Below are 68,417 nucleotides of genomic sequence, written 5' to 3' on the forward strand. Positions count from 1 at the left end.
GGTTTTCTCCGAGTACTCTGATTTCTTCGCACCTTTAAAAAAGGGATCAATATGTCATCATGGCCAATGCCTTTAATGCCACCCACACCGCACCAATGCTTTCTACCGTCTTCCAGATTCCACAGCTGCTGCAGTTGATACGCGGCCTCCAACATCTCTGCTCCGACAGAATCCCACAAGCCAGTCTTAGGTCTTCCCCTTGGTTGCCAGACTCGTGGGAGACCATTCCAATGTCTTGGCAATCAGCACCTCCTACATCCTCCACATCCTCCTGAGCACACCGTATTTGCCAAAACATGTCGACAACACCTGCCTGCCACGTTCTCTTCCAGTCTAATGCAAAGCTAAACCATGTCTTGCCACGACATTTATGGCATCTGTCTCAGACACCTGTGCTCAAATGCTAACTTCAACTTACAAAGGACTTACTACATATCACAATGCAGGACCCCCCTGAAAGAGTCTAGAGACCCAGGGTTTCCTGTGTTAATTTTTTTGCACGAATGGGGTGCCACAGTGGCGAGATGTTAACTACCTTGCCTGGTATACAGGAGGTTGTGGGTCCGATCCCAACTCTGACGCCTGCTGTATATGTGGAGTTTGCATGTTCACTCGCGTGGATTTTTATCCAGGGTTCTCCGGTTTTTCCGTCCAAATTTAGCATCAACATCACGCGTTTCAGAGTATTTGGCTGCTATAAATTTCCACATAAGTCACTTAATTGGGCTATCATTTGTGGCCAGGTGGTTTTTGAAAAAGAGCTATGTAGCTCAGTGGGCCTTACCTGGTAAAATAAAGTCATAAAAAATCGTTTTATAGAAATCTGTGAACGCTTTACTGCTCCCCCTGGGTAACAACGCCAGACTTCAGTTATCACTTGGGTTAATGCGATATAACGTAAAAATATATTTTAGTTTATTATGCGATACTCACCTCCTAATTACAACCTTAACGCCTACGATGAGGAGGCAGTCTATCCTGTGGTCTATTGCAAAAACAAAAAAGTCTCACGTGAATGACCCCTCCACACTTCTTAGGGTACTTTTCAACTTTTACTCCATTTGTTTCTTCGGTATCCCGTGTTGTTAGTTCATCCATGTGTAGTGACAGAGAAAGGTCACTACTGTGTCGGCCCGTACGAAGGCTGGGGGCCCCAAGGGGGTGCCTGGGGGGTCGCGTGGTGGAGGGATCCGGACCCTCCCAGAGGTGGGGGAAGTGAGGCGTGTCCTGGGAAGGGAGGCGTGGCCTGAAGAGAGCCAGCCACGCCGGGGCGGAGCCAGCCACGCCAAACCAAATATAAGCGTGGTGTGAACGCAGAGCGAGGCTGCTGTTGTACTGTACTCCAAGGTGAAGACATCTTCGGTCGTCAAGTCCCGAGTCGTCGTCCTGGGCCAGGCAGGCCGATGCCTGCCTGGTCCAGTCTGTGTCGTGTTCCAGAGTGTTAGTGAGTTGAGGAAGGTGGTCACCACCTCATGTAGAGTGTTATATTATTTACCGTTTAATAAATAGTGTTGCCTCCAAGTTGCGTGTGTGTGCACCTAATTTGAACCTACTACATTTGGCGTCAGAAGTTGTGGAAATATAAATATTGCTAGGTGTTATCCTAGGGAAGTAAATGGGCACACGAAAAACAAAGACAAAACTCATCTGGACGCCTTCGTACGACGGGGGTGGTGTGACGACCATCCTTCGGACAGCCCCGGGGATGGCAGCCCCGGTGACAGAGGGAGAGAGATGGCGCTGCACGCGGAGCGGCGGGACTGTCATCGCACCGCTGCTTCGCCGCCATCGGGAACGGAGCGATGGAGCCGCGGGGAGAGGACACCGTCGTCTCTGCGGGGGCTGGCGGGGGGAGGCCCAGGCATGCGGGCCACGCGGTGGGGCCGCCAACTCGGTGGCTGATCGTGGCGCGGTTCCCGCCAAAACGCCGCTCCCGCCAACTCGAGGGCTGGTCGGGGCGCGGTTCCCGCCAAAACGCCGCTCCCGCCAACTCGAGGGCTGGTCGGGGCGCGGTTCCCGCCAACTCGAGGGCTGGTCGGGGCGCGGTTCCCGCCAAAACGCCGCTCCTGCTGCCGAAATGCCGCTCCCGCCGACATCAACGCCTGCAGAGGGGGAGTTCCAGCCTTCTGCTCGAGCGCGAGAGGTGGATGGGTTCGCAAGAGCAGGCCGTGTTCACCATGAAAGATTCTTCGGGCCGTTCCAGTGCTCCACCTTGCCGCCCTCCGCTATTCACAGTTTGCCAGGCGAGTCGTGACATGACAAGCACCCGGCCCCAAGAAAAATAATAATAATCTTCACCCATCTTACGTGCGCCGGGTTGCGATCGCGTGTGTTTTTTTTTAACTCGCTGGTTTGCGGAGCGTGTTCGTCCGGTTGTGTGCGTGATAAAGTGACGCGGCGACCATGCGGGTTTCTGCTTGTAACAAGTGTTGTTGTTAAATACGGCGTCGAGATCGGTATCTTCTGGGTGTAGTTAATGATTAATTCGTGTTGGTGTCCCGAGCTCCGTTGATATCCTGTATGTTGCCGTGTTAATGACTCGTGTTGTTACATCGTTTTGTTGCGAAATCGCCGTTGTTATCGTGTATACTGTATGGAGTTTCGCTCGTGATTGCCACGTGTAACTGTAAGAAACTTTGATCGTCATTGTTGCCAAGGTACAGACCGTATGGAGCTTTGCTTGGAATTGTTAACAGTGTATGGAATGTTGGGTACTTGCTTGTGATTATTTACTATGTACGGATTGTCTGGAGTATTGATTGTGTGTGTTGCCATGTGGGGACTGGATGGAGCATTGCGCCAAATGATTCACTGTACGAATTTCATATACTGCATATACTGTATTAATCAATTTGGCGATTCTTGGGGTTTGTGTATAGTTTTTTTGCTCTCAAAATTCGAATGCCCTGAGTCCCATGGTTAATGTTGAAGGAGATTTTGAAATGACAGGTTCGATTCGTTTCAAACTCACTGGTTGGTTCCTGTCCGTTGTTGCACAGATGATGTCTTTTGTGCGAGAATGCTCCTTGTGTTCTACATGGATCGGGGGTCCGTTTCCGTTAATTGCCGTCAAATTGCGTTGCTCTCCACTCGGTTGGTACAGCTGCATGCTGCAATGCGAGTCTCGGAGATGATGTGTACGGATACGGGATGTGAGGTGTATTGTTGTGACCCATTGAATATTCGGGATCGTCACAAATTGTGCGTACCTGTTCGGCATTGGATCAGTTCTGTGGGGGATCATAATTCAAATTGTATGTGTTGTGATGGTGTTAAATTGTGATGGTGACATGCGGCCAGGGATTTGGAATTGTGCTGCTGGCTGTCACCTATCTTGGGGCGCAGGTCCTGACCAGGATGGCCCAGTGAGTGTTGCGTGTCTAACATGAACGTTGTGGTCCCGTCATGCAATGGCTGACGGCTTGACCTGACAGCCCGGAGATTGAAACACTCCGTGGCATGTCTAGCCTAGTGGGCTGTGCGCTCACATGGCTCGGAGAGTGTGGTCCCGTCATGCAATGGCTGACGGCTTCACCTGACAGCCCGGAGATTGAAACACTCCGTGGTATGTCTAGCCTAGTGGGCTGCGTGCGCTCACAGGGCTCGGAGAGTGTGGTCCCGTCATGCAATGGCTGACGGCTTGACCTGACAGCCCGGAGATTGAAACACTCCGTGGCATGTCTAGCCTAGTGGGCTGTGCGCTCACAGGGCTCGGAGAGTGTGGTCCCGTCATGCAATGGCTGACGGCTTGACCTGACAGCCCGGAGATCGAGACACTCCGTGGCTTGTCTAGCCTAGTGGGCTGTGCGCTCACATGGCTCAGAGAGTGTGGTCCCGTCATGCTGTCTGACAGCTTGACCTGACAGCCCGGAGATCGAGACACTCCGTGGCTTGTCTAGCCTAGTGGGCTGTGCGCTCACATGGCTCAGAGAGTGTGGTCCCGTCATGCTGTCTGACAGCTTGACCTGACAGCCCGGAGATCGAGACACTCCGTGGCTTGTCTAGCCAAGTGGGCTGTGCGCTCACATGGCTCAGAGAGTGTGGTCCCATCATGCTGTGTCTGATGGCTTGACCTGACGGCCCGGAGAGTGAGACACTCCGAGGTGCGTTGAAACAGTGGGCTGGAGATTCGTAAGGTTCAGGTGGAGTTGTCCTGTTACGTTGAGACTGTATCCCTCAGTTGTTAGGGTGCATGTTGTGCAGTGAGTGAACGATGGGTCGTCTCGGCTTGGTCGGTACAGCTATATGCTGCGATGCGAGTCTTGGAGAGAGACTGGGTTAAAATCCCACCGATATGGCCGACGCGTGCTGCTGGTTGTGACGCCGCGTCGGAAAGGCGGTGGGGTGGTAACATGGAAATTCCCCCCCCGATATGGCCGACGTGTGCTACTGGTTGTGACGCCGCGTCGGAAAGGCGGTGGGGTGGTAACATGGAAATTCCCCCCCCGATATGGCCGACGCGTGCTACTGGTTGTGACGCCGCGTCGGAAAGGCGGTGGGGTGGTAACATGGAAATTCCCCCCCCCGATATGGCCGACGTGTGCTACTGGTTGTGACGCCGCGTCGGAAAGGCGGTGGGGTGGTAACATGGAAATTCCCCCCCCGATATGGCCGACGTGTGCTACTGGTTGTGACGCCGCGTCGGAAAGGCGGTGGGGTGGTAACATGGAAATTCCCCCCCGATATGGCCGACGCGTGCTACTGGTTGTGACGCCACGTCGGAAAGGCGGGGGGTGCTAACGGGTGACTGTCATTGCATGCGTGATTCTAACGGGGGGGGGGGCTGTGCTGGAGCGTAAGTGGGTTAGCCAGTTTTCATGTATAATTGTTGTTAATTCCCCGTTTTCTATGCGGTTCCCTTTTACCCTCGTCGATTCTGTATATATTACGTGATTGTATTTCTTATCGGTCGCCGGTCATTTATTGATGTTGTTGGTTCGGAGGCACACCTTTTCGATGTTTCACAGTTGTGTTACAGCCGGGGACGGCTGTGTGTTTATACAGGGGGGGGTGATGTAGTGACAGAGAAAGGTCACTACTGTGTCGGCCCGTACGAAGGCTGGGGGCCCCAAGGGGGTGCCTGGGGGGTCGCGTGGTGGAGGGATCCGGACCCTCCCAGAGGTGGGGGAAGTGAGGCGTGTCCTGGGAAGGGAGGCGTGGCCTGAAGAGAGCCAGCCACGCCGGGGCGGAGCCAGCCACGCCAAACCAAATATAAGCGTGGTGTGAACGCAGAGCGAGGCTGCTGTTGTACTGTACTCCAAGGTGAAGACATCTTCGGTCGTCAAGTCCCGAGTCGTCGTCCTGGGCCAGGCAGGCCGATGCCTGCCTGGTCCAGTCTGTGTCGTGTTCCAGAGTGTTAGTGAGTTGAGGAAGGTGGTCACCACCTCATGTAGAGTGTTATATTATTTACCGTTTAATAAATAGTGTTGCCTCCAAGTTGCGTGTGTGTGCACCTAATTTGAACCTACTACACATGTCATATAGCACATCGGTAACATTAGCAAAATAGACAGCGCACGCAGTGTACAGCTGTCGTGGCTGTGACGGTTCCACCTGAAGACGGAGGCTTGTGTTGCTTCCGAAACGTCGTGATTTTTTTTTGTTTTATTTTACTTTTATTAATTTTAAAAAAATTTACCTACGTGACTTTACCGAAAAAACCTAAGAATATGAATCCTTGCAGTCACGAAATCTTCAAATCTACAATCCGTACTGCAGTGTTAACTTAAAAAAATCTGTTTTGATAGCACAAATAACTAAAAACCCGACACTTTCGTCAATAGCCAGTTGCCCCATCGCGCCCTTTCGGATGCGCTTTGCGGCCGTCTGGAACGCTCTTCCTTCCGATATTCGGAAGCCACTGGAGCTATGCACTTTTAATGAATTTCAATTGACACTCGTTTCTTTAGGACTGCTTTTTGTGCTGTTTGTCCCCCTCCCCCACCTAAGATTAGCGCGGCTGGCTAAGTACGGTGCGAAAGAAGTTCAACGTACATACAACAGCAGCAGCAGAACTGTCTTAAAAGGCTAAGGCATATCATGTGCGACGTTTCGGGCAACGACCCTTGCTTGACAACGACACGGGAGGCCCCGGTGGAAGTAGAACAACTCTTGGTCGAGAATAATGAAGAGAGCCTCAGCCAAGGGCAGGGAACACGGCCCAGGGGACGTGTACACAGGGAGATGGAGCCATGGAATCCCCTTTGGATCGTGACATCGCGGCTGGGATAGCGTCCTGGCGACGCTTGGGAAGAAGGCCTTGGTCCAGAAGTGGATTGATCATGACCCTTATCATTTCAGATGCGATACAAGTCGAAATTGTTGCTAGACTGTATTCGTTATATAAGAGATCGACGCTGCAAATACGCGCAATCGTGACAGTTCCACGTAGACGGCGAATTGTTGTTTTTAGTAGCGTACGCGTACGGGATAAAGGCCGCTCTAGCCACCCAGGTGAAAGCTAGGAAAACCGCAAAAAGCCCGCGGCCTACGTGGCGGCCCGTGTAAAAAATCGGCCGGTTGACCGGGGCGCTCTTTTGTACTCAAACGAGAGCACAGAGCCGATTAATGAACTCTAGCGAGGTGTCCGCGGGCTCGTAGCGACGCCGAGAACCTTACGATTTTTTTGTTTTCCGTCGCCCTGTTCGCCTGCCGGGCCATTCTTGTCACGGGGATTGTTCCGCCTGCCAGGGATGTCGCCGCTGCCCTTGCCAGAGCAGAGGTTTTTTCCCTCTAGGCGCGGCCTTTTCTCAATTGTGTCGTTAGAACAGAGGTTTTTTTCCCCTCTAGGCGCGGCCCTTTCTCAATTGTGTCGTTAGAACAGAGGTTTTTTCCCTCTAGGCGCGGCCCTTTCTCAACTGTGTTGTTAGAGGAGTTCAAGTTCATTTATTAGGTATAGCCCTGTGAGCCATTCGGCTCTTGAATCGGGTGCAACCGCAACAAACAAAAACATGAACAAAAAACATCTTAAAGTGAATATGTGACTAAGTGCAAACAGAAAATCCAAGAAAAGACAGCAAAATATTGCAGAAAAAGCACCGTACACCAACGCTGTGTGCAAAAATCCCAGTGGGATGCAAGTCAAACAACAACAACCACAAGACAACTTAGATTAAGGCCATCAGTCTAACTCTGTACTATAACAAACAAACATGGCTAAACCAATACACTTTTCGAAATCACCAAAATAAAGCCATGAAAGCAATGAAAAAGCAATCATAGGAACTGTGACGGAATTTTCACAATAAATGGAAGAGACCTGATGGCTCGTTGGGACATTCTGTCTACAAGAAAGCTACCCACACAGATTCCTATCTGAAACCTGATACCCACCACCATCCGGCACAGAAGAATTCCCTCATCAAGACACTACACCATAGGGCCCACTGCATTTCTGACCAACACCACCTAGCCAGTGAACTGGAACACGTTTCAAGTTTCGTGTATTAGGTATAGCCCTGTGAGCCATGTGGCTCTTAAGTAATACCAGACTACTCGTACAATTACAGATGACAAGGTGTATTCCATCCGGCCAAGGTGGCTCAGCGGTAGAGAGGAGAGGCTTCCAGTCGAAACGTTGCGAATTTCTGCCTGGGAGTTCACTCAGCCCATCATACCTCCCTCCGGGGTCGATAAAATACCACCACTTTGTGGGAAGCCAACAGTCGTTTTCCTACGGATAGACTCGTCCCTGCCATAAGAATTTGGAATGTCCACCAGTGGCTCAGAGCTGTAAAAAGGAAATGAGAACCAATGTCTCAATACGTGGGCATGTGAGCAGTAAATCTCTGACTTTTTAAACGAATCATAAGTCTGCCACAAGCCATCTATTAATTACAACTTAACAATCGACAAAGCGTACAAGGCACATGCTGTCGGAAATTCGTGGCTTCATTAGAACCAATTAATCCACGAACATTTTACAAAGCACTAACATCTATTTTTTCAGAACTTTAATTATGATTGTGAACTTTAACGAACGTTATTCGTAAATACTGTATTTTTGTAAAGGTGGGAGCATAGAAATTTCACAATTCTACTTTATACGGTTCTAATTATAAGGCACACAACGGTGCGCTGAGTCATCGAATGAAATAAGTTATTACGCTCGCGAGAGATCCGTTCAATGTTGAGTCTAAGAAATTTATACAATCAATGCAAATTATATGGAGACGATATTCTGATGTCACATTTAGATTAACGGTTGCGAACCGGACGATTACAACCGAAGCGAAAACTAATAGAAATATTAGAAAACAGAAATGTTAAAATTGAGACAAAATCATAATTTCCTGAATCAGATCACGGCCACACAAAGTGATAATTTATGGAATCGCTGATGAGGGTGAATCATTGCGTGCGTGCTTATGAGAACCTCTTTGGCGAAAGAGCCAAGCACAATTTAACATTATTGGTCATAGCATTATTGGTCATACAAAGAAATCCTTATCACGTTATTGGTTGTGCCAATTTCTGCCCGTGGCTAATTCTTCCTGTTCAAAATACACTCCGCTATTATCGATACACTCCACTACTCCTGACGCAATTATCTGGCTCAATCGCCTCAGTGTAAACTTATAGTTGCTGTTCTTCTACATCAACATCAGCCATAGGAAGAAGACTGTTTACAATATGCATTGCTTTCTGACATTGTAACTAATTAACCTAAATATTCACACTAATTCATACGTGACTCGTAATTATATTGGCAATTATTCATCACCAGGCAGCCTTGACCCGTGGCTGGGAGATAACACAGTTCAGAGTTAACCCATTTGTAGTGACATTGAATGAGTCACTGTAGCTCAAGTTTAAGTGCAACCGCAACAAACAAAAAACTAAAACATGAACAAAAAAACATCTTAAAGTGAATATGTGACTGAGTGCAAACAGAAAATCCAAGAAAAGACAGCAAAATATTGCAGAAAAAACACCGTACACCAACGCTGTGTGCAAAAATCCCAGTGGGATGCAAGTCAAACAACAACAACAACAACAACCACAAGACAACTTAGATTAAGTCCATCAGTCTAACTCTGTACTAAAACAAACAAACATGGCTAAACCAATACACTTTTCGAAATCACCAAAATAAAGCCATGAAAGCAATGAAACAGTGATCATGAGAACTGTGACGGAATTTTCACAATAAATGACATAAACAACATGTACTACCAAAACCCTGCAGCCATAGCTGGCTGCATGAGTCACTCCACAACATTGTCTACCAATCTCCCAGCGCGTGGCGTTGGGAGATTGGTAGACAATGGGATTATGGGTAGCAGCCCGCTCTCCCAGTTGGACCCGTGGGCCAAGCCCGGAGCCTTCTGGGAGATCCAGAAGGGGGCGTGGCCGAGGGCGGAGCCTGGCCACACTGGGGAGAATAAAAGGCGAGCTCCGACTCACAGTCCGGGCCTGCTACCATCGGGAATGGAACTCGGCATGCTGCTGGCGTTGTGGTCTTCATCTCTTCAAGCTTTGGGTCTGGAAGCATGTTGGCTGTCCTGACCTGGTATGGAGTTATCCCCTATTGCTGTGAGAGCCGGAAACACATTCCTGCAGAGGGAGCTGGTAGGAACGTTGGGTTGCTCGGTCAATGGCCAGGGTCAATGGCGGCGTGGTGTATTCCGCAAATATGGCCGACTGAGGGCGAGCACAAGCCGGCGTGAGTAGGTTAAACGTTGAGTTTTATAAGGGCACCACGGGGTGACCAGCCCCTCCCCACCCAGCCCCTACCCACCCTCCCCTCCCCACTCAGCCCCTCCTTGCACGACGGACACAATAATCCCCTGTGGGCTGGTGTAACCAGGAGGTTCCTACCCGTACAAGAGGGATAACGCCTCCTATGCGTGTCTCTGCATTAGTACACATTCACAAAGTGGGTGTTTGTTGTTGCGAACTTAGTCTCTGTATTAGAAATGTGGAATTTCCTAAACGGTAAATGGATATGCGCTACATCCAATCTTTTGAAAATATCATTTTCATTTCTTATCCACACAGTTCCTCTCCAAGCCAGTTTTGCCACCAAATGTAGCGTCCCTAAATTTGACTACATGAACAGTAAGAAAATACTCTGACAATTATGTATGTTTGACCCCCAAATGGATAACACAATTTAATAAAAAATATACTACTCCATAATTGGAACAATTAGTAACGTTAAATATCGATTTAAAGCTTTCGTGACTGCAGGGATTCATATTCTTGGATCTTTCGGTAAAGTCTTCTACGTAACTTTACCGAAAGATCCAAGAATATTAATTAGTAACGTGGTTACTTTCACTCTTATACTTCATATGTATTCAATAACTTCACATACAGCTCTCGCAACCCCGCCACTCCCTCTCCTCTCCAGACTTAACTTCAACTGCAATTTCACCCCTTTTTGTTTGTTCTTAAACTCCCTTAATTGCTTCAACTGGTAGCCTTGTGGCTGTCCGTTAACTGCCCGTGTCCGCCCATCGCACTCCACGTCACACCCACGAGCTGTAGGAGTGGTGCGCTGTCCACTCAGTGGTGCTGTCAACATTCCGCACCACGAGTTTGTAGTCTCGTCCCTGCAGTTCTTCATTGTGGTGCCACATCCCTTAATCATATAGCCTCTCGATCTCGTTGTACGTGAGGCAATGTCTTCAAAAGGATTGTGTTTCACTACACTTTCAGTAATAACGCAGCTTCCAGGTTTCTCATGTAAACCGCACCTAAGCATTTGGCCAGAAGAGCCCAGTATCTGAGCAGAAGGGTGCCCTCATTTGCAAGAGTGGTGCCCAATAAAAGATAAATACATTTTTGGAAAATAAATAATAATTATGAATCGCATTTCTTCACAAAAGAACATCAACAGGCCAATGTGCACATCTACTTCGTGAATTTAAAATTAATTCCCAGTGCAATTGTGACCATGCGACCAGAACTATGGATTGCATAGTAAACCACTGTAGTCTGTGCGCCTTCATCGGACGAATAGCAAAGCTAGAAGAACTCTCTCTCCTGAAGCCCTCTCGTCGTGGCTAGCAGACCTCGACTTTGGTATTTTGCTCCCAAATGCATTGCCGCCATACGCCAGATTAGAATAGCAGCTTAAAGCAATGCCCAATGTTACACAAAAGCTTTCGATCTGGCAGCCGTGAGCACGAAGCACAGCGGTGTGTTTCAACGTAAGCCCTCATTTAATCGCTACAATATGTTCGTTGTCTGTCCGTGCTCTTCCTCCTTGCCAACGCGTCCCCAAGTTTTGGCAATCGAATCGCCGTCCTCCGTAGCTTAGAAAAGTTCCAAGTCTGCTTGTCTGTCATTATGAGCGATGCCTTTTGTCTGAAGAGATTGTTCGTGATAATAATAGGGGTTTCCCCTTTTTTCTGGCAACAAAACTGACACCTTCTTACAAAAATTCATGTCTGCATTAACCACAATGCTCGCAGTCAAAATGCAAACAAAAAACACACTATGATCATTTACACCTTTGGAACCTCCTTTGCCAGTAGCAAAATATGATAATTGCTTTTTTACCCTTTTATCTGGCATAAAAACTGACACCTTTTTGTACAAGGAGTTATGTTTGCATTGACCACAATACCTGCGGTCGGAATGCAAACAAAAAAACACAACTCTGATAATGTATGCACTCTCCTTGAAATTGATTGGTCCACACCCGAGACAACTTTTGTTAGAGCCTAGTCTCACATGGTGTTGGACCAGATGACGCCAAAAGGCGTACAGCTCAAATACGAAAAGAGGAAAACCCTATTATTATATTTTGGTAATGGCGAAGGAGGTCTAATGATGAAGAATGGTCGTGCTTTAATCTATATTGTGCATATTCTTACTATTTTTCTCTCTTCAATATATTTCTGTACGAAGATTTATTTTCTCTTAAAACCACCGCACTGACGACGCACAGGCAACATGTATGGACATTACGAAACATCGAAGAAGAGCCACGAATATGAGTGTTTAATAGCCACTGGTCAAGATTACAAAAAGTGTTATTACACACACAGGGTATATTACTCAAGTGCGCGAATCTAGTCAGCAATTGACAAACGTTACCGCTCAAAACAGTGTTGGAAAGTTCAATACGTGTATTACAGGTAGGAACAACAGTTCCACACTGCCCACCAGGGATTATTTGTCTGTCGTGCATAGCCCCTCCCAAACATGTAGTACGCTTCCGGATTGGTTGAAGTGCGTCACGTGACCGCGAGCTTTCTGTCGTGCACGAATGCGCTGTCCAACCAAGTTCCTACCTGCCCACTCCGAAGGAACGTGTTTTTAAAGGCAGCACAAAATATCGCAAGGGTCTCTTTTGGGGTTAAAACTATACATCAGTGGTCGATGTAAAAGCAAATTCTCAGCAATTAAATCCATGAGTAAGGAAACAACACGCACCTAACACTGCATTAAAACCCGACGGGTGATAAGTGTGCTTGGAGGATTTGTGACCTCGACTTAAAACAACCACTCAACATTGAGGCGAGTCATTTGCCATACGTGGTGCTGCACCGCATTCTCCACATCACGAGACTCAACTTCCCCCCCACCCCCATCCCCCCCCCCTTGTATTTTAAAGCAAACGTTGGAGGTGTGAGTCCTGTAATCCCGTAGCCGTGTGTGCGTGTATGTATGTGACCATATTCGTGTAAATGTATTGACACTGGACATAGTTTTAGGAGCGCGTGTTACTTTCCGGAGCATCTTATAATCTGGAGAATGCGGTATATTTTGTGAAGCAAAGGGTGGCGGTCGATTCTGGAACCGGCTGCCCACACAACACGTGGTGGACGCAGATTGGCTGAGACCCTTTGAAAAACGCCTCAATGGGATTCTGGAATCGATCTGCTACAGTATTCCCTCGTTATTCGCGATTGTGGCTATCCGCGAATCGCATCTGTAACTCTACACGGACTGCATCGAGAGAGATAAAGTGATGAGAGATAAAGTTACGCGAGATAAAGTGATGAGAGATAAAGTGATGGGAGATAAAGTAACGCGAGATAAAGTGATTAGAGATAAAGTGATCAGATATAAAGTGATCCGAGATAAAGTGATGAAAGAGAATGCGATGTGAGAAAGTATTGAGATAAAGTGATCCGAGACAAAGTGATGAGAGGAAGGATATGAGAGAGAGAACTTACCGATATTTTAGAAGCATCTGCAGACGTTGCACGTACGATGTTTGTAGCCATTCTCATTATCCGCGAAATGTGCTATTCACGACCATCTCCAGAACGTGTCCCTCGCGAATAACGAGGGAATTCTGTACTGACAACCAAACGAGCTGGATGGACCGAATGGCCCCCTCTGGTTTGTCTCCCTTTTATGTTCTTATGTTATCGAAAACTGTCACCTTCAACAATGCAAATTAAACTCTGATGATGCTTGGAAAGTCACATAGAGTTCACAAGAAGTTAAAAACACAGATCTTCCGCGAAGATTCTGGGCCAAAACTCTTAATGACTCCCACTGCACAAACCATGGCAGCGGATGCTGATTTTTGACGATGATCATGCACATATGGACAATTAAAAACGCTCCGACAGTGTGAAACTGTGGTTACCCGGAACAGAACCATGGAACATATACCGACTCAACTCCCGATTTACAAATACGAATGAGGTATCATCACAGCGACACACCACTCTGCTATTCCTGATGCAATCATTTGGCTCCACCACCTCAATGTAAAATATATTTGATGTTCTCTATCAACATTAGCTGTACGGAAAAGAAGAACATTTTAAACTAGAATGTCCAAGTCACTGGACTAATAATGGACTGAAATGCAAAGCCAAGTTTACTTTCTGTGGACCCCTTGACCATAACAGTGTCTTAAACGGATCGATTGGTGGCTCTAACCAATGATGGGAATAGTTAGAATTGACATCGCTTACATTCAGCTATAAGGAAATGCTATATTTGATTTGATATTAAACTCAACATTGAGTCAGTGTCATACTTAATTTGGAGCTGTCGTGACTGCAGGGATTACTCTTTGGTTCTTTCGGTAAAGTCACGTATAAAGAGAAAATAAAAAGTATTTCATTCATTATTTTCTCTTTATACGTGACTTTACCGAAAGAACCAAAAAGTAATTGAGTCAGTGCTCATCTATTTCGATTTAAAGCTTTCGTGACTGCAGGGATTCATCTTCTTGGTTCTTTCGGTAAAGTCACGTAGAAGGGAAGTAATAAAATAATAAAAATAACGTCGTGAGAATTATGTTATTATGTTTTATTTTTATTATTTTATTATTTCCCTTCTACGTGACTTTACCGAAAGAACCAAGAAGATGCTCATCTATTGTTAACAGCCCTCAGTCAATGATCGTAATTCCCAGTTGCTATGACCGGCACGAGTATCCGGACAACGACTGTTGACTATTCCACAAAGTGGCACTGATTTTACTTAATCGAACTCCGGAGGGATGATGAGCTGAGTGAACACCCCACCCCCCACCCGCCACCCCCCACCCCCACCCTCAAACAAACAGGAGTTGAACTCGCCGCCTTCCGAGTGCGAGCCACTATCTCAACCGCTAAACCACCTGACCGGATAGAATATCACATCATGTAAAGTAACCATGATCTGTGCAAGAATTGGGGTACACGAAAGCACCAACACAATGCAATGAACACATGGGAAATGCAATTACAAATTCATGGGAAACCGGCAATATCACTAATTAATTAATGGGTGCTCGGAAATATATGTAGACCCACAATTCACGGAAAACATAAATAAAGCATTTAGAGGCTATTATAATGAACTGGACTACTCATTATAGTCACGCCAAATGAGGGACATTGAGATGCACTGGGGTTCATTTGTATTCTTGTGTATGGCAGAAATGTTCGGGAGCTAAATGCCAATGTCAAGGTCTGCCAGCTACGAGAGGGCTTCAGGAGAGAGTTTGCATAGCTTCGCTATTTATTCCTACGTTGTGTATACCAACTGGACCTAATGAGCATATGGAACAAATAAAACAGAACATGGTGCATACCTCTTAACTAAATGAAAGAGTGCATGAACTCTACTTTTTTTTGCCAGGCAAGGCCCCCACTGAACTACAGTAGCTCTCTTTCAGCAGCCACCTGACCACAAATGATAGCTCAATAAAGTGGCTTATCACGTGGAAATGCATAGCAGCCAAATACTCTAAACGCACGTTTCTAAATGTAGAGGGAAGAAGCAGAGGACCTGGAGAAAAATCCACACGACCACGGAGAGAACATGCAAACTCCAAATATACATCAGGCGTCAGGGTCGGGATCGAACCCACGTCCTCCAGCATACGAGGTGACGGAGTTAACATCTCGCCACCGCGAGATGTTAACTTATCCTGCAAAACCTCAACGAGTCTCGAGACTTTTCAAGGAGGGACCTGCATGGGAATGTTTGGACAATTCCTTTTAAACAGCCATTTGTGCACACGTGGAAGACAACCACATCATTTGGAGTAACCCCGTTGTGTACGGACCAAAAGTGATCATTTCCACTGCAAAGTACACTCACAAGGCAGCTTCACGAAACCACTTGCTGTGCTGCCACCTCCCGGGCCACCTCGTACCTCAGGGGATCTCACACATCTGTGCGATCCTCCGACCCTTGCCTCCAGAGAGCTGGTTTGGTTTGCGCTTGGGAGCCACCACGCCCGGATACATTAAATGACAACACACTGCGTCTCGTAAACTATAGGGGACGTTTCGATTTAAAGCTTTCGTGACTGCAGGGATTCATCTTTTTGGTTCTTTCGGTAAAGTCACGTAGAATGGAAATAATAAAATAATAAAAATAAAACATAATAAAATACAATTCTCACGACGTTTCGGCCACAACGCAAGCAGCCGTCCTCAGGTAGAGAACAGGTCTGTCGAGAAGACAGACACCGTCTGTTATGTTTCATTTTATTATTTTATTATTTCCATTCTACGTGACTTTACCGAAAAAACCAAGAAGATATAGGGGACGTGTTCCCAACTTTTATTTAATTCGAAAAAAAAAGAATCGGACCTAGAGAGGACATTTAGTTGTCGTTATTATTATTATTGTTGTTGTTACTGATGTTTTGGACTGATCCGAAAGAACGACTTCACAAAAAGAGACGTCGTGCTTGTTCGTCCAAAGACCGCTTGAATCAGATTTTTTTTATATATATACTGGAGGAATCCAATGAGCTTTCAAGCTATTTTCACGGATTTCCTGTAGATGTACACGATCAGAACGCCTTGGGGGAGGGGGGGCAATTATTCACAATTGTTCTTTAAAAAAAACTCATACCCAACATTGATAATTGCTCGACATTTTAGTTGTCAACGCATTTCATTTGCAATAACGTCACCCGCCCACGCCCCTGCAATTCTTTCACTTAATGGGAGTGGCTTTTTTCGTTATTTATTTCTGAGTCTGCCGTGTCCAACGGACACCGGTGGTACGCAACGGCCGCCGTGCAATGCACGGATGTAACCTCGAACTTCTTTCGCACCGTACGTAGCCAACCGCGCAAATCGGACGCGCGGAGAGAATCGGAAAAGCCAAGGCACCAAAGGGCGCTCGCGTGGACAAACTCCGCTTCATCTTCCGAACTGCATGCTGCTCTTTTGCAGCAAGAGGCCCCAGCGGACCTCGGTGGGTGGAGGTTGTCTCTGCTGATAACTCCTAATTCCGATTCTAGATTTGAAGCTTTCGTGACTGCAAGGATTCATATTCTTAGGTTTTTTCGGTAAATTCACGTAGGTAAAACATCAAAATTAAGAAAAATAAAATAAAGATCACGACGTGTTGCCTCCGAAACGTCGTGATCTTTATTTTATTTTTTATTAATTTTGATGTTTTACCTACGTGACTTTACCGAAAAAACCTAAGAATATCAATCCTAATTCCGAGTTGGCGTTGGCAAATCGTGCAAATCACGGGGGCCAGCAGCAGTGAGCTCGCAGTATGCATACCGCGCACGTAACCCAGTTCGCATCCAACGCACTTCACATATCAATCGGGGCCCCCGCCGATTTCCATGCGAATACAGAGAGAGAGGGTGCCGTTGCATGTGGAAATTGCCAGGTCACGGGCATCAGTGACCGGGGTGGGGGAGGGGGGGGATGGACGGCCGTTACGGCACGTATGTCATTAGCATGTTATTCATGTGCAAAAAATATGACATCGAATTTTGTTAGATTGATATGGTGATTAAGGGCCTTGCAGTATCATGTTTGCCAGCCCTGGAGATGTAAGCAGTCGTTTGCAGAGTTTGAAATCCTATTACCGCGTATCGATTTTCAAAGCTATAATCAGATCGATTTTTACTTTTGCAGATTTTTTTTGTTCGATGCAAAACACGAATTTAGCAAATTTTTGCTTTCAATATCGTCATCGCGGTTTAAAATTCGTCAGCCTGCCGCTTAAAACCATGGGGTTGGAAATTGTGCAGAAAAGTATTTGTACAAGCGATGTGCTGATTTGGGTCCCACGGTATTCTTAGAAAGGTCTCGTCTGTTACCCCAGGCAACCAAATTGGTTATCCGTAGTAAAGGTTGTTTTGGGGGAGTTCCCATGCTGTGTTGCTCTCACCTGATGACGGTTGCTTGTGTTGCGATCGAAACGTCGTGATCTATTATTTTCTACCTACGTGACTTTACCGAAAGAACCAAAGAGTTTGGATTCCTGCAGTCACGAAAGTTTCAAATCCAGATTTTTTTTTGTCAGTGGACTGCAGAGTTTTGATAACAGACTCAATTGCTGACCGAGAAATAAGATGACAACTCGAGTGTATGCGATACGACAATACTACGATGTCGTACAATACGAAATCCCATAATAATCTAATCGTCAGTTTATAAAACATATATCATTATATCATGAATATCGGCACTAATTAATTTTTGTATGTATATTAAAAACAATTTTGATAATGTTTACGACAAAACGAACTCTATTATTAAACGTTGTAAATATCTAATAATCACAAAATTAGTGCTTTGCAAAAGGTGTATCGGAATGACTGATGGCATGGCAATTGTATAACGCCATAATTTGATCCATAATAGAGTTTTTTTTTAGGTGAGATCGCGTAAATCTAAATGTGTCGTTAAACCCGCGACCACCCGACACAGCCAATTAGTAAGCTTTGTCACGTAAACAAAACGTGTCAATTCGTTACTAGTACAGCACACCCGTTGTGTGTTGGAGAGCAAATCCACTACAACATTTACAATGCGAGTACGGCAATTCCTTAGTGGGTCACACTACTGCTGAGCCTCATGAAAGGAAAACAAAAGTCGGTACAGAGTCTACCCGCTTAAACAAATGCTGCTCGAACTTTTTTTTTTCACAACTGCCTGATGATGCCGGTTGTAATTGTCAAGGGGGGGGGGGAATCCCGCACCCATTTGTTCAATGTGTAATGCGGGCGTAAACGGCCTCGCGGATATGACGTCACGGGGGGAGGGGTTAGGTCACGTGGGGGGAGAGGGGTAAGCTCTTAAGGGCGGTAACCGGAAGAGACAGGGAGAGTGTGGGAATAAAGACAGGGAGAGGCCACGCAGGGCAGAGGGTGGAGAGTGGCGAGATCGCCACGCGGTGAGACTCGGCACCGTCGGCCAGCGGTGACCGGGCACAGGTGGAACGGAGAGCAGCGGTGGAGCTGCAGCGAGAGCAGCTGAAGGACTGCACAAGGAAGCCTGCAGCGGAGCTGCATCGGAGTGGGGAAAGGCTACAGGAGCGACGGCAGCTGTCGAGCTGCCAAGCGGGGAGGCTCTGAGCGAGGGCCGTGCGGGACAAGTTGTAAGAACCCGAATAAAGGACAACGGAGACAGACATAGTGAAAGAGTCCTTTATTACAAATGTGTTATGGATCACTCTCCAACAACACATCTCTCCGTGGTGCTGTTGAAGCAGTGACAAACCCGCGGAGCCGCTCAAACTCCAGATGTCACGTCACGGGAAGATATAGAATTGATTTTGGCGTATCAGCAAAAACCGGAATGTTGAAAAGCAAGGTTGGGAATCTTGCTCTCGAAAACACGGACATTTGTGCCGCGTGGAGAATTTCACATGAGCCCCAAAGAGGCTGGGGCTCAACGCTGCCGACAATGGAGTTTACCGACCGATACAATTTATTTTTAAAGAAGATCGCAAAATGTGTTTTCCAAATGCGGTGTTCCCATTCGTACAACCTCCTAATGACCCCCAATTGTGGAGATGGGGATCTCACGCAGAACGCAACAACTCCAATCCCGAGTGACTTGTCGCTGGACATGAAAAAAGAGCTTCATAGCTCATCGGATTTCGCGAGGATAAATAACAGATGCCGATCAAAGATTCACATTCTGACTTCAAAGGGGAAGCACTTTGATGCAGTGTCTCGGTGCTAGGATTGTCCGTGTCATGAAATTCTCATCCACGCTGAGGTATCCGATATCAACCACAATACATTACATTGAGGACGTCTGTGTGTGCTGTATAAGTAAACGGTAAAGCTGCAGCCCTGCAATTACTCGTTCAGGTCCATTCTGACAAAAAGGCCCCCCACTAAAGGCAGGCTGAGACACAGTCCCTGCCAGACAGTGTTTGGCTCTTCTCTTCAGCACTGGCAAGATGTCTTCAATGCGGTGGATGTACCCACACTTTACCACACCACACGCAACCTGCCGGTCGACCGTGTCTAATATATGCATGCATACACGGGACGCTAAATATATATATATAAAATGTTAAATTTGGAGGACCATAAATAATTGAATGGAAAAAAAAATCAAACGCAGAGTTGGCCATTTACAAGTCTAATGTATTATCTGCTTCCACAGCTTCAATTAGGCGCGAGAGAAAGAGAATAATGTTCACCATTAGGCTAATACTCATTAGAGCTGTGTTGAATGCTTCATTATTCCGCAATCATCAAGGAAAAGTGGTCACGTTCGTTCGGCGCATTTGATGTTTCCTTTGTGTCGGATCAGCAGTTCTGTTCAAAGGTTACTCTTCACACTCTATGCCCCGTAAGCTTGCAGTTTCCATTAACCAAAAATAAACAATGCGCGAGATGTCAGTGGTTAGCGACGTACTAAACTAAACTATGTTTTATTTGACCAGGTAAGGCCGACTGAGCTGTAAAGCTCTTTTTAAGAAGCGACCTGGCGATCACAAATGATATCTCAACGAAGTGGCCTGATCATGGGGAAAATTATAGCAGCCAAATAATGTAAATGCACGTTTCTAAATGTGGAGGGAAAAACCGGAGGAGCCGGAGAAAAATCCACACGACCACGGGGAGAGAGACACGCAAACTCTAAATGTACAAAACGGGCGTCAGTTTCGGGATTGAACCCAGGCCCTTCCGTACACCAAGCCACAAATGATAGCCTCAACGAAGGGGCGTATCGTGTTGACATTTATAGCAGCCAAATTCTCGAAACGCACGTTGTTGATTCTAAGTGTGGAAGGAAAAACCGGAGGACCCGGAGAAAAATCCACGCCGACACCGGGAGACTTGAAAACTCGAAATATACAGCAGGCGTCAGGGTCGTGCGTTTGCAGAGCATTAATGTGCAAGGAAAATATATATTGGCCCCGTTAAAAAAAAAACTCAATAAAAATTGAGATGTAACTTGGGAGTGCAACAGCCTCCCACTCACGTCACGTGGTGCGAGGCTCTTCGACCTTGGTCGCACTCAGAGAGGACGCTCATGACGGACAGAGGCTGGACAAGAGGTCCCTGATGCCCCCCCCCACCACCACCATCATCCCTCCCTCCCGAAACCTCTCTTTGTCTCCCGGACCACGTTCCGTTGTCCTGTCATCCCGAAAAGGGTGGAACGTCTCCGACTGGGCGTCTGCACAAGGGGGAGCGCTTGTCAAGCCAGTTCCCGTCGGAGAACGGCCTGCGAGTGCGGCCAAGGTCAGAGAGAATCCCGCGCGGGGAAAGGTGAGCAGGGCCACGCAGTCGATACACCTGCACGAGATGATCTTTTATTTATTATTATTATTATGACAAATTGTACTTTATTCGCACCGTACGTAGCCAACCGTGCTAATCGGTGGTTGCGGGGAAATTCCAAATGCAGTAGACTTTCGATTATCCACGCTAATTACGGGCAGGACGGAAGCGGTTAATTCAAAATCGCGGATAATCCAAAAATATCCATTTTCCGCGGATTTCTACGCCAAAACCCACGAATACAGGTATACATTAAGAATGAATACTAACGATTGACCGATCGATACGCGTGCTCAGTGATAACACTTTCTTGCTCCCGTGCAGAAGACTCGGCCCACTAAGTGGATAGCAGAGCCACGCCAATCAAAATCAATCAAACTCCACCCACTGTTGTAAATATATGCAACTACTGTACTGTAGAGGCGATCACGTGGATTTCAGATGAACCGAAGCACAGATTTTTTTTGGTTTTAGCACGTGACTCGTAATACACATTTCCAAGTTAAACAATGTATGACTGTTTTTAGATGATTAATTTGAACAAGGGAAAATCCATGAGTTATTAATTTACGGCAAAATCTCAGGTGCGCGGTTAATCCGCAAATCCGATAAACCGCACTCGGATAACCGACAGTCGAACCGTACACGTGAAGGTTTATGCTTAGAAATGCGATTTGGGGAAATCACGCTCCCAAAAGCTCAGTATCATAATAATGTACCGATCCGAACTCAAGTGTTGAGATAGAGATCATGGACGGTTTTGTTGCACTCGGTGTGGGGGTTGTGCTTTCAGCAACACTTTTGTTAGTTTACAGCAATAACAAAAACATCTATAAAATATTACCTGTCCCTCTGGTAAGGCTGCATTAGGCACCGTCCATAAATGACGTCACGCGATTTTGAACGATTTGTGACCCCCCCGCCCTTCGTCACACGGCATCACATAAAGTCAGACCCCCCCCCCTTCAAATATGACGTCACAAAGCTCTGCCCCCCCCCCCAAAAAAAAACATGCTTCAAATCGCTTTAAACTATTGTCATTGCAGTGCGTATTTAATGTGGCGCTGCACTATGATGTTGTAGGAGAAAACATTTATTAAAAAGTCTATTTAATTAAGTAGAACGTGTTGTCTATATTTATTTAAAGTTGCGCATTTTGATGTGACGTCACATTTCTCAACCCCCCCCCCCCCCTTGTCACCCATCACAAATGTGTGACCGCCCCCCCCCCCCAGGTGCGTGACGTAATTTATGGACGGCCCTTTAGCAGTCATTAAACATTGAGTGCAACTCTGTCCTTTATATCTCCCGCAATTCCTCACTTCTACTACTCCAGATGACATGACCCCTTGACCCCAATAATCCCAATCCCTCCACTTGCTCCCAGTCCAATCTCAGATCAACTTCAAGATCACACTCGCCACCTTCACGATTCTCCATAGACCCGCCCTCGCTTAACACGCCCCTCTCATCTCAATCTACTCCCCTCCACGCGCTTTCCACTCTCATCTCACTCTACTCCCCTCCACGCATTCACCAACTCTCTGCTTACATTTCGCTCTCCCACCCTCCAAGCACTCTCTTACCTCTCTCCTCTTACCTAATTCTACCACCCTCCACGCACTCTCCGCTCCAGCAACGTCAACCTTCTGTCGAGGCCCTTGGTCAATCTCCAGCTCGGTTATAAACTGCGCTTTCGCCTCTGCTGTTCCTATTGTCTAGAACTCTCTTCCACCAACCGTCCGTGTTGTCAACTGCCAGCCCCTGTGCAAGTCCTGGGGTGTTGCGGTGGCGATGTGTTGACTCCCTCGCCTCGTATACAGGAGGTCGTGGGTCAGATCTTGACCCTGACGCCTGCTGCTGTATATTTGCAGTTTGCATTTTCTCCCCGTGGTCGTGTGGATTTTTCTCCTGGTCTTCCGGTTTTTCCCTCCGCATGTAGAAACATGCGTTTCGAGTATTTGGCTGATATAGATTTCCACATCAGGCCACTTCTTTGAGCTATAATTTGTGGCAAGGTCGCTTCTAAAAAGCGATGTATAACTCAGTGGGCCTTACCTGCTAAAAAAGAATTTGTTTCATAGCTTATAGAGAATTTTAAAAAAAAAAAAACCTCCTTTCCGCAACATCGTAAAATGCATTTGCATCCCGATGGCTATACACGGTACATAAAAGTCGCATTGCATTGTATGGCCTAATAGTGCATCCATTCTCTGCACGATCGCAACCCGGGCTGCCCGTGTCTGAAGAGTGGGCGCCAGCTATGCTGGAGGAAACATCGCCTCGGGGGTTAAATTCTAAACCACTGAGCATGGCTCAGAGAGCAAGAGAGAGCGCGTGGGCCAGTGAAAATGTCTCACCAGCGAACGGGCAGGGTGCCGTGTGGGCGGCATTGGCCAAAAGCCCTCCGTCCGCCGCCAAGTCGACTTTGGTGGCCTTGCGACGCTCGTAAAAGCGCGTCACACCCGCGCGCTGTTTATCGAGGCCCAAAGTGGTGCTTTGCGTCAAATGGTCCACAACCACTGAAATAATGTAATAATATAAAACTAATTATGTTAATTTGCTCGTATGAGATATAACACGGCGTCTGTCGCAATGGATAAATCGTACCTCCGCAGGTAGCACTTTATTCCGTATCGTATTGACACAAATTAGACAGAGAGAGAGAGACTAAAGATGGAGCACTTGGCGCAGAAGACGATAAGAGCAGAGGTTCCCACACTCATCCGGATTCATGAAAAATCTGTACAACTCCCAGGTGACTACTACCTCTCTGTGGCTGACCATTACCACCACCATCATTTTTCGATTTAAAGCTTTCGTGACTGCAGGGATTCATATTCTTGTATCTTTCGGTAAAGTCACGTAGAAGGGAAATAATAAAATTATAAAAATAAAACATTATACAATTCTCACGACGTTTCGGCCACAACACAAGCAGCCATCCGCTGTCTTTCCCACAGCTCTGTTCTTCACCTGAGGACGGCTGCTTGTGTTGTAGCCGAAACGTCGTGAGAATTTTATTATGTTTGATTTTTATTATTGTATTACTTCCCTTCTACGTGACTTTACCGAAAGATCCAAGAACACCACCATCATCATTATCATCATCTCAACTATGAACTCTGTTTATTTTTCGACTTAATGCTTTCGTGACTGCAGGGATTCATATTCTTGGTTCTTTCGGTAAAGTCACGTAGAAGGGAAATAGTTAAATAATTGTGAAGAATTGTTGTTTTTATTATTTTATTATTTCCCTTTTATTTATTTTACCAGGTAAGGCCCACTGAGCTATACAGCTCTGTTGTTCAGAAGCGACCTGGCTATCACAAATGATAGCTCAGCGAAGTGGCTTATCACGTGGAAATATATAGCAGCCAAATACTACAAAAACGGATGTCCTGGAGAAAAATCCACGCGACCATGGAGGGAGCATGGAAACTCCAAATATACATCAGGCGTCAGGGTCGGGATCGAACCCACGTCCTCCTGTTTACTGGGCGAGGTAGTTAACATCTCCTAGCCACCGCTGCATCTTTCCCCTCCGGTCAGCTCGTTCGCTGCGATGGGGCCGAACACGTTTCCACCACGGTTCTTTCACTTTAGCCGGAATAACTGCTTCGTTCAGACTCAATCCCTTTTCTTCTTCTAGATTCTTGACCGCTGCTGTGTCTCCACTCCGGATTTTCTGCTCTCCCTCTGCTCCCGCTTCCTCCCATGCGTGGGTCGCATCACCAAGTGCGGGATCTTATCCGGGCTCAATCTTGTGACGTGTCCGAAACCACCACGAGCCTTCGTTCCTCCACGTGGTCTCATCTTGCCGAAGGGTTGCCGATATTTATTTATACTTCAACTATTACTTCAAAGGCATGGAGTGTTATTGACGAATGTATTGTGTCAGCAACATCTTATTCTATTACTTTCAATATGCATGCGTTTGCTTAGTCTGAATACTTTTTTGATCATGAAAAGACTTGTCGGGTACTCAAAAGCTATTAGGTAACTATTTACGTGCCCAATTAAAAACTTGTCATGGGAAAATATTTCAAAAATATAATTCTCTCATCAGGCCCCAATTCTTCTCATCAACTTTGCCTCTCTGTTCATGTGCTATGCAGAAGGGCCATTCCCCTGGTACGTCGTCGATTATATTATATATCTTTTTTAGTTTCAAGTCAGTGTTACTTACAAGTGTGTTTTCGCTATTTGTGCTTCAATGCCAACACAGCGTCACAAAACAATAAGATTCATTTGAGTGTCATTAGGTTGTTTTTTACTCCGAACGTTTTTCCTTATGTTGATTCTCACCAAAGGAACGTCGAGTTTCCCATCGCTGCCTCACGGTCGCAGAGATGGGTGACAGCGTGAGTGGGGAAACCCCCTTTTGACTTTGTGACCAATTGGGAATTGGATTGTAATTTTAAAAATGCTTACATTTCCCATTGGATGAGCATTGCTTTGGCGTATGGGGATAGCTTGGCCATATTTCACCACACTGACCAGCGTGGGTTGCAGAGAGGTGGTGGGAATACCGCTCGCTGGTGATGGTAGCCATCGCCAGGAAATAACTCAGATTGCTGGGTTCCTAGAACGGTGCGCTAACCACTGTGCCACCGCTCCCCCCAATGTAATATTTCTGTATACAGCATTTGCTGGAACTCAGTACAGTATTATAATTTTCTGGAATGTAATACATTCGTTTGTGAATGTTTTCGATCCTTCTGTGCTAGATGCCCCATCTAATTAAAACACAAAAATCACACACGGGAGGTAGAGTTCATCACAAATTGGCCGTAACCACAATACAAATGTGGAAATAGGTACAGAAACAGCATTTTGTAGTTGCAACCGGTGTATCTTGCAGTACTCTTCTGATCAAGTGCCACACGCATCCGCATTCATAATCGTTGCCCTTAAAATGTCAAGAATTGTTCTCCGCGAAACAATTAACAATTTTTTAAGTAGCATTAACAACACACTTTAGATCAAGCCAAAATTGGCCTTGTTCTTTGAAAAAATCGACCCCTTGCCATTGGAATGTGGAATTTCCACCAATAGCCCAGAGGGCCACCGACAGAGCCGGGTGCTGAGATGCTTGCTTGAACTTGTGAGACCTTTTTGCCAGGATCAAAGTATGAAAAATAATAATATATTGTTAATGCTTTCTGGCAATAACCACCCGTACTAGTGGTGAACATGCAAACGAACTCTGATAATATAAAGAAGGCTGTCTGTGGTGTCGGCCAATCAGTTTCAAAGACAATGGATATATCATCAGAGTTTTTGCTTGTTCACCACAAGTACTCTGTGTGGTTAATGCAGACTTAAATTTCGATTTAAAGCTTTCGTGACTGCAGGGATTCATCTTCTTGGTTCTTTCGGTAAAGTCACGTAGAAGGAAAATAATAAAATACTAAAAATAAAACATAATAAAATACAATTCTCACGACGTTTCGGCCACAACGCAAGCAGCCGTCCTCAGGTGAAGAGCAGGTCTGTCGACAGCCCTGTTCTTCGTCCTCAGCCCTGTTCTTCCTCAGCCCTGTTCTTCACCTGAGGACGGCTGCTTGCGTTGTGGCCGAAACGTCGTGAGAATTGTATTTTATTATGTTTTATCTTTATTATCTTATTATTTCCCTTCTACGTGACTTTACCGAAAGAGCCAAGAAGATAATGCAGACTTGATGCCTTGAAAAAGGTTTCTATTTGGTGTTTGAACATCTTATAACACCTCCTGTTCTATTGCCATAAAGGGTAAAACCTATTCTTATTTTTATACTTGAACGTGTGACTTGGGAGCGAGTCCACGAGTGTTGGCAGTCTGACACCCAGTGGTGGAACGTTGTATCATCACTTTAGCTGGTGCGGTCACACATTGGTTTAGTACGATGCGAAAGATCTTCGACATACATACAGACGGAAAGTTACCCTGTCAGTTTAACACGTAGGCTTTCACAACCAATATTATCCATAATACGGTTTTTTTTTGTGTTAAATCGCTAAAATATAAATGTGTCGTTAAACCCACCATCACCCGACACGGCCAATTAGTCAGGTTTGTCACGTAAAGAAAACGTGGCCATTCGTTTCTAGTCCAGCACGCCGGTGTGTTGGAGAGTAAACCCACAACGTTTACAATTCGAGTACGACGTTTCGCCAGTGATTACAACGAGCATCATCAGGCGACAGCCAGAGTTGTGGAGAAATCCTCCTTGTGGAGAAACCCTGTGCATACCAATGCCAACCTCTCGTGCCGCCATGCTCCATACCCACCATCCTCGCAGTAGCAGCAGCGGCAGCTTTTGGCTGCTAGCCATCGAACAAAGATGGTCACCGCATCGCACGCTTGCAGATGCGCTTCTGCGGCCGTCTGGAACGCTCTCCCTTCCGATACTAGGAAGTCACTGGAGCTATGCACTCTTAAATCTGCTTCCTTGTTTTGAGTTTGTTGTCCTTCCCCGCGCTCCTCCGATTTACCACGATTGGCTATTTACCGTGGGAAAGAAGTTCAACATACATATGGAGAGTGACCCGAAACTAACACCACTTGTCACGCCACCATGGTCCACGATTCCCTGTTTACCAATCAGGGCGGAAGTGGTGGAACAGTTTGTCCCAGGCCCTATATCCAACGGACGAAATAAATAAGCAGACAATACACCTCCTTGTAATAGGTTTTTCCCCTTTCAACTGGTACAAAAACTGACACCTTTATACAAGGCATCATGTTTGCAATAACCACAACACAAGCAGTCAAGATGCAAACAAAAAGAAACAACTCTGATGATGATAAGTTGATTGGTCCACACCCGATACAGAAAAAGCTGTCTCAGGTGTGGACCAATCAACTTCAAGGACAGTGCATATCATTATCATCATCAGAGTTGTTTCTTTTTGTTTGCATCTTGACTGCTTGTGTTGTGGTTATTGCAAACATGATTCCTTGTATAAAGGTGTCAGTTTTTGTACCAGTTGAAAGGGTAAAAACCTATTACTATATTTTGCCACTGGTAAAGGAGGTCTCATAGTGAATACACCTCCTTCTCATGTCTGTCCCTCCACATGAAAAGGACAGGTTTTTTTTGTTTACATCCTATCAGCCACATGCGCACACAAACGGCCTTCTGGGAGTTAATTCTTTCAGCAGCATTGGTTTAACAGAAGCAAACTCTGGATCGGGTTTGAGATTCAGTCGCCTGTCAGCAGTTCACCAATCATTAAGTGCATATGATAATACAACAACAAAAAAGTCTCGGGCATCTCTTCCGAGTCCCATTATAAAATGAGTATGAAGCCAATTGGTATTTTATTGTAAAATGCAAAACGGCCTAATTTGCATTTTTATGCGAGGATAAGAACCAGACCCATGGTGGAACATTGAGGCAGGCGTTTTGTCAAATTCTACGCTGCGGATCCAGAGTGCACGCCGATTGAACGTCACAAATCCGATCGCAAAAACTAAACTATTTTAAACTAAACAATGTTTTTATTTTACCAGGTAAAGCCCACTGAACTATGTAGCTCTTTATTCAGAAACGACCTGGCTATCGCAAATGATAGCTCACCAAAGTGGCTCATCGTGTGGACATTTATAGCAGCCAAATCCTCTAAACACGTACTCTTTGGTTCTTTCGGTAAAGTCACGTATTTTTTTTATTTTTCTACCTACGTGACTTTACCGAAATAACCAAAGAGTATGGATTCCTGCAGTCACGAAAGCCTCACTCTAAACGGGTGTTGATTCTAAATGTGGAGGGAAACACTGGAGGACCCGGAGAAAAATCCACACGACCACGGAGAGAGGGACACACAAACTCCAAATATACAGCAGTCGTCAGGGTCCGGATCAAGCCCACGACCTCCCATATACCAGGCGAGGCAGTTAGCATCTCGCAACCATGGCATATTACAGGTAATAGCACTGTGGGGTTAGGGTGCATAGTAACAGACCACATCCTCGTGGAATTGAAAATATTCAATAGCTCAGGATTCACCTCGTTCTGAACAATGCATGACAGTTTCGATTTAAAGCTTTCGTGACTGCAGGGATTCATCTTCTTGGTTCTTTCGTTAAAGTCACGTAGAATGGAAATAATAAAGTAATACAAATAAAACATAATAGATTACTTTATTATGTTTAATTTTTATTATTTTATTATTTCCATAATAAAATAATAAAAATAAAACATTATTAATGGTTTTATTATGTTTTATTTTTATTATTTTATTATTTCCATTCTACGTGACTTTACTGAAAGAACCAAGAAAATGCATGACAGCTTTAAGGACAGGAGCTACACCCGGTAGGGTTAGTGGTAAGAATTCGTCGAGTTAACATGCAATCGGACTTCGTACGGCCAGGTGTGTTCACATTTGATTTTCACAAGCCCGAGGCCAATCATTGTTACTGTTGAAGTGCGGTGTGATAATTGGGTTGCCGCAATATGCTGATAACGACACGATACATCGAGCAAAATGAGGTCTATGATAATCGTATCGTCTATCTTGCAAAATATCATATTCTTGCCGCTTTTTTGTACAGCTCATGTTTCTGACAAAATATTTGTAAATTGACATTTATGACAGCATTCTAAAAAGCCATGTTACTCATTGAACATGCATGTATGTTCAACTTCTTTCGCACCGTACGTAGCCAACCGTGCTAATTGGATGTGCAGGATGCGTGCTTCTGTAACCGACAGCATTGGCATTATAAGCTTAAGGAATGTAAAGTTTCGATGATGAGAAGATGCACACCAGACTTCCCAGTAAATATGCCAATGCCAATGTAATATGAGAATATATCCGGCTCACTGACGTATCACACCTTGTCATGGTGACTGGCTCTGCCGGTCCTGGTTTACAGCCAATGGGGGGAAGCCTGGGGGCATGGCCCTGACGTGATGGAAGGGTGACAGCTATGGAGATTGGTTCTGCTGGCTTTGGCCTCAGCCAATGGGGAGATGAGTCAGGGGCGTGGTCCCGGGAGCTGACGAGGGAGCCTGGAAGATTCGACGCAGGCTAACGAGGATTGGCTGAAGCGTACCACGTGACCCGGGGATTAAATAGGGCTAGAGAGCAACGACACGTGGTCAGAACGGGAACCAACGGAGGAAGGAGCCACGCGAGAGCGGGGCTCCGAGTTGCCACGTGGCAGTGCGTCTCTCTCGGTCAATCTGCCCCTTCGCGTTGTCTACCAGCAGCGTGAAGTAGATGTAACCCAAAGTGAATAAAAGACGGATTCCAGAAGTCGTCTCAAAGAGTCTTATTACACCAATATGAGGCCAACATTGGCATGTGGTTGGAACCACTAGAGCAACGTTCCCACAACGTTGGTCCCACGTTCCATCTTGGCTGGGTTATGTACAATGAACTGCGGTTGAAGAATGTTTAAGTAATATTCATTGGTTCTGGAAGTACAGCAAAGCACACAACGTTTTGGGAAACTAATATCACGATAATCATCATCATGATCACCACATGACCATTTATATCGTACCGTGAAACATCATATCATGGCAACCCACGTGATAACCGAAGTCTGGCGTTGTTGCCCAAAGGGGGGAGCAGTAAAGCTTCCGCAGATTTCTATAAAACTACTTTTACTTGACCAGGTAAGACCCACTGAACTATGCAGCTCTTGTTCAGAAGCGACCAAGCTATGAAGGATAGCTCAACGAAGTGCCTTAGCACCACGTGGAAATGTATCCCAGCCAACTCTTCTCCACGCACGTTGATTCTAAATGTGGAGGGAAAAACCGGAGGAACCGGAGAAGAAACCACGGGGAGAGAGACACCGTGGCACCCTCTTCTTGGTTCTTACGGTAAAGTCACGTAGAAGGGAAATAATAAAATATTAAAAATAAAACATCATAAAATAAATCTCACGACGTTTCGGCCACAATGCAAGCAGCCGTCCTCAGGTGAAGAACAGGTCTGTCGGAAAAACAGCGTCTGAATGAACACCACCAAGCTTGGCTTGAGTATTTCTCATTCAGACGCTGTCTATCCGACAGACCTGTTCTTCACCTGAGGGCGGCTGCTTGCGTTGTGGCCGAAACGTCGTGAGAATTATTTTATTATGTTTTATTTTAATTATTTTATTACTTCCCTTCTACGTGACTTTACCGAAAGAACCAAGAAGATGAATCCCTGCAGTCACGAAATCTTTAAACCGTGGCACCCGTTAACATCTCGCCAGCGTGGCACAGACTTTCACCTTCCTTATGCGTGGCGTCATTTCTCGCTCTGCGCCACAAAGTAGCGGCCACGGTGCACTTGACCTCACGGCGTGAAGACACTGAATATGGGGAACTCGGCTTTATCCGGCTGCAGCAAATCGAGGAAGAAGCAAGCTGTTCCGGCCAGGCCTTCGAAGAGGCTGAACGGGGCGTCCAACGGCTGTGACCCCGCCTTGAACTCCTCGGAGAACATGAACTCCGCAAACCTGCAGCAAACACAAAGTCGCCCCGTATGGCCTTTAGCGGATTGTTGGGGCAAACGGTGCTAGCGGGGAAGCTATGAAAGCCGGCATGGAACACGAAACAATAACGTCGATATAGCAGAGGACGCGTACAGGGTCCATAATGTGCAGGTACAAATTTCAGCATTTGGCGATGTTTTGGCCAACACTGGTTACACCGTACGCACGAGTGCGTGTGTGTATTTTTGGCACGGTAGGGGGCACAGCTGGTGCATCTGCCAGTCATCTCAGTCAACCCAGGGCACCTGTCAGCGAACCTTCGACACGTCACGTGGCCTCAAAGTGCACTTGGCCTGGCACAGGCGCCGTGGTGACGTAACCGTCACTTAGTGGTGAACGGCGGTTGTATTGGTATTGGTGTTTTTACTTGTCGTTTTGCTGCGCTTCTTACAATCCGGAGAGCACGCATGCACGCGCGTGTGTGCCGACTTTACCTATGCGCGCGGTACAGGTACTTGGGGTCTCCCGTGAGCCGGTGGAGCAGCAGGAAGACGTAGGCGCTCCCGGCCACTCCGTGACAGATGCCCGGCCCCTTCTTCAGAAGGCCCCGTCGCCAGGCGGTCTCGGCGCAGTGCACGCACACCGCCAGGTAGCGTGCCTCGCCCGACAGCAGGTACGCCTTGGCAAACACGTACGCCACACCTGTGGGAGCACCGCAGCAAAGCGTGGAGTGACCTTTGCACGGTCAGTGACCTTCACAAGGCCAGTGATCTTCACGCAGTCAGTGATCTTCACACAGTCAGTGACCTTCACAAGGTCAGTGATCTTCACACAGTCAGTGATCTTCACACAGTCAGTGACCTTCACAAGGTCAGTGACCTTCACATAGTCAGTGATCTTCACACAGTCAGTGACCTTCAAAAGGTCAGTGACCTTCACAAGGCCAGTGACCTTCACACAGTGACCTTCACAAGGTCAGTGACCTTCACACAGTCAGTGATCTTCACAAGGCCAGTGACCTTCACACAGTGACCTTCACAAGTTCAGTGACCTTCACAAGTTCAGTAACGTCCACAGTCAGTGACCTTCACAAGGTCAGTAACGTTCACAGTCAGTGACCTTCACAAGGCCAGTGACCTTCACAAGGCCAGTGACCTTCACACAGTCAGTGACCTTTACAAGGTCAGTAACTTTCACAGTCAGTGACCTTCACAAGTTCGGTGACCTTCACAAGGTCAGTAACGTCCACACAGTCAGTGACCTTCACAAGATCAGTAACTTTTACACAGTCAGTGACCCTCACAAGTTCAGTGACCTTCACAACAGTCCGTGACCTTCACATGGTCAGTGACCTTCACAAGGTCAGTGACCTTCACTCGACCAAACGAGGCCCCGTGCAGACCGAGAGCTGAGCATCATTCTTACTGCAAGCGTCGAAAAGTGTAAGGGGTGAGCACACACCCCTGCCTCACCCACGTCACCGACCGGTGCAGAAGTCGGAGAGCGAAAGGCCTCGCAATTCCGCAGTGCAAGCCAAGCCAATCAGAGCAATGATCTTTTGCCTTCACTTCGCGAGAGATGCAGGACCTACTGGAGTCTGCCTCCCGATGCATCCGAGCGAACGCCCACTTCAGACCGACACCCTTGCCCAAACGCCTCGATAAATACGTTAGTCGATTAAACTTGTCCGCGAACACATTTGCCATAAAAGCTGACGAGGACAAGAAATAGAAAAAAAAGAATCGGTCGTCCAGAGCACCACCATGGAGCGTATTACGACTCAATTGCCGATTCACAAATTCTTTCGAATGCGGCACCATCCCAGCGGTGCGCTCCGCTACTGCCGATGCAATTATCTGACTCAACCACTTCAATGTACAATCTACAGCTGTTGCTCAGCATTCGGCATCAGCGGCACGGCGAGAAATACGAGAACGGCGCGCGTGCTCACCACAGCGGGCACCAAAATGTCACGAACACATTTCGATGAGCAGGTTTATCATTCACAATTTAATGCTGTTTATCTGCCCATGCTTTTGCCTAAATAGATCAACAATTATCGTGGGTAAGGAAAGATCTCGCCACAAGAGCACGCTTCTCCGAACCCGAAGCAATTTAATCTCCGGGCGTTTCGACAGCCAATCGCGAGACTGCTCATTCACGTCAGTCCACGCTCCAGTTTCCTCTGGTCAACTTCCAGCGGTGAACGTTTCTGTGTTTGTCAGGAGTTGTTTTTGTTGTTGTTCTGGAACTGTGCACCCGGATCACCGCCACAGTGACGCTCCAGTCTCAGCAGCTCTCAGGCATGGACTCTATGACCACGGTGGCGAGATGTTAACTACCTCGCCCGATAAACAGGAGGTCGTGGGTTCGATCCCGATCCTGACGGTTGCTGTGTATTTGGAGTTTGCGTGTTCTCCCCGTGGTCGTGTGGATTTTCTGCGGGTGCTCCGGTTTATCCCTCCACATTTAGAAACATGCATTTAGATTATTTGGCTGATATACATTTCCACGTGATAAGGCCACTTCGTTGAGCTTTCATTTGTGGCCAGGTCGCTTCTGAAAAAGAGCTATATAGCTCAGTGGGCCTTACCTGGTAAAATAAAAAAAATAGTTTTATAGTTCATAACATTGCCCTGCATCACTTCTCATGTTGGTCCACCTCACCTTGAGTCTTCCCCAGCCAGGAGTTGTGTGTATGTTGTATGTGTGTGTGTTGTATGTGTGTATGTTGTATGTGTGTATCTTGTATGTGTGTATGTTGTATGTGTGTATGTTGTTTGTGTGTATGTTGAACTTATTAGGTACCATACATAGCCAACCGCGCTAATCGGAGGTCAGGGGAAAGGACAACAAACTAAACACTAGAAAAGCAGTTCTGAAGAAACGAGTTTTGAATCTAGGTTTAAAGTGCATTGCTCCAGTGGCTTCCTAATATCGAAAGGATGAGCGTTCCAGACGGCTTCAGAAGCGCATCTGAAAGCGTGCAATGACCTTCACAAGTTCAGTGACCTTCACAAGGTCAGTAACCTCCACACAGTCAGTGACCCTCACAAGTTCAGTGACCTTCACAACAGTCCGTGACATTCACATGGTTAGCCAAAAGCCGATGCGAGGATGACCGGAGTTTGCTTGATGGTTTATGCTCCTTGAAGACATCAGCAATGTATTGTGGTTCATTTTTGGCAATGACGTTGTGTGTAATGAGTCCGACCTTAGAACGTTTTTGTTCGGCAACCGGAAGCCAATGCAGCTCAGCAAGCACTGGACCTACGTAGTCGGATCTTGAAATATCCGTCACGACACATGCCAAAGAATTGAACTCACAATTGGGACCTCTGCTGGTCTTACCAAATGAGATCTGCTGTATATAGGACATTTCTAAATTGTCATATAACATCTTATTCTTCGCATGGCTGATGGTGATGTAGAGCCACAGCTATAATTTTACAACTATAATTTTCGAGTGGGAGATGCCAGCCTTCACGCGACCTACTCCGTTAATTGAGAAATGGTGAGTGATGCCATCATCAACCCGACGATTGAACATTGATCATCAATCTCTCGGTCTGCAGAGCAACATCTCAAGCGATATGAAATTCGAATTAAATTGACAATTACGATGATTAATTTACAGGCGTTTGACAATCCACTGCTGAATGAGGGCCTCCCCACATCATGTCGGTCATAGTGGTTGCTTGACCACAATCTCAATTTTGGAGCTTTCGTGACTGCAGGAATTATTCTTTGGTTCTTTCAGTTAAGTCACGTATAAATATAAAATAATACTTCGCCTTGCTGGTCAGCACGGGCTGGTGAAGGCAGATGCCCAGGAATGGTTCAGAAATCACTCGCAACTGATGTTTCCCGTGGCCGGCAATACGAACCCAGGTCGCCGGGTTCATAGTGCAGTGCACAAACCACTCTGCCACTGCTAAACGACATTATTAAGATTATTATTGAGTTTAAAGTGGAGAGTTTTTTAGGTTAGATCACATGGCCAACTAGTAAGGTTTGTCATGTAAACAAAAGTGGCAATTCGTTACTAGTACAGCACACCGCCTGTGTATTGGAGAGTAAACTATAAACATTTAAAATTTAAACGAATTGGCACGTTTTGTATACGTGTAATAAGAGCCTATGTCGGATTCACGTGGTGATCGGCTTTGCCGGTCCCGCTTTATAGCCAATGGGGGGAGAGCCTGGTTGCATGGCCTCGGCGTGATCACGGGATGTCAGTTAGGTGATTGGTTTTGCTGGTCTTGGCCTCAGCCAATGGGAAGACAAGTCAGGGGCGTGGTCCCAGGAGTTGATGGGGAATCTGGAACATTCGGCGCAGGCTGTTGAGGATTGGCTGGAGTGTACCACGTGACCCAGGCGTTAAATAAGGGGAGAGAGGAGAGACACGTGGTCAGACACGGAACGAAGAGAGAGAGAGAGGGGCCACGCGCGAGTGGGGCTCCGGGTGCCACGTGGCGGTGTGTCTCTGGTGGCTGTCTGCCCGCTTCCTGTTGCCGGCCAGCAACGGGGAGTGTTTGTGAACTGCAAGAAGTGAAATAAAAGGACCAGCGTGTTATTACATACGTGACAAACTTTACAAGTTGGCTGTGTCGGGTGGTGGCGGGTTTAACGACACTTTTATATTTACGCGATCTAACCCCAAAAAAACCTCTTATGGATGATGATTATTATTATGGATGATGATTCATATAAACAGAGGGCTTGTCGTTAAATAAAACAAAAATATAAATTTGCCTAATTCTTTATACAGAGTCTTGGTGTTTTGAGTTCAGTCCGACTCACAAGACAAACACACGACTTTGCTCCGCTCTCCGTTAATGTATAATGTATACCTTGGTAAGCCGCGCCCGTTTATGGACCAAATCAGGCCGGACCAAAGTGCCCAGTAATTGAATGGCCCGAAAAAGCACACTCAATCCACTTGCCCGTTAATCCGCGCGCGGTCACCGGGGCTCGCCGCGCGCCGTTGCCGTGCGAGCGCGTGCCGGCGAGTCGCCGCGCTTTAAATCGCGACGAACCTGGCAGCAAAACGGCGCTGGTGGCTGTGAAACGCGGTTTGGGTGAATTGCGAGCACCGCACCCGTGCGATGCCACGACCATCGTCGGCGTGCGGGGAGGTTGATGCGCACGATCCCACCCCCCCCACGCCCAAGTAAGTCACTCCGGGAATAATTATTCAGATTCCCTTTCAGGGTCATAATCATTATCTCCGTGGTCAATATTGGCTCATTAATGCCAAGAGACCACTTGAGGTCAGCGCTAAGTCCTTATCCACTTCTGCCAGTCGTTCTTTCAAATGGCTTTTCTCTCAAGGACACTCGTGCGCTCAGTATGCATGATTACCGTTCCGGCGGTATGGATTGGCGAATCAATTTCTGAAATCCTCGCTGCTTCTTCCCCATCGCAATGTTCCCTTCCGACAAATTGCGTGGTCAATGCTGCCGCACTGGCGGTGGTGCACAAGCACAAATATCAACAAATAAACTCAATACGCTCCGTCAATAACAACATCCTTAAAAGGAAAAAATAGCAGGTGGCAAAGAAGGGCCATTGCCTGAAACGTCGACAAATTCTAAATTTGTATTTTAAGGTCACAGCATTATTGACGAATGTGTTGGAGTGTTTTTTTTGTTCATTCTAAGAGAGTTTTGGTTTGCGCCAATCACTGCAATGACAACTCAGAATGATGGAAACACGACGCTGTGATGCTACGATACTTGATATAATTTTAAACCCCACGATAATCGTGTCATCCGTTTTGCAAAACATCATCGTTTCGTGGTTATCATTACTCCCTTTTTCATATTTTATTTCCTGATATAAAAAAAATGTGAAATGACAAATGTGACAATTAATTTCATAAATAACTGCATGACGCTTCGTGAAACGTTATTTTCGGAGGAATTGCCGAACGTGCCGGTTAAATAACGTCATAATTTGCCGACAGAATTTGCGTGATAAGCATTGTCGATTGTAAAGTTACAAAGCTCATGTTGGGATATGAAGAAGGGCTATGGCCCAAAACATCACCTACTGTATGTATTTTTTTTCTTTTAAAGCCACACTATTATTCACGTGAGATAATATCGTGAATTATATTCTCTTATAATCTTGCGTATGGCGGCAATATGCTCAGGAGCTAAATGCCAATGTGGAGATCTGCTCGCCAGGATAAGAGGGCTTTGGGGAAGAGTTCGTTTTTTTCTGGTGATCTTCCTCCGTTGAAGGAGCGTAGACGAAAGTGGGTTTACTATTTGGTCCACTGTGGCTTTGTCTTAAATGTTTGCCTGTGTATCCCTATGAGTATATATACATCTATATATGTCTCTATGTATCGCTCTGAGTTTCCATGCATCTCTATGTGTCTCTACGTATCTGTATCAATATCTACGTCTCTCTGTGGGTTCAATACATGGTCCCTAGCTTGGGTTGCGTGGCCACAATCGCAATTATATGCACAAATTAAAATTGACGCTGGTAGCATGAGTTCGGTAACTTTTACAAACGGTTTCACCAATCATCTTACAATGGGACCTTATAATGGGCAGTGCCTGACCTGCTACGTAAACATCCGATGGAGCTGTAAAGGACGATCGCAAATGCTATTTCATTCATTCATTCGTGTCTTCCACGGGTAGGGCCCACAATACCTTTTGGGCACGTGTGTTTTTTTTCCGTAGGCGAGATTGAAATTGCGTGCCTATTTGTGGCGACACCACAAAAAATAATCCAAACGCACGACTGCAACCTCCCTCACCCTCGCCACTCGAAGGAAACCCAAATGTAGGGGATGCGATGCAGTCCAGCCAGGGAAGAAGAAATGGTGTTGTAAATGTTGTGGGTTTACTCTCAAACAAGCCGGTGTGCTGTCCTTGTAATTAATATAATTGTAAATGTTGTGGGTTTACTCTCCAACACACCGGTGGGCTGTACTAGTAGCGAATTGGCATGTTTTTTTACTTGACAAACCTTACTTATAGGCTGTATCAGGTGGTGGCGGATTAAACGACACATTTATATTTACGCGATCTAACCCAAAAGCCTCTATTATGGAAAACTGGTATTGCCACAGTCAATACTTGAACCAGCAGTGGGCAGATTTTTAAAAAAGAAAGATTTTGCACCGTAGAATAATGCTGCACCAATTAAGAAAAACCCAACACATTCATCGATAGGAATGAATCGTGACCTTAAATTTAAAATATTTATAATATAATAGGTGACTGGTAGAATTAAGATAAACGGTTGCACATAGAAGAAGACCTGATTGCAGACGGTGATGAGAAGGGAACTGGCACTATTCGGACACGTGTAGAATGAACAACAACAGTACAATTAAAAGTGTGGTGTTGTTGTTGTTCGGAAAAAAATGTAAGGAACCGTAAAGAGAGGAAGACCTAACGGAGAATGGCTTAAAGACGACATCATAAGAGATTGGTGCCCTAAAAATGTGGCCCTACTTGAGCACATTTGCACTACAAGACAGAGAGGAAAGTGGAAACAAATGACGAACACCGACTACGGGCTCCCTGCGTATGGATAGTCATGATGATGATGACGATGATGTTGAATAGATGACGTTTCGGGCAACGGTTCTTCCTCACAACAGGTGTCTCTTTGTGTGCTCTGAAAAAAGGCCATTCTCCGAAACGTTGCCCATCATACACGTTTACCTTGTAAGGCCACACACGGAGTGTTATCGTTGACGAACTTGTTGGGTTTTTGTTTGTTATTTGTCCTTGTGCACCATTGTCAGCGCGGCAGCTGCAGCAGAAAAACACATTCCTGCGGAGGGAGCTGGTAGGAACGTTGGGTTGCTCGGTCAATGGCCAGGGTCAACGGCGGCGTGGTGTATTCCGCAAATATGCCCGACTGTGAGGGCGGGCACAAGCCGGCGTGAGTAGGTTAAACGTTGAGTTTTATAAGGGCACCACGGGGTGACCAGCCCCTCCCCACCCAGCCCCACCCCTTCCACCCCCCACCCAGCCCCTCTCCACCCTCCCTCCCCACCCAGCCCCTCCCCTCCCCACCCAGCCCCTCCCTGCACGACGGACGGACAGACACAATAATCCCCTGCGGGCTGGTGTAACCAGGAGGTTCCTACCAGTATAATTAGCACGAGATCGGGGCGTCACCATGGCCACAGGCGCTGATGCCACCGCACCTCTCTTACGCCTTGGACCACCACGATGATGATGAAGCTTGGAGCACCCAAGTGGGGTTCACAAGAAGTCGCGAACAAACGCCGCCGCCTCCTCGCAAAAGAGCCGACGACGCAGCAGATCCCTGGCGTGGGATCTTCCGTTATGTATTTCGAACTTCTTTCGCACCGTACGTAGCCACCTCATAAACCGTGGCAGCGACAGATGCGCATACTTTAGTACCTCCGATTAGCACGGTCGTCTACATGTGGTGCGAAAGGTCAATATACTTACAAATGTGCCTACGCACGCTGCCCCAGATGATAACATTGCGTTTATATAGTAGCGTAATTTATGCAACTGTATCACGCAACGCCACACAATCCACAAACACCGAGGCGCGTATAGAATAAGATTTTTGCAGGCAATTTTTTGTTTAAATGTACCTATTGGTGTTCATACGCGTGGGAGAACAACCCACGCATGCAGAGTCCACGCTTTCCTGTGCCGCCTTCTCTCTTCAGGCGGTGGCTCCATCCTTGACGACCCACCGCAAGGGAGTGTCACCGCATTTACGCGACCCACCGACCCTCGCTGCCGCCTCCACAGTGCTGGCATTCCAGGCCGCGTGCAACGTAGTCACCGCCACCGCCACCACCGCGACCGCCACCCAGCGTGCCCCTCGTGCCGGTCAAACTCGCGAGCTTGAGCCGACCGGTCAATTGATCGATCGGCCCGCGACGCACTCTGACCTGGCGCGCCGTGACACCAGTGGACCAGGCTCTTGTCGTGCGCCGCGGGCTCCATGAGCTCAGCCGCCCAGTTCCCGTCGCGCTCCTGCTCGGCCAGGAAGTCCAGGGTCCTCCACACGAGCTCTCGGTCTTCGGCGTCGAGGTGCTGCTGGTAGGAGAGCAGCATGAGGAGGATGGAGGAGAGGCCGTGAGCTGCGCCTGTAAACCACAGCGCCACCAGCACACGTGCGCGCTCTCACACGGCCCCATTAACGCATCGGACGCTCCGGTGCTCGGCTGCGCTGGTTGGTAAGGAAGCACCGGGCACACTCACTCGGTTTCCCAGTGGCTTAGTCCAGCATTAAATTCAGCCGAAGCTACATTTCGATTTAAAGCTTTCGTGACTGCAGGGATTCATCTTCTTGGTTCTTTCGGTAAAGTCACGTAGAAGGGAAGTAATACAATAATAAAAATAAACATAATAAAACAATTCTCACCGTCGAGTGTGACCGTGAGAATTGTTTTATTATGTTTTTTTTTTATTATTTTATTACTTCCCTTCTACGTGACTTTACCGAAAGAACCAAGAAGATCAGCCGAAGCTGTCAGGGGCTGAATTCCAGAAAATATTTTTTTTTTCCCTGCCAACTACCTCCCATTGTTGTTGGGTTGAGCCTGGGGTAGGGTTGGTGAGGGTGGGAGTGGGGAGTGTAGCTATGAAGTGTACAGGCGGTGCAACTGCACAGGACCAGCGGTCCCCGGAGGAGGCACAGGTGGGGCCCCCCAAACATTTCATTCTTTGCACCTGGGCGATTGGAGACTGATGCCGCTGCATTGCTATAAGGGGTCACTGCAGAGGGTGGAATTGTGTTTGTGGTTTGGGAGGCTTGGGCGCACACTCGTTGGATTTCCCGTGAGATGTCAGGAGAAATCATTCTACTTGTTCAAAGACAACAACAAAAACGACTCCTCAGCTCTTCGACGCGTTGCCAGGTCGTACCGCGTACTGTTCGTCACGATGTCCGGCGTTTCGCTCCACGTGCCGGGAGCTTCATCAGGAAGTGAACAAATCGGCTCGAGCGCTGCCGGCCGCTGCTGCCGTCTGATGTGGAACGGGGTGTATGGTGTCTATGGTACTTTACTCTTTGTTTTTTTTCGGTAAAGTCACGTAGGTATGAAAATAAAATAAATCACGACGTTTCGGGCGCAACACGAGCGTCCATCGTCAGGTGGTAAAGCATGATGGTACCTTTTTTGGCACTATCAAAAAATACTGAAAAAGAAGAATAGGCTTTACCCTTTCTAGCAATAAAACAGGTCTTAAGATTTAAATTTTGATTTAAAGCTTTCGTGACTGCAGGGATTCATATTCTTGGTTCTTTCGGTAAAGTCACGTAGAAGGGAAATAATAAAATAATATAAATATAAAACAATAAAAATTCTCACAACGTTTCGACTGCAACACAAGCAATCACACCTGATGATGATTGCTTGTGTTGCAGTCGAAACGTCGTGATAATTTTTTATTGTTTTATATTTATATTATTTCCCTTCTACGTGACTTTACCGAAAGAACCAAGAATATAGGTCTTAAGATGTTCAAACACCAAATAGATAGCTCTACGCAAGGCGTCATTTTTGATACTGCCAAAAAGGTGCCAAATATATTTTCCTGCTCGAGTTACAAATGTTGTAATACTTGCATTGTCTTTGGACTGTCCGCCTTTTGGCAATCTCTGGTCTGACACCGGTGAGACGAGGCCATGAAGAAGGCCGTCTCAGGTGTAGGCGAATCCGTTTCAAAGACGCTGCGTATATTATCAGAGCATGTTCGTTTTCATATTTTGCCACAAGCACGTGAGGCTAATGCACATCTGATGCCTTGCAAGAGGTTTCTATTTGGTGTTTGAACATCTTAACACTTCCTGTTTTATTGCCAGAAAGGGTGAAGCCTATTCAACTGCGAACGCCTGCACGGCTGGCTACGTACGGTGCAAAAGAAGTTCAACATACATACGTAGCCCCCCCCCCTCCCAATACGTTCCATTCATTGGCTACCACATTCAGATAAGCCCCTCCCCCCCTCCTCCCCTCTTAACTTGTATTTAAGAGCTTGTATCTTGGAATCTTTGCCTCACTTGATACAGTAAATCTAGCTGTGACGGTCCCACCTGATGACGAAGACTTGTGTTGCCTCCGAAACGTCGTGATTTATTATTTTATTTTATTTATATTATTACTTTTATTAATTAAAATTTCATTTTTTACCTACGTGACTTTACCGAAAAAACCTAAGAGTATGAATCCTTGCAGTCACGAAAGCTTCAAATCTAGAAATACATACGTAGGGTCCATACCCGGGCTAAGTCGGTCTCTCTCCTCTCTCGCGTCTTTCCCTGCCCTGACCCCTAGCGTTTAAACGCAATACGCTCTGCAAATTGTAATTGCTGGCGCTGTTGGTTTGTGAGTTGAAAACATGCCAGGCTGTTCGAGGAAGCGTGTCTCGTGTCGGTTGTCTGCAAATAAGATCGCATCACCTTTTGCGTTGAACGTGACTCTTATTTGTTGCCAGCCTGCGCTGGATTGTTCTGTCTGAATGAGTTTCTTCTCACGATCAACCCTCAAACGTGTTTCCCCGGACGACCATGCCACCAATAGCTTTTGGTTTTTTTTCAAAATGGAAAATGATGCCAAATCGTATAGTCCACTTCCCGCGGCCTTGTGGGTTCAAAAAGGTTGACAACCACTGATAGAGAGTGGTGGTTCTCAACATATTTTGGACCCACGTGCTACTGTCAATCCTCGAATCGTTCTCCAGGACCACCGTGCAGTAGAAAAGTTCGTGCTTTGTTACAAAAACAAAACAAGCGTTTCTACAGCAGTTCCACTTCCCACGGTCTTGTGGACCAGAGCCTGGAAACCGCTGCTCTGTAGATGAGGCTATAGGAGGTGTTCTATTCTCGATGTGTAGAATTGCAACTGCACACGTGGAAGACACGGACTGGGTAGTTTATGGGACGCGTGCCTAGGCGTTATGGATGCATTCTAGATTTGAAGTTTTCGTGACAGCAAGGATCGATACTCTTTGGTTCTTTCGGTAAAGTCACGTAGATGAAAATAATAATGAAATAAAAAAGTTCAAACAACTAAATTGTCTTTTAATTTAGTTGTTTTCACAATTTAGTTGTTTTAACTTTTTTTATTTTATTTTATTATTATTTTCACCTACGTGACTTTACCGAAAGAACCAAAGAGTGTTATGGGTGCACCTCGTGGACCATGTAACTTCAAAAATAAACTAGAATGTGGTGTATCTGCAATTCACAAACTCTCCAACAACAACGACAACACTGAATGGGTAAATCGCTTATAAATTAATCTCTTACACAGGTAATATATAAATCTCTCCATTGCCTGGCCCCACCGTATCTCGCTTCCCTCATCTCATACTCTTAGGTTTTTTCGGTAAAGTCACGTGGGTAACTTTACCGAAAAAAGCTAAGAGTATGAATTCTTGCAGTCACGAAAGCTTCAAATCTAGAATTCCCTCGTATCCTTTTATATCCCCTCCCGCCCGCTCTCAATCTCTCCTCCTATACTCCTAACCGTCCCCCCTTATCCTTGTGCACAATCCCCGTTTCCGATCCTTTTCCGTACTTGCCCCCTTGTACTGGAACAAACTTCCCCTCCACATTAAGTGAGCGTCCTCCCTGTCTCGTTTCCACTCCTCCCTCAAGACCCACCTCTTCTTCCCTGGCTCATCCTTCCCTCCATCCCAAGGTATCCACCGTAATTCCTGTACCCACTCACCTTCCTCCCCATACCCCATCCGTACTCACCATATAAATTTTAGCTCTATAAATATCAGATAAGGGAGCTGCTCTTCCTTGGCCATACGAAATGATCATCATTATCACAGGTGCTGGTGGCAGTGAAGTCCAATGGACACGACACTGAATGGGCAGCGACTGAGTTTGACACCAAGCCACTGGAGCCATGCACTTTTAAACTTAGATTGAAAACTCATTTCTTTGGAACTGCGTTTTGTGTTTAGTTTGTTGCCCTTCCCCCCGCACCTCCGACTAGCACGGTTGGCTATGTACGGTGCGAAAGAAGTTCAACGTAGATACATACAGACGATTCCTGGCTGGCGAAGACTCCAGGCAAGAAAAGGTGGAGCAAGATGAGAAGTGATGGCAGGGCAATGTTGTGGTCATAGTTCAACAAAATAAACACAAAGATCCCCCGTATAGCCTGAACAGACTGTCGGGGCAAGTGCTCTTAGCGAGCACCTATGAAGGCCGGCACGGCACACGAGGGGGTGGGTGGCCAACACTACACCCGGACGCCTTTCTCTCCCCAGTAGCGATGCTTACACACGTCACCAGGTACTCATTTGAGGCTGAGTCGACCTAGGGTACGCCCATGACTGGTTCAGATAATCGTCACGTGTGTGTCGCTCCCCACTAATATGTCAACAGACATGCATACATGCACTAGCCGTGTGTGGTAGCGCAGGTGCTCAGGTGAGAAGGGACTGCGATGCAACGTGCCGAGGTATTCGGTGCCGTAGTAGGCGTACATGAGAGGCACGGGCTTGCGTTTGCGTGCCGCGTACTCCTTGCCCGAGTCCACGATGGCCTGGCACACGGTGGAGGTCTCCTCGTCCGTCAGGATCTAGGGCACAAGATCAAAAGACACACACGCACAAGGCACCGAAGGATAGCGGTGGACATGAGGATTGCCACTCGGGTTGCAATCTATCCGAGTTTTGATCGGGTTTGACTCGGACAGTCCGGGATTGGCGTCTGTGTTCGGGTGGCAGGAGTTGATTTGTTCCGAGATCTGGCACCGATGTTGCGTTGAACTTTGTCAAAGTGGACTGCAGAGTTTTGATAACAGACTCAATTGCTGACCGAGAAATAAGATGGCAACTCGAGTGTATGCGATACGACAATACTACGATGTCGTACAATACGAAATCCCATGATAATCTAATCGTCAGTTTATAAAATATATATCATTATATCATGATTATCGGCACTAATTTAATTGTTTATGTATATTAAAAACAATTTTGATAATGTTTACGACAAAACGAACTCTATTATTAAACGTTGTAAATATATAATAATCACAAAATTAGTGCTTTGCAAAAGGTGTTTCGGAATGACTGATGGCATGGCAATTGTATAACGCCATCATTTGATCAATAGAGGTTTTTTTAAAGTGAGATCGCGTAAATCTAAATGTGTCGTTAAACCCGCCACCACCCGAAACTGGGGAGGGGCTGGGTGGGGAGGGGATTGTGGGGAGGGGCTGGTGGGGAGGGGCTGGGTGGGGAGGGTGGGGAGGGGCTGGGTGTTAGGGTGGGGAGGGTGGGGCTGGGTGGGGAGGGTGGGGCTGGGTGGGGGGTGGGAGGGGTGGGGCTGGGTGCGGAGGGGCTGGTCACCCCGTGGTGCCCTTATAAAACTCAACGTTTAACCTACTCACGCCGGCTTGTGCCCGCCCTCACAGTCGGCCACATTTGCGGAATACACCACGCCGCCGTTGACCCTGGCCATTGACCGAGCAACCCAACGTTCCTACCAGCTCCCTCCGCAGGAATGTGTTAGTGAACAGTTGTGTGCCTTATCAGCCACATCATGAACATTTTTATAATGACATGTGTCCAAGTGAAAGTGGCTTGCTGCTCTAATGCAGAATGAAATGCCGCTGATATCAGTGTCACAATCCAGACCCAGTGGTGCAAATTCCACATTACTATGGCACAGGGTCCATCATTTCGGATGAGGATGTAATTCCCCCCAGACACAGTTAAATCGCGATACAGCACTGAATTAAAATGTATAATTTACAGAAGAATAAAAAACCGGCCTAAAATGAAACCAAAAACATCACGCAAAAAAAATTAACCCGTAAAAACAAAGTTTCTCACTATAAATCCTTTATATGCGTGGCATCGGTTTTATTTTATTATTCATTTCTGTTTTTCTTGAGCAAGAGTTTCATTTTTATCACATTGGTATTTTAAATAAAATTTGAATTTTTTTTTCTCCCAAAAGTGGAAAATTTTTGAATTTTTTTTTCACGAAAATAAATTGTCACGCACAACGAGTCTGTGTGCAAAATGTCAGCTCGATTGGATCACGGGAAGTGGGTTAAAAAACGACCGAAAGATTTGCACGGTCGTAAGCGCGCAAGCAAGCAAGCAAGTGAACTTAATATAAAGGATTTATAAAGAACACGTTTCATACGCCCGTTCGAGAGATGTGACGATGTAATCCCGGCATACAAATCACAAACCCACGGTCGATGCGCTCCGTAATGTGAACTTATTTTCTCCTGCACGCCGGCGAATCTGGCGTGAAGGGAATGGACCTTAATCTTGATTTGAAGCTTTCGTGACTGCAGGAATCCATGCTCTTTGGTTCTTTCGGTAAAGTCACGTAGGTAGAAAATAAAATAAATCACGACGTTTCGATTGCAACACAAGCAATCATCATCAGGTGTGAAAACCACAGCAAGAACATGTTTAAAAAAACAAAATGCTAATTTTCTTGCTGTGGTTTTCACACCTGATGATGATTGCTTGTGTTGCAATCGAAACGTCGTGAAAATGTTATTGTAAATTTTTTATTATTTTATTATTTCCCTTCTACGTGACTTTACCGAAAGAACCAAGAATATTTCGATTTAAAGCTTTCGTGACTGCAGGGATTCATCGTCTTGGTTCTTTCGGTAAAGTCACGTAGAAGGAAAATAATAAAATAATAAAAATAAAACATAATAAAATTATTCTCACGACGTTTCGGCCACAACGCTTGCGTTGTGACTTTACCGAAAGAACCAAGACGATGAACCAAGAATATGTTTAAAAAGGTTTGAAATGTGTGTACTCAACCCCATTTCAAACCTTTTTAAAACAGTCTGCCTCAGCAGCAGGCCATGCTTTCCCACCTGATGATGGACGCTTGTGTTGCGCCCGAAACGTCGTGATTTATTTTATTTTATTTAATACCTACGTGACTTTACCGAAAGAACCAAAGATTAGGGAATGGGACCTGTTGCCACGGCAACCGGAGCAAATCGCTGGTTGCCATGGCGACGGCAACCCGGGCAAACAGCGGAACACGTGGCATTGGAGGTGTCGTTCCTCATCCGTGACCACTCTAGGATACAATTGCCGTATACACACAGGGATGTATACACACAGGGACATACACACACAGGGATATACATACACAGGGATATACACACACAGGGATATACACACAGGGATATACACACACAGGGACATACACAGACAGGGATATACACACAGGGATATACACACAGGGACATACACACACAGAGTGATATACACACAGGGATATACACACACAGGGACATACACATACAGGGACATACACACAGGGATATACACACACAGGGATATACACACACAGGGACATACACACACAGGGATATACACACACAGGGACATATACACACAGGGATATACACACACGGTGACATACACACACAGGGATATACACACGGTGACATACACACACGGTGACATACACACACAGGGATATACACACACGGTGACATACACACACAGGGACATACACACACAGGGATATACACACACAGGGATATACACACACAGGGATATACACACAGGGATATACACACACAGGGATATACAACAACAACAACAACAACCGCCATTCGCCACTAAGTGGCGGTGACGTCACCACGACGCTTGTGCCAGGCCATGTGCACCCTGAGGCCACGTGAAGTGTCGAACGCCCGCTGACAGGAGGTCACGGGGCAGACCCAGGTGCCACGGGTCGACTGACCGGATATACACACAGGGACATACACACACAGGGATATACACACAGGGATATACACACACAGGGATATAAATACACGGTAATCCCTCGTTATTCACGAACGTGCTATCCGCGATTTTGGCTGTCCGCGTAAAAGCATCTGGAACTCTTCACGATTGCATAGACACAGAGAGAGAGAGATAAAGTGACGAGATAAAGTGATGGTAGATAAAGAGACTGTTATACTGGTAGGAACGAAGTGGACCAGACCACCAATAGATTATATCGTCCGTCCGTCCGTCTGCGTCCGTTTGTCCGTCCGTCCGTATGTCCGACAAGATGGCCGCCCGCTCCCCCTGCGATCTGTGAATTAAACAAGATGGCCGTCGCTTCCGGCGCCTCACGGCGAAACTTTTTGATCGACTGACTATGGGCGAACTCATTTATTCTGGTGGGTGAACAGTGGCGGGGAGGGGTGGAGGAGGAATTGATGATAAAAACAAACTTGCACCATCGTTACAGCTGCCGCGACGAGAGATGTGGGAGGAGAAGCGGCGACCGCTGCCTTGCAGGTGAGAGGTGCGTGTGTGTGTGTGCGCGTGTGTGCGCGTGCGTGCGTGTGTGTATGTGTGTGTGTGTGCGTGTGTATGCGCGTGTGTGTGTGTGTGTTTGCGTGCGTGCGTGTGCGTGTGTATGCGCGTGTGTGTGCGTGTCTGTGTGTGCGTGTATATGTGTGACTGTGTGCGTGTGTGCGTGCGTGTGTGCGTGTCCGGCCCACTCGAGCGGCGTGATGAATGGGCGCTATTGGGCTTCGGATCGTTATTCACGGCGAACTGGAAGCGTAGCAACACAACTTCATTACGTGTGCGTGCACGTGTGTGTGTGTGCGTGCGGTGTGTATGTGCGTGTGTGCGCGTATGTGCGTGTGTGTGTGTGCGCGTGTGTGTGCGGTCGATATCCCTGTACCGGTATTAGTATTATTCCTACCAGCCCACCCTGCAGGGTCCTGTTTATGATAATTCCCATGTATTTAATAGCTTATTTTTTATAGTTATTTAATGCCAATATCATTATCTACGAAATGTTCTATTCGCGATCATCTCCGGAATGTATCCCTCGCGAATAACGAGGAACAGCTGTACTGTACAGGGATACATACATACAGTACACACATACAAGAAAGCATAGACAATAACTAAAGCGACATAGATTGTTGTGGAAAGTGCTGTTTGTGAGCACCTATGATAACCAACCCGAGGAGGTGGGTGTGGCAAGTATAGCGCTCGGCCACCTTTGTCTTCCCAGTGCTGATTCGTGTACATTGCAACCAGGTACTTATTCAAGGCATAGGTAGAGTTGTCAGCTATCCAGGTTTGACCCAAGCAGTCCTGGACAGTCCGGGAATTGGTATCTGAAACTAAACTAAACTTTTGTTCTTACCAGGTAAGGCCTACTGAGGTAAACAGCTCTTTTTCAGAAGTGACCTGGCCACAAATGATAGCTCAACGAAGTGGCTTATCGCGTGCAAATTTACACCAGCCAAATGTTCTAAATGCATGTTGCGTCTAAAATGTGGAGGGGAAAACCAGAGAACCCGGACAAAAATTCACACGACCACGGGGAGAGACATACAAACTCCAAATATACATACTCTTAGGTTTTTTCGGTAAAGTCACGTAGGTAAAAATAAATAATAAAACATAACAATAATATGAATTATAATGGAAATAAAATAATTATTATTTTATTTCTATTATTATTTCTACTTGCAGTCACGAAAGCTTCAAATCTAGAATCCAAATATATGTAATAAACGACTGGACCACGATGTCTGGCTCAGTGTCCTTTATTATTCGGTTCGTGCTGTACACCCACACGGCTGTCTTTACTCTGTAGCTTCTCCACGGTGCTGACTCCAATGTCGGCCCGATCCACAACAGCAGCTCCGCTGCTGTTTCTCTCACACAGCCCCCCTTGGCTGTACTCGCTGCTGCTCTTCTCCCTCCGCAGCTCTCACAGCTTCTTGCTCTCTCTCTCTCTCTCCGCAGCTCCTCCTGGCAGCCACACCGCTGCCTCTAACAAGCAGCCCCCTCTCTCTCTCTCTCCGCAGCTCCTCCTGGCAGCCACACTGCTGCCTCTAACACGCAGCCCTCCTGGCTGTCTCCTCTGCAGCTGCACACCACTCCGCAGCTTCCTCTTATCTTCGGGGTTGGCTCCCGATGGCCGTCGGCGCCCCCCCTCTCCACACTTGCCCGCGTGGCCTCACTCTTTTCCGCTCACACCCCGACTGACTCCTCCTTCCGGTTTACGCGCTTAAGGACCCCCTACCTTTCACCCACGTCACCTGGCTCCGCCTCCTCGTGACGTCACATCCGGAAGGTCGCTTTCGCCCGCATTACACCACCCTCCCCCATAGAAAAAACCCAGCCGACCTCGGCTGAACAACACCAAAGCGTAATGCGGTGAACCGACCTTCCCCCTTAAAGGACACTAAGCATGCAATATAACAACAAGAACAACACACAAGTAACATCGACGAACGTACGGAAGCATGCGATAAATACGACGGCAAGAACAAGAACAATAACAACATACAATCAACGAAACGTAAGCGATTTGGAACGAGTGCGGGTCGCCGGCCCGTCCCGGACGGTCGGCGGCCCGCTTGTAGAACGGGGACGCGATGGAACACGAGAAATGACAGGGGGTAATTCCCCTGCTGCGATTGGAAGTCCACCGACATCTCGTGTCCCTGACGAATCAGTCTTGGTCATATTCCGCGAATGCGCCTGCAGCGGGGTCGGAAGGGTCGCCGGGCTAGAAGGTCCCGCAGCCTTGGCAGGCGCCCTCCGAACAGGCCCACTCCTCCCCCGCGGTGTCACGGTCGGCCTGTCTGGAACAGGTACGACAGGCGCTCCAGCAAGATCAATGGACGCAGGCGGGGAAGAGTCAGAGTCAGCAGCAACAGACCCCGGCAAGGCAACATTGGGAGATGACGCATCACGTAGGGGAGCAACATATGGTTTCAACCGCGACGTATGAACAAACCAACGGCGAGAACCAAACAGAACGCGCGCCGACTGTGGATTGGGAACCTCAATGAGGCGCACAGGACCATGCCAAGGTTTGTGCAATTTAGGAGAGGTCCCCGGCCGCACCTGCGGGCAATGGAGCCAGGCCAGGTCTCCCACCTTCCAGGGGCACTCCCCCTCAGACCGCCGAGCATACCGCTCGTTCCGGGCCTGGGCTTTGGCCGTAGCCACGCGGGCGTTTTCCCGCGCCTCCGTAACCCGGCGAACCGTGTCCTGAATGTATTCAGGGAGTGGTTTACGAGGTCCCTTCACCCCAGTACCCAATTGCACATCCACCGGAGGCACGTTTTCCCGACCATACATAAGGTAAAACGGCGAATACCCTGTAGCCGCATGGGGCGTCATCCTGTACGCCGAAAGCACTCCGGGGATGTGCAGATCCCAATCTGATTGTTGTTCACTCACGGTATGGCAAAGCATGGCAGACAATGTCCTGTTCAGCCGCTCAACCATACCATCCGTCTGCGGATGGTATGGAGATGTCCGTATCTTCTTAGTCCCAAGGCCTGCGCACACTTCAGCCAATAATTTAGAAGAGAAATTTCGGCCCTGGTCCGTGAGGAGTCTCTCCGGCGCCCCCTTATCCATAATGTACCCAAACAAAAAGGCGTCGGTGATGGCCGCGGCCGACTGATCGGGCAACGGCCAGGCCATCGGCCAACGGGAGAGATACTCAACCCCTACCAGCAAATATTTATTTCCCCTCGCCGATGGTGGGAAGGGTCCCAATATGTCCAGTGCCACCAATTCATTGACTCGAGACACCTGAATCGACTGGAGAGGCGGCACGTAAGGATGTTTAGGCGGCTTACGCCGGGCGCATTCAGGGCACGCGCGCACGTGCCCTACGACATCTGTCGCCATGCCGTGCCAAAAATAATGACGTTGTAACGTCAACAAGGTCTTCTGCACCCCTAAATGTAAGAGAGTGTCACAATGGAGGGTTCTAATCAACTCGAATTGCAAGGACGTTGGTACCACCAGGCGCCAACGTTCCTGGAACCCCTCCCGCCACATAAGCAGACCATCTCGGAGAGCGGTTTGCGGCCCCACAGCCGTACTCGGACTCCCATTGTCCTTAGCAGACCGCTTCCGCAAGGACACCAATGACTCATCCATCATCTGTTCCCGGATCCAGACAGACCGCGGCAGATTCAAAACCCCGTCAGCCGGTCCCGGTTCCATCGGAGTGTCCGACTTCTCGACGGCCAACGTAAGCGGCTGAGGGGGGTTTGGAATCGGCGAACACCTATGCGTCCCCGACTCACATTTACAAGGGGCGCGCCGCGGTAATCTGGAAAGTGCGTCAGCGTTCGCATGGCGCACTCCCTTCCGATGTTGAATTTGGAAGGAAAATTCCTGTAGCGTGTCCAACCAACGTGCCAACTGTCCGGATGGCTGGTCAATTTTAAGGGCATATTGCAAGGCCGCATGATCCGTACGCACAATAAAAGAACGACCGTAGAGGTATGGTCGAAATTGCCGTAGGAAAAAAACAACCGCCAATAGTTCTCTGCGAGTGACACAGTAGCGGGTTTCCGCAGGAGACAAGACTCGGCTACCATACGCCACGACACGCTCTACACCCCCTTTAGACTGTGATAACACCGCCCCAATACCTGTGTCACTCGCGTCCGTATCAAGAATGAATGGGTGATCGAAATCGGGATAATCCAATGTTGGGGCCGTGGCCAATAGATCACGCAGACTCCGAAAGGCCGCCTCCTCCGGCTGTCCCCAAACAAACTTCCGTCCTTTACCCGTAAGGAGATGCAAAGGCCTCGCAATCGTCGCAAACCCCGGCACAAATCTTCGGTAATACGAGGCAAATCCCAAAAACCGCCGAACATCCCCCACGGTGGCCGGAGTCGGCCAATCCCGGACGCACGCCGTCTTTTCCGGATCCGTGGACACTCCCTCAGTGCTCACAATGTGCCCCAAATAGCGGACGGACCGTTGCAGTAGGTGACATTTCTTTGGTTTGAATTTCAATTTGGCAGAACGCATCCTCGTGAACACTGTCTCCAGCCGCGTCAAATGTTCATCGAATGTGCGGCTGAAGACAATGATATCGTCCAAATATATAAGACATGTCTCCCACTGCAACCCCGTCAAAACGAGCTCCATCAATCTTTGAAATGTAGCAGGGGCCGCATTCAATCCCATCGGGAGACAGTTGAATTGAAATAACCCCTGCGGCGTACGGAATGCGGTTTTCTCCCGTGAGGACTCGTCAAGGGGAAGCTGCCAAAATCCCGAAGAGAGGTCCAGTGTGGAAAAGAACTTAGCCCCCGACAATGCGTCGAGGGAGTCATCCATACGCGGCAGGGGGTACGCATCTGCCACCGATATCTTATTCAATTTGCGGAAATCAACACAAAATCGCAATTTGCCATCCTTCTTCTTAACCAAGACGACTGGAGCGCCCCATGGGCTGTTAGATGGCGATATAATGTCCGCAGCCAACATGTCTTCCACTGCCCCCCGTACGTGTTCTCGCTCCGCAGGACTCATCCGATGCGAATTTAATCGAATAGGGGCAGCATCGCCCGTCTCAATGTGATGGTAAAGCAACGAAGTGCGGCCCAAATCCAAATCATCGGAGCTGAACACATCGGAATATGTCAACAACAATTTACGCAGCTCACCACGTTGCTCCATGGACAGGGAAGAATTTTCGTCACATAAATGAGCAACCCAACGATCATCCGAACTCCTTGGCTCGGAAACCCCAGCAACAACTCCCCGGCTATGTGGACAATCATGGGTCGCAAACGCCGTAGTGGCATGTGCCACAACCGTACCGGCCGGGACACGGACGTTTTCTCCCCCCGCATTAAGCACCTGTAAAAACGGTAATTGATCCGGCCGGACGATGGTCTGTGCCCCCACTAACGCCAACCCGGTTGTTATCGCGGCGGACGGTGACAACAAGACCCCTACTGCTCCTAGCCGATCAGGCAGGGGCTTCCGATACCGCAAGGGTATAAGCATCTGTGTACCAGGTGGGATGTCCACAGATGCGACGGACAGCGCCTGCACTTGTACGGTCGAAGCAGGTCGCCCCCAGGGCGACGGCAGAAACGAGATTTGACGGCCCCCCGGCAGTTCAATACAATTCTCATTGATTTTGATCAAAATGGGCATCTTAGCCAAAAAATCGGTGCCTAACAAACAAGGAACCGCCAAAGATCTCGATATCAACACAACACCCGAGGCCGACACATCCCCAATAGATATCTTAGCATCCACCTGACCCACGATACCCATGCTACCCCCGTTCGCAGCGACGCACGACCCATAAACCGGACGCACAGCCCCCGGCGGAATGCCCAACAGATGGAAAATGACATCCGATATAATAGTCGCAGACGCCCCCGAGTCGACCAAAATGCGCACGTCCACACCTTGTATGGACCCCGGTACAGTGGACGAACCCGTAGCGGCCGCGACAACTCTCCGTGCCAATTTGCGCCACTGCGTAACTGAATGACAAGGCCCCGTCGATGGCCTTTCTTTAACAACAACCACAGGATCGCGCAACACAGGTGGTGGGTGAGGTGGAAAGCCTTGCCGAGTGTCTGGTGCGTGCCGACATGCCTGTTTCGGAGGATCTTTAGCCGACTTGACCGGTGCCGAGGCCTCCTGCTGCGGCGGAGCCGGGAAGCGGGCCCAGCAGTCTCTGGCGTAGTGGCCCCTACGCCCGCAGCGGAAACATTCGGCCTCGTTGCGCCGAAGCGCAGGCCTCGCCTCCTGACGGCCCCGTTCTGGTAGCGCCGCGCGCGGTCTCGGCCCGCCGCGTCCCGTCCATAGAGCGGAGGCGGCCGTCAGTTGTTGAGGGCCCCGGTCATCCGGAACATAGACAGCCTGCGCAGGGTTCCACCCCAGCGCATCCTCTTCTTTGACGGGCCCCCCCGTCCACGCCGTCACTTGTTTCCAGCGACGGAGGTTGAATTGCGCATCGAGACACTTAGCAGCCGTCCGGGAAGTGAGCTTCTCATGCCCACACACAGGCATGGGGATCCCTAGATCCCGAGACAGCTCCAACATTTTCCCTAATATGAGAGGCTCGAGCAGGTCCTGTGGCGTCTCAGGATAAGCTGCCATGGCCAGCTCCAGCACCGCACCCCTGAACGCCACGGGCGACTCCTCTGGTGCTCGTTGTCGTTGAGCGAATCGCCGATGCGCATCATCTGGTGGCTCATAAGCATCGGCCATTTCTTGAAAAACACCACATAAAGTTGCCTTCTTATCGGTCGTTATGGAACGGAAGAATCGGACAGATTCGTCGTCCAGGAGAGTCGGCAACACCTCCAAAGCCTCCGCATCGGTCCATCTTGCTGTGCGTACCGCCGCCAAGAAGCGGCAGGCGAACGCGCTCCAGTCCCCACCGACGGAAAATTCTTTAACCGTTGTAAGGTGGCGACTCCGACTCCTCTTCCCGCCGTCTTCCAATGGTGGTGGTTGTGGTGGCAAATTCAAAATGGCGTCGGCCCGCGGCGTGGCCAAGATGGCGGTTTGGCGCCACGGAGCGCGCAAAATGGCGGCCTCCTGCCGCGTGGGCAATGGCGGCGGCAGGACAGGCAACGTGGCGGCCCGCGGAGCACCAATTGCATCATCCATCGTCCCTGGCGCGACGAGATGGCATAGATGCGCCAGGACGTCCTTAAGTGCCTCCAGTTGTACCGCCATCGCTTGCCATCGTTGATCCGCGTCTGATGATGTCGACGGACCCGCCACCGCGCCAACATCCTCCACTCCTGTTCCCGTGGTCGCCTCAGCCGGGCTCTCCTCCACCACCCCAACAGGATCCGTGGTTGGAGGGAGTTCGTCGTCGTCGGACGAAGAAGTCGATGCAGGCGCCGGAGCAACTTTCTTCCTCACTTGTTTCGACATGCCGTTGCACTTCCGACACCAGTGTAATAAACGACTGGACCACGATGTCTGGCTCAGTGTCCTTTATTATTCGGTTCGTGCTGTACACCCACACGGCTGTCTTTACTCTGTAGCTTCTCCACGGTGCTGACTCCAATGTCGGCCCGATCCACAACAGCAGCTCCGCTGCTGTTTCTCTCACACAGCCCCCCTTGGCTGTACTCGCTGCTGCTCTTCTCCCTCCGCAGCTCTCACAGCTTCTTGCTCTCTCTCTCTCTCTCCGCAGCTCCTCCTGGCAGCCACACCGCTGCCTCTAACAAGCAGCCCCCTCTCTCTCTCTCTCCGCAGCTCCTCCTGGCAGCCACACTGCTGCCTCTAACACGCAGCCCTCCTGGCTGTCTCCTCTGCAGCTGCACACCACTCCGCAGCTTCCTCTTATCTTCGGGGTTGGCTCCCGATGGCCGTCGGCGCCCCCCCTCTCCACACTTGCCCGCGTGGCCTCACTCTTTTCCGCTCACACCCCGACTGACTCCTCCTTCCGGTTTACGCGCTTAAGGACCCCCTACCTTTCACCCACGTCACCTGGCTCCGCCTCCTCGTGACGTCACATCCGGAAGGTCGCTTTCGCCCGCATTACATATACAGCAGCAGGCGTCAGGGTCAGGATCGGACCCATGACCTCCTGCATACCAGGCGAGGTAGTTAACATCTCGCCACCGTGGCGCTCTGTGTTTGGGTGGCAGAAATTTGTTTGTACCGAGATCTGCAACTGGCTTTGTGTTGAACTTTGCTGCTGTACACTGCACAAGTGTTGATAGACCGAGGCCAGGAGTTGACAACCTGCGGCTCTGGAGCCGCGTGCGTTGGTGGCTCTTTGAAGGGCTGCTTCGTGACAGTTATCTTATTAAGGACCCACCGACTCGTATTCGTCACACAGTTCATTCCGGCTCTTGAAATATTGAACGTTTTTTTTCGAATTCGAATTTTTTTTCTTGTTGTGGTTTTCTCACCTGATGATTGCTTGTGTTGCAATCGAAACCTCGTGTTTTGTTTCATTTTAATGTATTTCTATCTACGTGACTTTATCCGAAAGAACCAAAGAGTATGGATTCCTGCAGTCACGAAAGCTTCAAATCAAGATTGAAAATGTCTCTTGTTGTTATTCTGGTTACCAACCCCCTGACCTCGGCTGTCTGAGAAACATTTTCGGGTGTAGTCTGTGGAATAGGCTGCGACCCTAATTCTAGGACATCTGTGAAAAATAGCTCTGTAGCTCATCGGATTCCTCCCGTACCTATAAATACAGATTCTGATTCGGACGATGACAGCCAAAGTGATGTTACCATTCATAGGCGCACTGAGGCATTGCTCGTTTTCCATTTACACACTCGAACGAGCAAGTGGTGGAAATTGCCCACTCCTGTGGTTGGGGCGAGTCAATCTCGGAGGCAACTGCGGTGGACTTCCCACAAGTGAACTATTGATGCTGGAGGGAAGAGCAACTCAATAGTGTGGGACATAACGAAAGTGACGATAAATGTCGCATGGAAATGTGCCCGATGTCACCAACGTGCAGAAGCTAGGGATGAGTTGAATCTGAAAAGTGCTTGAATGGGTGCCGACCATACATGCATATCGTCACAGCTGGGCTTATAGTTATAGCTGGTCTACACTCCGCTGCTCTTGACGCGGTTGTCTGGCCTGACCATCAGAATGTGAAACTGTTGTAGTTGCTCTGCATCTACATCACCAGCCGTACGAAAGCAGAAGGGCTACACGTAGTGAGCAGCAGAGGGCAGTGAAGAGAAATGCATTTGATAATTCGGTTTTTTTACCCTGTTATCTGGCAACAAAACTGAGACCTTTTTTCTTTACAACGAGTCATATTTGCATTGACCACAATACCTGCGGCCGGAATGCAAACAAAAAAAACACAACTCTGATAATGTATGCACTGTCCTTGTGAAATTAATTGATCCACACCCGAGACAGCTTTTCTTAGAGCCTAGTCTCACACGGTGTTGGACCAGATGACGCCAAAAGTTCAGCTAGGCGGTCGGACGGACCCGCCGCTCTCACCTCGATGCCGAGCCGGCGCTTGAGCAGCAGGGCGCCGCACAGGATGCCGGCGCGGCCCACGAAGAGCTCGTCGGAGCCGAGGCGGTGCGGCCGCACGGTGACGGATCGCGGCAGCTCGCGGTGCAGCCGCGCGAAGCTCTGCGCGTAGGCCACGGCGGCAGCCGCCCGGCCCGCTGCGCCGCTCGCCAACGCCGCCGCCACGAAGGCGCCCGCACCGCCCAGCAGGAACGACGCGCTCGTCTCAGAGCCGCTCTCGCGCTCCCCGTTGCTGGCTGAGGGCGGTGGCCGTCGGTCGGTCGGGGGTTTGGGGGGGGTGTTGGGGTCAGAGGTCAGAGGGTGAGGGGGTCGGTCAGTCAAATGTACGTGTGTATCTTTCGATTTAAAGCTTTCGTGACTGCAGGGATTCATCTTCTTGGTTCTTTCGGTAAAGTCACGTAGAAGGGAAATAATAAAATAATAAAAAATTTATTCAAAATAAAACATAATAATACATTACTTTATTATATTATTATTGTATTATTGTATTATTTTATTTTATTATGTTTTCATTTTATTATTTCCCTTCTACGTGACTTTACCGAAAGAACCAAGAAGATGTACGTGTGTATGTTGAACTTCTTTCTCGCCGTACGTAGCCAACCATGCTGATCGGAGGTGCGGATGACAAGCAGAGCGGCGGCTATCGGATCGTTGGCGCCAATTCCCCAAGAACTGCATCATGGTCCTGTTGTCTTAGGTCATCACTCGAAATAAATATAAGCAAATGTGGCCGAATGACAAGTTGTCTAACTGAAGAGTTAGACAACTTCACGCCAGGTGCCTTCTTATTAATATTCATAAATAGAGTATAGTCACCAATTAGTAAAGTATATTCACCAATTTCTGTTCGGATTTTTTTGTCATATTCTTGCGTATGGCAATATTTTCAGCAGCTAAATGCCAATGTCGAGGGCTTCAGGAGAGAGTTTGTGTAGTTTTGCTGTTCCTCCTCCATTGAATAAGTGCAGAGCACAGTGGGTTTACTGTACAGTCCAAAGTTTGGGTTTCATTATTCATCATTTACAGATTTGATATTGCTGGCATCCACCATAAATGTGGAAAAGACGACAGAAAGAAAAAACACACTAAAAAGTCAACTAAACATGTCCCACTCCACAGATCACACATGCACGCATCAAAGATAAAGATCCCCCATATAGCCTTTAACAGACTGTTGGGGCAAGTGCTGTTAGCGAGCACCTATGAAGCCGGGAACGGCACACGAGGTGGTGGGAAGCCAACACAATTCCCGACCGCCTTTGTCTCCCTAGTGGCGATGTTTGCATACAGCACCAGCTACTCATTTGAGGCTGAGCCGACCTAGGGGAGGCCCAGGACAAGCTCGAATATTCGTCACTGGTCTCGGCCGTGGGTGGGAATCGAACCCACCTCGCCGGGTTTGTACCGCAGCGCGCTAACCGTTACGCCACCGCACGCAATCACACATGCGCACACTCGCACGCGCGTAGACACCACTCTGCCCCACCGCTGCTGATGGCAGCCGCTCCCGTGCAGGTCGCTCTCCCCTCCATCTTCTCGGCGTACTCCACAGACGCCTCGGCGAGCCTGCGCGCCGCGTCCGCGTACCTCTCCCGTCGCCCCGCGTCCAGCCCGGGCAGGAGGCTGCTGTCGGGCGCCGTCGCAAACGCCAACGCCAGGGCCATGCCCGCCGGCCCGCGGTACAACCCGCCCTCCGGCGCCACCGTCCCCGCGCGCTTCCCACCGACTCCGCCGTCGCCCTCGCCGCTGCCCGGGGGGGCCTGCCCGGCGATGGTGTCCAGCATGGCCGTGACGAGGGGCAGCAGGGCCTCACGCGAGCTGCCGGGGAGCGGCGAGCCCGCGTGGTCGTCGAAGCGATTGGTGAAGCAACGGTCGTCCTCCATGCTGACCCGGGGAGGCGAGTTTGGCCTGATATGAAGAGGGGCTTTGGGGGAAGGACATTAAACGGTCGTCGTGAATTGCATTACATGTCATCATTGTGTTTGTTGTTGATCAGTGTGTACCTACTGTGACATGTGTACCCACTGTGACAGGGGTACCTTGCATGACATGTGGTTCAGAAACAGGGTTATTGATGAAAATTTACGGAACAAAAACAGGAGTATTGAAAGGTGCACGCTTGGAATTACACTGAGAGACATGAAGAAGAACCCGTGGATCAGAGAACATGAGCAAGATTTACACGTCGGCTTTCGCGTATCAATATTATTTATAATAAAGTTTTTTTTTGGGTTAGATCGCGTAAATATACAAATGTGGTTAACCCACCACCACCCGACACAGCCAATCAGCATGGTTTTTCAGACAAAATCGCCCGAGGATGCTGGATGTAAATACCAGCGAAACGTCGTACTCAAATTGTAAATGTTGTGGATTTACTCTCCAACACACCAGTGGGCTGAAGTAGTAACCAATTATTATTTGGTTCTTTCGGTTAAGTCACGTCTAAAGATAAAATAATAAATTATATTCAATAATAGAATACGACGTTTCGATTGCAACACAAGCAATCATCATCAGGTATAATGAAATAGCAACATAATATCTAACCAGAAAACTATAGACAGACATATTAGCAGACAGATATCATCAAGATACATGCATAGCGAGAGCAACACAGGTAACAGAGAGGGGTGATCGTCTCTGTGGGGTGGCCTTAAATAGACAGAGGGGGGGGGGGCGGAGGCAGAGAGAGGGAGGGGGGTTAGAGAAAATTACGATAGTAACCAATTTGCACGTTTTGTTAACGTGGCCAACCTTACTGATTGGCTGTGTCGGGTGGTGGTGGATTAACGACACATTTATATTTACGCGATCTAACCCCCCCCCCAAACAAAAACTTTCTTATGCACACGCAAGGTCAATTGTATTACAACTAAAAAAATTATTAAAACTTTTTAAGAAAAGTAAAGTGGGCTTGATCAGACAGCACACGTTGTGACTCGAAGGAAGTGATGTCCGATGGTCGAGGATTGTGACGGAGCGGCAGTCAGAGAATGGAACGCGTCCGAGAGGGAACAAAATCTGTATTCCTCTAAGCCGCGAATCTTAACGTTTCAGATGCCCCGCGCGATCTAAATAGAGAAACCGCTTTAAATTCCACGCGAGCAAAAGGAGCAGCGTAGCAGCACCACGGCTGCCTTTCATCAATCCATTGCTAACATTTTTTTTTATTTTACCCGGTAAGGCCCCACTGAGCTAAATAGCTCTTCTTTTTAAAAGCGACCTCGCACCTCCGATTAGCACGGTTGGCTACGTACGGTGCGAAAGAAGTTCAACATACATAGAAAAGTGGCTTATCACGTTTCAATTTAGAGCAGCTGGCCGAATGCTCTAAACGGAGGACCTGGAGAAAAAAATCCACGCGAATACAGGGAGAACATGCAAACTCCACATATACAGCAGCAGGCGTCAGGATCGGGATCGACCCCACGAACCTCCTGTACACCAGGCAAGGTAGTTAACATCTTGCCACTGTGCCAGATGAGGGCCCTCCCCATACCGTACCGGTCATTTGACCATACTTCACCACGCTGGTCAGTACGGGTTGGTGAATGCCAGAATGCAAGCAGCATTGACACGGGAGCATAGAAGCACAGCACCGTACAGACAACGAGGTAGCGGATCTAAAAATAACATTTGCTGCTGATGCTCAATATTCATTTTTAAAAACGAAATGTGTAAAGAAGCTTCAACGGGCCTTTACTTCAATCGACGAGTGTCAATTGTGTTAATAGTTTATTACCGCCGGGCTCGTCTGCAATCGTCTAGAAGAATTATGGGCATTTATGGAAACGTCCAACAGTGGGCCCATTACCTTGATAGACGCTTGACCCACGGCAGTGGGAAATCCACAGTGAGCCCCTACGGCTCACGCAAAGAGGAGCTTTATTCTGCCGATGGACGCATTGGATTATGAAGCTCACCAGCCGGCACCCAGCAATTTCCACTGCACCCCGCAGATTTAGCTGAGCTATGCTGCACCCTGCACAACAGCCACAGCAATGTAGACCCTGTCGCACTGCCACTGCACCCTGCTGTTTTACGTTAGCCCTGCAGTACCCTGTACATTAACCACAGCAATAACACATTCCTGCGGAGGGAGCTGGTAGGAACGTTGGGTTGCTCGGTCAATGGCCAGGGTCAACGGCGGCGTGGTGTATTCCGCAAATATGCCCGACTGTGAGGGCGGGCACAAGTCGGCGTGAGTTGAGTTTTATAAGGGCACCACGGGGTGACCAGCCCCTCCCCACCCAGCCCACACCCTCCCCACCCCCCCACCCAGCCCCACCCTCCCCACCCAGCCCCTCCCCACCCAGCCCCTCGCCACCCTCCCCACCCTCCCCACCCAGCACCACCCTCCCCACCCTTCCCTCCCCACCCAGCCCCTCCCTCCCCACCCAGCCCCTCCCTGCACGACGGACGGTCGGACACAATAATCCCCTGTGGGCTGGTGTAACCAGGAGGTTACTACCAGTATGACCCTGCTGCACTGCCACTGCACCCAGCACAACTTGCCTACCTACATGCCAAAATGGGATGTACCCCACCCCTCCCTAAATCCTGCAGCCCGGCTACACACTTTGCAGGCACCTGATCATGCACACCAGCCTGTTGCAACCCGTCCATGCACATCTGTTGCATCGCGCAAGCACTGCTGCATCTGTGGTAGCCTGCTGCACTTGATGCACACTGCACATTTGCCAAACCTGCCGCACGCCTGGCTGCACGAAAAGACGACGTACCAATCGTTGCTGGAGGCTATTGCTCTTTGCGGAATTGTGTAACCTCGCACACTCGCCGCACTTCTGTTACACGTCCCTGCACGTCCTTCTTAGAGTTCGCTAACCTGCTGCACTCCTGCCGCACAGTCGTTGCGAGTTGCAGCACCCAGGGCCACGAGGTTCCGGCTCTGTAATCGCGTGAAGAACAGAGGGAGACTAAGCCGATAAGGCAGCTTGGTACAATCCCAGAACCAGATGGGATTTCACTCTGGGACACGTCAAAGCCACAACAGCCCTCTCTCCCTCTCTCTCTCTCAATGCTCCAACAACAATATCCTCCGGTGTGAGCGGAACCAGTGGTGGGAAATCCCACATTTCCATGGCAGGCACGTGGGATTTCCACGAGGCACTAATATGATAAGGCGCTGCAAGTTCTGTCCCCCATTGGGCGACGGTTCGCATTGCACAGAGTAACAAGACTCGTAATTTCGATTTAAAGCTTTCGTGACTGCAGGGATTCATCTTCTTGGTTCTTTCGGTAAAGTCACGTAGAAGGGAAGTAATAAAATAATAAAAATAAAACATAAATAAAATAATTCTCACGACGTTTCGGCCACAACGCAAGCAGCAGTCCTCACCTGAGGACGGCTGCTTGCCTGAGGACGGCTGCTTGCGTTGTGGCCGAAACGTCGTGAGAATTATTTTATTATGTTTGATTTTTATTATTTTATTACTTCCCTTCTACGTGACTTTACCAAAAGAACCAAGAAGATGAATACTCGTGATGTATCACGAGTATTGTTACGCTGTGGCTATGGTCGAGGCAATGCAATAATAACAATACATCACAATGTATGCATCTCTGTTTCAAACAAAGACAAAGATCCCCCGTATAGCCTTGACAGACTGTAGGGGCAAGTGCTGTTAGCAAGCACCTATGAAGGCCGGAACGGTACACGAGGGGGTGCGTGGCCAGGGCCACGCCCGACCGCCTTTGTCTCCCCAGTGACGATGTTTACACACCGCACCAGGTTAATGGGAATCGAAATCTTGTCGCCGGGTTTGCAGAGCAGTGCTAACCACTGGGCTAACGCTCCCCACACACACACACGGCAGGCACGCTGTTGCTATTGTTGTTGCTGTTGACAACGGTGTGTGTGTGTCTGCGTCAAGACGGACGATACTGTCATTACACGTGGGAGAGTAATGCATTTATTCATTGACATTCATTTTTCATTCACTCCATTTCCATCCGTGTGTTCATTGATATTCATTCACTGACGGTAATTCAGTATTAAATTATCGCCACTTGTGGATTCAGTGTCGATCATAGCCATGTAATCACTGACGTAACTATCCACTGATACCCATTGATTAACAATCGATGTGTAAACATGTTCTAATAGTTTCCAATCATTCAATGAAAGTAATTCGTTCATTAATGAATTCACATATTAACGAGCATGCATTCATCAAACTACAATAGTGTATTGAAATGCGTTGACTCTCGATGGATGAATTAATTCATGCATTGACATTCACTGAACACATTCATTGACCGTCACCGACACGCAATCAATCAGTCACTCGATTATCAATTGGCTGTGAGCGAGCGAGCGAGCGACATCAACTGCCCCGTTCTTACCTGGGAGAGAGCACAGCGGTCGAGTGAGAGCCCGGGCTCACAGGGGACGAGGCGAAGCCTGGCTCATCAGCCTGGCTCAGCCTGGCTCAGCCAACCACGCGACCAACCCAGGCAGGGGTGGTCCTCACGCGTCAAATATCCCATCCCCTACCTCTTCCCCTCCCCTCCGTATAGCCCTTAATAGACTGTTGGGGGTGCAAATGCTGTTAGCGCATATTAAGGGCCGACACGGCACACAAAAGGGGGTGGGTGGCCAACACAACTCCCGGCCGTCTTTGTATCCCCTGGGATTATGTTTTCATGGAAGGCTGAGTTGATCGTAGGAAAGGCTCAGCACTGGTTCAGATAATCGTCAGTGGTGTTGGCCGTGAACAGGAAGCGAATTTGGGATGCCCGGTTTTTATTGTTTAAGAGTATCTGGCTGCTAGACATTTCCACATGAGCCACTTTGTTGAGCTATCATTTGTGGCAAGGTCACTTCTGAAAAAGAGTGGCTTTACCTGGTACAATAAAACATAGTTTCGTATAGTTTTGTAATATAAGAATAGGTTGTGCACTTTCTGGAAATAAAACAGGTGTTAAGATGTTCAAACACCAAATGGAACCCTTTTTCAAGGAATCATGTCTGCATTAACCACATGCAAAAAAACATGCTCTGGTAATGTGTGCATTGTGTTTGAAACTGATTGATCTACACCAGACAGCCTTCTTTTGGGCCTAGTCTCAACCGGTCTTAAACCAGAGAACGCCAAAAGGCGATTTTATTTCCAAAAAGGGTAAACCCTATTCTTATATCTTCATTTGAAGCTTTCGTGACTGAATCCATACTCTTTGGTTCTTTCGGTAAAGTCACGTAGGTAGAAAATAAAATAAATCACGACGTTTCGGGCGCAACACAAGCGTCCGTCATCAGGTGCATTTTAAGTATTTTTTTTACATATACCTCACATTTTGCTCTGGATAAGCCTTCAAAATTGCGGTGATAAATACTGAGTGCTAGGAACCGATTATCTTGGTGGGTTGGTCCTGGAAAGGACCTTTGGTTCATACGTTTTGGGCTTTCGTGCTTTCAGACCGGGGGGGGGGGTTATTGTTGAACTGCTAAGATCTCAGCAAAGCAGCACACCCAGGGAGACAACTTCATCATGTGTACCGATGGCATACTGATGTAAATGTACCCATTGCTATATTGCGATGCGCTGGTCAGGCCGGTAGATGGCGGCCTCGCAGCACGGCGGGTTTTGCAGGGATGTGCGTGGTCCACCAACCCTCGCCTCCGCGTGTGCCGGACGACCAGGCGTGCGCCACCACAAGGGAGACGCGTGCTGGGAAACTGCATGGAGATGACAACAAAAGGAACGCACGGATTACAGAACGCACGCAGGCCTAATGACACGAGCCAAATTCCTCCGTAAGAGGGTTTTTTTCGGGTTAGATCGCGTAAATATATTAAAGTGTCGTTAAACTGGCCACTGCACGACACAGCCAACTAGTAAGGGTTGTCACGTAAACAGAACGTGGTCAATTCGTCACTAGTACAGCACTAGTGTGTAGTGTAGTGTATAGTAGTGTAGTGCATAGTAGTGTAGTGTATAGTGTAGTGAAGTGTATAGTAGTGTATAGTAGTGTAGTGTATAGTGTAGTGTATAGTAGTGTAGTAGTACAGTAGTGTATAGTGTAGTGTATAGTGTAGTGTACTAGTACAGCACCACACCGGCGTGTTGGAGAGCCAAGCCACAGCATTTACAATCTGAGTACGACGTTTCGCCAGTAATTACAATTAGCTTCATGTGCTGACCAAACTTCTGCGGTCATTGTTTAAATGCATGCCTATACAGGTCACCATACTTCAATAGGGATTAGCGTTGGTAGGGCAATCTTAATACACACAATGGAACTGAAAGACAAGATCAAAGGGCCCGCATAATGCGCATGCATAATGTGCGTTGATTCAAGAGCGCAGAAGCGTGGTCACCACATGTACGCCTCTATATAAGGAACGAAACAGGTGGACTTCTCCACAAATCTGGCTGTCGCCTGATGAAGCTAGTTGTAATTACTGGCGAAACGTCGTACTCAGATTGTAAATGTTGTGGCTTGGCTCTCCAACACACCGGTGTGCTGTACTAGTGACGAATTGGCACGTTCTGTTTACGTGACAACCCTTACTAGTTGGCTGTGTCGGGTAGTGACACATTTATATATTTACGCAATCTAACCCAAAAAAAACCTCTATTATGGATGATATTGGTCGTGAAAGCCGACGTGTTAAACGAGCCAAACTGTTAACAAAAAAAAGTGAGTGTGCTTGGACAGGAACACACCACGAGCAAGGATGATAACCGGTGGTCGAGAATAATAACCGAGTTGCAGCCAAAGGATGGAACGTGCCCAAGAGGAAATCAAATTCAACAAACTAATGTGTTTAACATATTCTTCTTCAGGAAAACACCCACGTTAGTGGGGGCGTCTTCTGCTCCCCAGGAAATGTACGCAGTGAAATCTCTGTGCAGTGAAATCTCCGTGCAGCGAAATCTCCGTGCAGTGAAATCTCCGTGCAGCGAAATCTCTGTGCAGTCAAATCTCCGTGCAGTGAAATCTCCGTGCAGCGAAATCTCTGTGCAGTGAAATCTCCGTGCAGCGAAATCTCCGTGCAGTGAAATCTCCGTGCAGTGAAATCTCCGTGCAGTTAAATCTCCGTGCAGCGAAATCTCCGTGCAGTGAAAACTCCGTGCAGTGAAATCTCCGTGCAGCGAAATCTCCGTGCAGCGAAATCTCCGTGCAGCGAAATCTCCGTGCAGTGAAATCTCCGTGCAGTGAAATCTCCGTGCAGTGAAATCTCCGTGCAGCGAAATCTCCGTGCAGTGAAATCTCCGTGCAGTGAAATCTCCGTGCAGTGAAATCTCCGTGCAGCGAAATCTCCGTGCAGTGAAATCTCCGTGCAGTGAAATCTCCGTGCAGTGAAATCTCCGTGCAGCGAAATCTCCGTGCAGCGAAATCTCCGTGCAGTGAAATCTCCGTGCAGTGAAATCTCCGTGCAGTTAAATCTCCGTGCAGCGAAATCTCCGTGCAGTGAAAACTCCGTGCAGTGAAATCTCCGTGCAGCGAAATCTCCGTGCAGCGAAATCTCCGTGCAGCGAAATCTCCGTGCAGTGAAATCTCCGTGCAGTGAAATCTCTGTGCAGTGAAATCTCCGTGCAGCGAAATCTTCGTGCAGTGAAATCTCCGTGCAGTGAAATCTCCGTGCAGTGAAATCTCCGTGCAGCGAAATCTCCGTGCAGTGAAATCTCCGTGCAGTGAAATCTCCGTGCAGTGAAATCTCCGTGCAGTGAAATCTCCGTGCAGTGAAATCTCCGTGCAGTGAAATCTCCGTGCAGTGAAATCTCCGTGCAGTGAAATCTCCGTGCAGTGAAATCTCCGTGCAGCGAAATCTCCGTGCAGTGAAATCTCCGTGCAGTGAAATCTCCGTGCAGTGAAATCTCCGTGCAGTGAAATCTCCGTGCAGTGAAATCTCCGTGCAGTGAAATCTCCGTGCAGTGAAAACTCCGTGCAGTGAAATCTCCGTGCAGCGAAATCTCCGTGCAGCGAAATCTCCGTGCAGTGAAAACTCCGTGCAGTGAAATCTCCGTGCAGTGAAATCTCCGTGCAGTGAAATCTCCGTGCAGCGAAATCTCCGTGCAGTGAAATCTCCGTGCAGTGAAATCTCCGTGCAGTGAAAACTCCGTGCAGTGAAAACTCCGTGCAGTGAAATCTCCGTGCAGTGAAATCTCCGTGCAGTGAAATATCCGTGCAGTGAAATCTCCGTGCAGTGAAAACTCCGTGCAGTGAAATCTCCGTGCAGCGAAATCTCCGTGCAGCGAAATCTCCGTGCAGTGAAATCTCCGTGCAGCGTACGGATAGG

At 48.1% G+C, this 68,417-nt stretch overlaps 2 protein-coding genes across 2 annotated transcripts in view; both read right to left on the minus strand.

The window, feature by feature from the left end:
• TRAPPC3 (trafficking protein particle complex subunit 3) overlaps positions 1 to 6,752 on the minus strand; it is a 21,346-nt gene extending 14,594 nt beyond the window's left edge. Inside the window, exon 1 of the mRNA XM_078616408.1 lies at positions 6,619 to 6,752. Coding sequence (XP_078472534.1) covers positions 6,619 to 6,660 — 42 coding nt within the window. The 5' untranslated portion in view covers positions 6,661 to 6,752. The remainder of the gene's footprint in view (positions 1 to 6,618) is intronic.
• Positions 6,753 to 31,038: 24,286 nt separating this feature from the next.
• LANCL3 (LanC like family member 3) lies at positions 31,039 to 60,030 on the minus strand. Its single transcript, XM_078616211.1, has 6 exons — positions 59,634 to 60,030; positions 58,109 to 58,380; positions 44,793 to 44,916; positions 40,261 to 40,458; positions 31,841 to 32,048; positions 31,039 to 31,370 (listed from the first exon to the last, which is right to left on the minus strand). Exons 1-6 carry the CDS (start codon positions 60,028 to 60,030, stop codon positions 31,208 to 31,210), a joined length of 1,362 nt encoding a protein of 453 aa, XP_078472337.1. The 3' UTR covers positions 31,039 to 31,207.
• Between the last annotated feature and the right edge of the window lie 8,387 nt (positions 60,031 to 68,417).

Source organism: Lampetra planeri, chromosome 50 (genome assembly GCF_965212315.1).
Source record: "Lampetra planeri chromosome 50, kcLamPlan1.2.h2, whole genome shotgun sequence".
Lineage (NCBI taxonomy): Eukaryota > Metazoa > Chordata > Hyperoartia > Petromyzontiformes > Petromyzontidae > Lampetra > Lampetra planeri.

Coding starts and splice junctions, on each gene's coding strand:
- LANCL3 (XM_078616211.1), bottom strand. CDS start 60,030: ATGGAGGACGACCGTTGCTTCACCAATCGCTTCGACGACCACGCGGGC. Junction 32,049..40,260: donor CTGGTGTCACGGCGCGCCAG/GTCAGAGTGCGT, acceptor GTGCTCCCACAG/GTGTGGCGTACGTGTTTGCC. Junction 31,371..31,840: donor TACCTGTACCGCGCGCATAG/GTAAAGTCGGCA, acceptor TGTTTGCTGCAG/GTTTGCGGAGTTCATGTTCT.